Below are 55,441 nucleotides of genomic sequence, written 5' to 3'. Positions count from 1 at the left end.
GAATTAAGATTACTTGTTGTCTATCATAGCCTTCCCTCTTATTAAAAATAAAAAGAAAATCAGGGCCTGCCTCGAAGATGCTTTGACAGTTTGTGTGAAAAGAAATTTAGAAATAATGAGCGAACTTGTCTCATTGGAACAAATCAAAGTCTTTTTTTCTTCAGATAGAGTGTTCAAAGACCTTGAGAAGTCAACATGCCTGAAGCTGAAATCTCAAGATCAAAAATTTTGGGCAGAAAACTAGAGAAAGGACAAGACTAAAACAGTCCTGGCTTCAGTTTTAGACTGTATACCAAGAAAACAGGATGAGGATATCAACTCTCTGTCATTCTCCAACAATTTTTCTGAAGGTTTTTACCTTAGATTCAGGGCTTGGGCGAATTTTTTTAACTGTTTCTTAGAACAACATGTAGGAGCTTTTACCTGCAAACGAAGTTATGCATCCTCTCCCTGAGTCTGAATCCCCTAACCAGTTTCTTTCACGTGGAGGGGGGAAACTTTTACTTTCTTGCAACATTGTGGCAAAGAGCTCACAGCTTCTGTCTTCCTCCAAGCTTGAAAAGTAGGCCAAAGGATGTAAAGACCCCTTGATTTCTCTGTTAAAATCTCAGTGTCAGAGCTCAGACAAACCACAGCAGATTCCACAGGGGAGAAAGACCTCGTAAATGCCTCAACCATGGGAAACGTTTCAGTCCAACTTGTGCCTTCTGAGATAACCAAAATTGATTTGCTTTAGTGCACAGATCAGTCCCAGCTGCTTTAGGTGAGGTGCCCACAGTGCTGCTTGGTTGTGTATCGCTCAGCTTGCTGGCATTTGCGTTATGTCTCTGAGGACTGAAAACAAGGGCTTCCCTGCACTGTTGCAGCTACACACAGGTGCCTGCAGGTGACATTTCCCTCAGCTGCTGTAGTGAAGAGAAAGTCTGGGAGTGCACTGTCTTCTCTCCCTTTGTCCTGCTGATTGGTGCACAGGGAAAATGCCACCAGAAGGTGGAGGTCTCAGGCAGATGGGGACTTCAGGGTACATGGGTTCATAGAGGGAAATGGGAGGTAGAAGGTGGTGTACTGAGGTAATGCCAGGTGTGAGGGGGAGACAGGAATCCAGTATCATGCTCTGCTTAAGCCTTGTTGTCAGTAGTCTATTTATTGCCTCATATTCAAGGAATTATGTCCCTTGGAAAACATCCCTCCCCAGAGGTCAGACTGAGTAGAAAAGTTGTATGTACATGTGAGGCAGTTTGAAAGGGAGGCACAAAAATGTTAGTAAGGGAGAAGAAAAATCTCAGCTTTCACCCAGAGTTTTCCCAAGATCTGTGGGTCTTTTGTCTGGACCTTAAGTATTGTGGATTTAATGGTATCAAATTATCTTACAAGAGATTTGATGATACTCATAGGGTAATACCTTTTCTGGGTAAACTGGTTGAACATGAAGTTTATTCTTCCAAGCAAAAACTTGAGATGCATAGCCACTCCCATCGCTGAAGTGTATTTTAAGCTGTGTTCAACCCTGTGAATCTGCTTTTCCCACAGCGCTTCTGCTGATCTCTGCATATGTCTAATATTACACGTACACGGTGAGGTTAGGAGCAAGGGCACAAATGGGCTTGTGTACACGTGGCCCACATTTATTCTATCTGCATGCAGTAGCTCAGGTTCAAAACATTCCCACTGGATGTGGGAAGAGCTGAGATAGTGGACTGGGCAGTAGTGCATGATCCTGCCAGCCTGAGTGCCCGTCTAGCAGTGAGGTGTGCAGTATGGTGCCAAGAATGTTGGGGTTCTCCCTCTCCAAAGTCTGCTTAAGTACTGTACCCGAGCCACTGAACAGTGAAGCAGCTTGGAAATGTCGCTCATCTTTCTACGTTGTGTTGGCCAGCAGAGCAGAACCAATAATGGGAAGAGGAAAGAGGCTCAAACTGGCTTGAGCCTCTTTCTGTGACTCTGGCAAGCTTTCACCTCTCCTGTCTGTTCATTTCTGTTCACTATATGCAAAGACATGGCCTGACGACTGACCAGCAGGAAGTGAGCGTCCATATGGGAGCCCGACATCTTCTCACTGATCATGTGTTCCCCTCCAGATCCTGATTTTTATTGCCTGTTCCTGCTGGTCAGCCAGAGTGCTGAGGAGGCCCGCAGACCATTCTCTGCTCCAGCTTGCTCTCGTGCTTCATGTAGTGCATGGAGGTGCACTATGCATTCCTGCAAAGGAGTGATTGATGATGTTATTTTCACAAAACTAGGTCCCCTGATCATTGCAGCTGACACCTCTGTGGAGAGTTGCTGTACTTTGCATGAAATTCAGGGAGCAAGAAGAAGGAGAAACAGATAGATACCCCTGGGTCTTGTCCCACTTTGTAGTTAAGTGATAACATGGTGTGCTTTTCGACCCAGAAAGGTGGAAAATACTGCTATATGCACGCGTGCATCTGTGGACAAGTGACAAGAGTTTTTATAAGCTGTGCCAGAAAGGCAGAACCAAACATTATGAGATGAAAAATCGAGGGGGGGGGAGGGAATCCTTAGAAAGGAAACATCTGCCAAGAGCTCTTTTTTTCCAGCCAAATCAGCTTGCAAGTGCCAAGCAGCTCCCCACTAACATTTGAACCACTCTTGAGAAAGCCATGTTTGCTATTGAGAGTGACAGTTTCTCTTTGTGCCAACCCAGAATTAACATGTTTATTAAATCATGTGGAAACAGATCCTTAAGTGCAGCCTGGCATCAGATAATGCAAGTGAATAACAATACTTTTTAAGGGAAAGAGTTACTGTAGCTGACTTTTTTTTAAGGTATAGGCAAGACAAGTTTTGTAGGTAGGAATCTTGTTTAACCAACCAAGTAGTTGAAAAAAGTAATGTGTGAACACTGGGGTTTTTCTAACAGTGCTGGTTGGGTCTATTAGAAGATACTATCTCTACTTACAAAACTGGCCTTACAGATCAAAGTAAATACTTCTAAAAAAAGTTTTCATGTAATCTGATTCTAACTTCTATAGTCTATCATTATAGTATATAATCAAGGAAAAAAACCCGATGTGGTCAGGGTCCACAATGAATTAGACAAGAATCTGGCATTTATGAATTCTTCATAATTGCTAATAATTTATATTTTTTTCAAATACAGGCTGATATTTCAGAATATATATACCAGCTGCTGTCTGAAGTCAGAGGGAGATTGCCACTCTTGAGGATATTATTCCACAAAATTAGGAAGTTTTTTATTTGCCTTTGAAATATTTGAGAATCACTGATACGGCAGTTAGGATATTGTACTGCATGCACTGACCTGTTGTGGCAGAACTCATGGTTTCCTAACTGGGCAGTTGTCCTTACTAACAGTATCTAGAAGAAACCAGGTGTTGCTTCAAACCAGACTCCCATTCATGTTCAAAAAGAAATTGATTTCAACTCAGTGAAGTTTTGAATTCAAATCAAGTCACAAATCAGGATTTGACCCTGAAATGCTCTTCCTAACACCTACATTAATAATGTATGCTAACACTTACACTAATAATGTATGGGGAGGAGGCTTAGCCCTAAGCTAGAATTAGTATTAGTACAAGCATTAAAGTGTAAGTCTAGTTTCACTGTGCTGGTAATCCAATCATATGGTTTAGCTAGAGAATTTCTTACCATGTCGCTGCTCCCACTGGCATAGGCTTTACTGGTTGCAGTGAAGGCCAGCCAGGATACAGCATAAGCTGGATACAATACTTGATAACAGAAACCTCTTTCTCGTGGTGGAAAAAAGCTCTGCTCACTCAAAGAATGCTTTACTGTCTTATACACATGTATCATACATTCACTGAACCCTTTCTGACCCCAGTCCAACACCTTTAGGAGTAAGTTAATATGGAGCAATTTAAAATACATTTTGGTTTAGTCCAGTAGATGTGAACTGTCCTAGCTGGTGGCATCTTTCACAGAAGCTTTTACACTGGAAACCTGACATGTACATTAAGATTTCTGATACTAGATCAACTAAATCACCAGCAAAAGATTTTCATTATTATTGGTAGTTTCTCCTTGTGTGAACCACAAAAAAGCAGAATATCTTCAATGAAATCCTAGCAGCTACCAGTGCTGAATGCATCAGGTGGAGGAGTAAACAAAGCACTAGGGTCATGTGCCAATTTTAAATCAAAGGACAAGTATCCACTTGCCTAGTAGGTATGTAAGTATTTAGACAGGTCTTTGTCAGGCCTCCCCACTGACAGTGAGCACTCAGTGGCTGGGATAGATGTCTGTTATTTTCAGAACAGAAGTACAAACTCTCTACCCCTGTTTTCTGAGGGCAAAACCTGTATATCTTTGTAGGGTTGAAAGGGGCACAGGGTAGTACAAAACATGTCATTGATAAAGATGTTGAACCAATTTGGTCCCAAAACTGATCCCTCAGGAATGCCCGTCGTCACTACTGCTCTCCTTTTGGACATCAAGCCACTGGCTGCAGTTCCTTGAGTGTAAACATCCAACCAATTCCTTGCCCACTGATTGGTGCCTCTTTCAAATTCATGTCTCTCCAGTTTAGACACAAAGTTTCATGCAGGACAGCGTCCAATTCTTTGCATGAGCCCGGGTAAGTGATGTCAGTTGCTCTTCCTTCACACACCAAAGCTGTAACCCCATCAGAGAGGGCCACCAGGTGCCATTTGTCCTTAGTGAGGTCATGTTGGCTGTCACCAGTCACCTTATTTTCCATGTGCCTCCGCATAGTTTCTAGGGGGATCTGCTCCATGATTTCAATAGATACTGAGACTGACTACACTGACTACACTGGTGTGTAGTTCCTTAGGTCTTCCTTTTTTCCTGAAGATGATAAGGGATTGGGGTATCTGGTAAGGCATTGGGCGTGAAATGGCTGGGACTGTTTAGCCTGTAGAAGAGAAGGCTTGGGGGAACCTTACCAATGTGTATAAATATCTGACGGGGGAGCCAGACTCATTTCTGTGGTATCCAGTGACAGGACCAGATGTAATGTGCACAAACTGAAACAGGGGAAGTTCATTCTGAATATCAGGAAACATTTTTACACTGTGAGATGGTTTAAGTGCTGAATAGATTGCCAGAAAAAGTTCTGGACTCTCCATGCCTGTTGGTATTTAAAACTGTACTGGATGTGCTCTGGGGCAGCCTGTGCTAGCTGATCATATTTTGAGTACAGCACTGGACCAGGCGATCTTCCAAGGTGTCTTAAAACCTCATTCATGCTGAGGGACTGTGTACCACTGCGGGTTGGGGAAAAGAAAGGGGCAACCTGCCAGCCTAGAAAGCTTGTTGCCCAGCATGGTGTTTTCCTGTTTGCATTGATTTTTTTAATGCCTGTGGAATCCTGTGCTTCCTTTTATCATTTTTGCATCCTTGCAAATATGTTCCTCCCTAGTTTTCGTATCATTTCAGCTCTTTCCTTTGCACTGCAAAACACACAAACTTGTGTTCAGCTCCACAGTACAATGCTGTTGACTCACTCAGTGTGTCTAAGGCAGTCTTGTGAGAGATCATGCATTCATATCCATGAACAATGCTGGCTTCTGTGCCCCATTGCCCCTGCAGTTACCTTCAGGATGTTTTCTGTGACTTCTTTTAGCTATGGTATGTCTGTCTAGTTCTGATTCATCTACATTTTTATTTTGACTTCCCTAATGCAGAAGATATTTTATTATTGATACCAGGTATCAATAATAAAAATCTAAAAAATCTAAAAATCTAAAAAATCTAAAAAATCTATCAAAAAAATCTAGATATCATCTCTGAGATGTTTCTGAGAACACTTTACCAACACTGAGCTTATTTGCTTAGGGATTCTTTTTATCCAGGTTCTGAACAATCACAGAATGAATGCTTAGCCCTTGGTTAGTAAAAATAACAACAGAATGAATAATAAAATATAATTTTATCTATAAAACACAACAGCCAAGCGAATAATAAAAATCCCCCGGTCTGTCCTGGGGCATCACAGGGGAGATGCTCCAGCTTAATCCTTAGAACTGGATCTGCTTTCTGTGGCTGTGATGCATAGCTGTGCAAGGTAGGGAGATCTGTGCCCCTCTGAAATGTCCTGTTCTGGTACAAATCATTGGGGCTTGCTGGCACCAGCAAGTCCAGCTACACCTGAGCCGGTTCCACCTCTTACACACCAGTGACCTAGAGCCGATGAGGAGGCAGCTGCTGAAGCACTATGCTCCAAGGAAGGTGACAAGCAGGGACAGGCTGAGGACAGGCTGCCTCCACAGGCTCGCCTCTGAGCCTGGAGGCCTTTATTTTTATTGCCTAGACAAGCAATCTGTGTAACAACGTCAGAACAGTATAACTCGCTTTGAACCTTCCTGCAAACAGTGCTAGTTCCCTGTTCCCCCTGGTATAAGCACAACACCACACCACAAGCCCACTCCCTGCCTGGGTGGCAGCCCCCAGAATCTCAGAGGTGACCACAGCAGGTCCTCTGTCACCAGCAGAGCAAGTGCTCAACAAGCATGGGAAACCTTCCTCAGCCCACCCTGACAGATGTGGCAGGGTATTCCCATGGTGTTTCACAAAGTTCACTTGGATTTTTTTTTTTTTTTTTGAGCTCTTTAGCTTGGCAAAACACTTGCTCATCCCCTCATCAGGACTTGTAGAAATTATAGAAATTATGCTTACTGCCAGCGTGTGGAAACAAAAATTGTAACTGCTTCAAAAATAAGAGTTGAAGTGAGACAGCAAAAAGTCTTCTGCACCAAATTTAAATGAGAAAAGGTCTTTGTAAGTGTGAGCAAAGGACTGAAGATTGAGCAGCTGAATTGGAGGCAACTGCTCAGCTTGGTGGAGGCATCCTCTGACAGAAGGAAGATGCTCCCCAACCCCCGGAGAGGCCCCTCTTCTCCACAGCTGTTTCCTTGTGGCTCAGGTCTTGAGCCCTCTCTTTTGAAGAAGTGGTTTCACTGTGGGCAGTGACATGCACCCTTAAGGCTGCATGCACCTGCAGGCTCAGTTTCACTTGTGGGGCCAGGGGACTGCAGGGCACCACCAGCCATGACAGTGAGCTGGCCCCACGGCTGTTCTGCTGGAATTCCATTTCAGCTCACAGGTGAGGTCTCATCACACTCCTTGGGCCCTTTTGTCTCCATTTCCCACTCTCTCACTGTGTTCCTTCACCTCTTTCTTTTCTTTCTTCTTTGATTTATTTTTCTCTTGTTTTACCTATTTTAGAATCTTTTATTTTCTGTCTCACCTTTCTTCTGTCCTCTGGAGATGGTCTTCTTCCTCTCATCACCCTAATCTCTCCTAGCCCAGCCTGGCATTTGCTCTTATTGCATCTAACACATTTTATGCTCAAGGCAAAAAGTATTTAAATTACTGAGGGGCTTTTTGTTCTCTTTCTTCTGATGTAAATGTGTTTCCTGCTGTTAATGCTAGCTTGACCTGAACACTTTAAATAATATACCTCAAATTTCCCACATAAATAATCTGTGAATACAATATCTTTGTAGAGTGAAATATAATGATGCATCATTGTCTTATCAGGTTTTGTTGTTGTTGTATAATGATCTAAATAGAAGAAGGCATGATATTAATAAATAGACAGTATCTTTGTTTACTGTTAGAGTGAAGAATTTTGGAATTTAACGCTTGATTTCCTCTACTGAAAATCAGCCCAACAATTAACTGTTAAAAAAAAAGTAATGGCATTTGCTTCCATCTGAAATGCCTGAAACTGTTTTTCTCTAAAATTAATGGCTCGTTCTTATCAAAAATGATCTTGCTGATTCAAAATCCTGGACTGAGTGCATGTTTTTCTCCTGACTGATATAGTTCTGATGCATACCTGAGAAAGTTTTTTTAACAACCTGTGGTCCATTTTCAGCTCCATATACAGAGACAATAATATTTACTTCAAAGAGCAATTGTTAGATATTATTCATTCATGGTTGAAAGTCTACGTGAGCTATTTGAAAAGAAGGTGGAGTAAAAATGAAAATGAATATTTTATGATCTTGTGGTTTGCATGACTGCTGATACTACTAAGCAAACCCTGTCAAAGAGGGATTTCTGTGTTTTCTTGACTGAGCTTTGCTACTTTAGCAGGCTGCATACCAAAATAAACAAAAATTATTAGCATCTGGGATGTGATGGTGCCCAAACACCCCTGTCAGCATGGCTAAGAGACAGTTCTGCAGAGAGAGCAAAAGGTGTGAAAGCCCCAAGACGTGATTATCCTCTAGGACGACTGGTGTTCTTTCTGTCGAGATATTATTTAGCCAAGGCAAGGTGTACAGGGAGGCAATGTTGCATCTCGTAAGGCTGTTATAGGGGGGAAAATGCAAATGCTTTTACAAAGCAGCTAGGATCTGAAGCATCAGAGACAGCGCTGACAGCAAAAATCCTGGGAACTGCTAGTTCCATACATGTCTCTAACAGGTCACTCTTAAAAACAAATTTGATGTAAATAATGTTAAGCATTTAATGAATTACATATACTTTCTTAAAAATACCTGTGTTCCCTTTAAGAATCTGTTGTCTAGAGATAAGACTGAGTAATAAATTGTGCAAACAACAGATGGTATCTGTATAATGGACTAGTATCATCAGAAACAGCAACACTTAACCAGCAAAGAAAAGCTAAACTATAATAACACCTGACGGAAAATCTCCACAATATCTTTAGACTTAAGGCAGCAGGTCAGTCTTAAAATTACAAGCTGAGAACTGCAGAAGTTTCAAGAAAGAACAAGCATCTTGCCTGTGTTATTTGCTGGAAATAAATGCTCCCCAGCAGCAAGAAATTTAATCCCAAAGACTTCAGGAAACAATATATACTATACAATATATATGTAAATACAGCTATATACATTAAAAGCACTATTCCAGTTTCTCATCTTACATTCTTCTGGTCATCCTAAACAAGAGTTTGTGGCTAAAGGGAATGTTATCTAGCATAAAATTAGCCTTGCATTAGTGGATAAGGTAAGACATGGATGGGGCTTGGGAACAGAGGCAGTAGTTGTTTCATGTTTTCACAGATTGAAGAATTTTGTAAAAAGAAACTTTCAGTGAGTGGCCTTTCTCATCAGAGAAAGTTTTCCACTGACAATCACTCCTGCTCCCTTTTTTTTTAATTACACCCCTTTCTTACTGAGAGATGTTCATGAAACCCAGTTTCAGGGCACCTGAGAGAAATGAAGATGTGAGAAGCTGCCTAAGATCTCCCTGTGACTGGCAAATGAGAGGAAATTGTATATGAGCAAGGACTGCAAGCTCAGATCCCAACAAGATCCAGATTAGATTATGGTGTGTCTGACTGTACAAAAATTAGAAGGCAATACCCTGTATTCCCTCATATTGAAAACTCCCTCACAGAACATACAAGTGTCCATTACATTCCTATGGCAGAGATCTTGGAAAATGAGATGGGCCAGCACACTTCTTTTGGAGGAGAACCCAGAAATGTGTGGGACTCAGCCACCTGCACAATCGGTTCAGCTCCCAGCAATACACTGATTTCTCTCCAACAAAACAGCTGACAAACATTCCAGAGCAAGTTCAGGCACTGAGCCCTGCCACTGGCAGGAAGGTGAAATCAATGAGCACCCCAGGGGGAATCAAGTTTGATCTTGTCTCTTTCCCAAAACATGCAAAATCTTGGGTGCAAGCTGGTTGTGAATGTTGGATGAGGCCAGTACATGGTCTGCTCTCTCAGGAAGAGTAGTGGGCCCAGCAGACCACATGCTCATGGTCGTCCATCACCATATATTTCATGGATCAGAAGATAAGGTATCACTTCTGAAGATTCCTGAAAGTGAAATTACTGTGCAGGAAAACCATTGTTTTCCTGTGGAAGTAAATGCAACTTAAAACTATGGGTGTTTTGTTTCTTTTGAGGTTTGGAGCCATTTGCTTTTCCCCTTCTTTTCTTCAGAAAATTCCTCTGGTTACCCATATTCCAAGCTACTGAGAAGCAGGAAGATGCCTGGAGTGCAGCCTGACTTCCAGGGCTGCCCCTCACCTCTGCCCAGTGTTGGGTGGGCGCTGCTGCTGTGGCTGCTCAGAAGAGGCAAATTTGTCAGCAGAGCAGAGCTGTGGGCATCCTGTCCTGCTGCAGCATCTGCTTCAGGAGCCCCTCCTATAATTACCCCCAAAATATTATAGCATTGAGCACCTCTTATTCACAGGCTTCTGAAAATGTGTCTCTCAAAATCAGAAACTTCATTTGAAATGAAACTCACATTTCAGCTGAGAAATTGGTTTAGCTCACTGGGTTGATTTAGGTTTTCTGAAAATCTTCCTTTAAAACTGCTGAAAAAAATGAGCAGGGCAAACAGACAGAAAAGATAGCTTATTTCCTGGATATTTAGCTCTGTTACTGTTGTAAGACAGTATTTACTCCTTTGGTAGTAGATAATATTTCTAATGTGTCAGATACAAGGGCTAGTTTGAAAAGTGATTTATGGTTACATGCTGTATAAGGAATATGCTGGATTTTACATTTGTACAACTGCTTTGGAATTGCAATTATTTTTAACCCTAACTTCCTAATGAGACAAATAAGAACAACTAGTATTTATTTTGTTAATTTTTACCATATTTAGTTCAAAATAGCAACTATGATTTTTTTTTAAATACCTTAGATTTACTTTTATCTTTTCTTATTTTGCAGCAAAATTGTTCTCTCCCACTCTCCTTCTTTCTGTCCATTTTTCCTCAATACATATCTCAGGGCTTCTGTGTTCCCTCCTCATTCCCTCTCCCAGGAAAGTAAGGACAATATCATCTACCCAGTTATAGAAACCTGTTTTCATTTAAAAGGGAAGTTTTACCATACTAGGATGGCAAGGAGTATCAGTTCTTTATCTGCCATCTTGTGTTTTCATTTCTGTTTCAGGCAGATCTTTTTCTCCTTCTTGAATATATGTGAGGGCTCATAACTTTACCTTTAGATACTTAAAGTAGCCTTTGCTTGCAAGAAGTTATTGATTCCACTAATGTCAGAAGTGCTTGACTGTGTTGGGTAATGAGACTGGAGTATTTTAACAGAGCAGATTAAAAAAAAAAATTTAAGCAAACTTACTTACGTCATTAGATGAGATGGATCTGTTTACCTTACTTCAGGGTTGTCTATCCAGCTTCTTAATAGCACAAACATGCCATTCCTATGAGCAAACATCCTCTGGAGAACAGTCAAGGATAAGGACAGCCCAGTGCCACTTTCTGATTTGTGGGAGACCTCTGTGGCCTCTGTGCTTCTTTGCCCACAAAATTGTTCGGTTGTTCACAGTCACAGCAGAGTGAGGAAGGAGACCATTCGGTCCAACCTCACTGCTCAAGCAGAGCTGCCTAAAGCCAGCTGCTTAGGATCCTGTCCAGGTAGCACTTCAATACCTCTGAGGGTAGAGACCACCACCTCCCTGGGCAATGTGTGTCCATGTTTGGCCACCCACATGCTGGGAAAGTCTGTGCTCATTGCCTCTGTGCCACTGGGCACAACCAAGAGCCTGGCTCCATCCTCTTTGCACGCTCCCTTCAGATGGTTGTGCCTCTGAGCCTTCTCTTCCTGCACTAAACAGTCCCAGTTTTCTCAGCCTTTCCTCACAGGAGAGATGTTCCTGTCCCATAATCATCTTTGGGGCATTCCACTGCACTTTCTCCAGTATGCCCATGTCTCTCTTACACTGAGGAACCCACAGCTTGGTACAGGACTCCAGATGTGTCCTTGACAGTGCTGACTAGAGGCAAAGGAGCTCTGTCTGCTGGCAAAACACCTCCTAATGTGGCTAATTGTTCACCATACTTAGTGGGGTGCAAGGGTAATGTGAGAGCCGAGAAGAAGCTCCCTTGAGGGGGCAGAAGATGTGGACAAGAAGCAGAAGAAGAACCAGCCACAACATAGGCTCTTCCTCATGCCATGGTAGTTGAGGTTCACTGTATTTTCAGCCACTTTTCAGCCACTTCCCAAAAAAGGGTGTCCTAAGCCATCCTAGTTATTCTTTGCAAACTGGATCACAAGAGGTTGGAATGGCCCAAAATGTGGCTAAAGCAGCAGGGATTTCAGGGAGCTCCCTGTGAGCACCATCCTGAGCAGTCAAACTAGGCTGTTACTCTCCCTGACTTAATGAATGCTGAAATCACAATGCTTACCCAAGGCATGGTTTGGATATTGATCTGCAGTAAAGTCGATGGCAAAATTAATCAGCAACACTGGATATGTAATAGTATCATGTGAAAAATACACCTGCACTTCCTCTCATTGTTAGCTGATTTTTGCTGCAAAAGGCACTGAATCTAACCTACCTGTAAGTAATCAGTAAAGAACAGGAGTATCTGCTGAATCACAGCTACCTTTTCTTTGGGGTAAGTTTTGGTCTGGTTTTCCAACAGAGGAGTGTAAAATACATGCCCCATGTGATACCTTATTTGAAAACTTCAGCCATCTCAATTATTCTTTGATAAAATCTCGATGTAATTTATATGTTGTCTGCAATGAGCCATAGGCTGGGCTGCTGATTGTCCTCCTGTAAGAAGGCAGGTATTAGCACTGAAAAGCATAATTTTATCCAAAAGATGAAGCTTGCTGAAATCTGTACCAGAATTTGTTAGGACATATGACAGAGGAAAAATTAAAAGCAATGACCAAGTTATTAAGTATTTATTAAAAAAAAAAAAACCAAAAAACGGAAAGAGCAAATTTCTTGCAGCTGTTTTCATCTGGGACCTGAAAATGGAGGGTTCATGAAAAGGTGAGGAAAATTTAAAATACAGAAAATGAATTTGTGGACAGAGTTTTCCCCGTTACTTGTGTCATACTGTTGGAGTAGGTGGGTCTTGCCAGTAGTTTTCTGAGGCAGATTGAGGAAACTTCTCTGTTTCTCATATGTTGAAGAAGATCTTTTAGATTAAGGCATAGATTAAATTTGGGAGGACTAGGGAAGCAAACTTCTTAGGAGAGGCAGTGTGTTTCACTACAGAAACGGCATAAAATGGATGCTATCAAACAGCAGAACCATTTGCTGAGACTTAGACTGGATGCATAGAAATGGTTTACTCACTATGACAGCAAGTTCTAGTTTAATATCTCCTCTGAAGAAACATTTTTGAGACCACTATAATAAACAGGGGCACAACCTACATGAAGGTGTTCTTCTGAGAAAGAAGGTTTTGCAGTATAAATTGTTCTTAGGAAAAGAAAACCCAAACTTTTTTCTATTTTTTTTTCCAAAAAAAAAAAAAAAAAAAAAAAAAATCAGAGAATCATAGAATCACTTAGATTGGAAAAGACCTCTAAGATCATTAAGTCCAAGCATTAATCCAGCACTGCCAAGTCCACCACTAAATCATGTCCCAATGTGCCTCATCTGCACGTCTTTTAAATATCTCCAAGAATAGTGACGCAACCACTTCCCTGGGCAGCCTGTTCCAACACATGACCAAACTTTCTTGAAGAAAATTTTCCTGATATCCAATCTAAACTTCCCTTGACGTAATTTGAGTCCGTTTCCTCTCATCCTCTGATTTGTTACCTAGGAGAAGAGGCTGATCCCCAGCTCAGCACACGTTCTATAAGGTAGTTGTAGAGAGCGATAAGGTCTCCCTTGAGCCTTCTTTTCCTCCAGGCTAAACTCCCTCAGCCGCTCCTCATCACACCTGTGTTGCAGACTGTTCCCTAACATTTTGAAGTGTTTTCCAGCTTTCGTCTTTCAATAAAAAGACAGGAAATGCTTGTTGGAGACTTCATGGGAAAAAGAAAAGAAAAGAAAAGAAAAGAAAAGAAAAGAAAAGAAAAGAAAAGAAAAGAAAAGAAAAGAAAAGAAAAGAAAAGAAAAGAAAAGAAAAGAAAAGAAAAGAAAAGAAAAGAAAAGAAAAGAAAAGAAAAGAAAAGAAAAGAAAAGAAAAGAAAAGAAAAGAAAAGAAAAGAAAAGAAAAGAAAAGAAAAGAGAAGAGAAGAGAAGAGAAGAGAAGAGAAGAGAAGAGAAGAGAAGAGAAGAGAAGAGAAGAGAAGAGAAGAGAAGAGAAAAGAAAAGAAAAGAAAAGAAAAGAAAAGAAAAGAAAAGAAAAGAAAAGAAAAGAAAAGAAAAGAAAAGAAAAGAAAAGAAAAGAAAAGAAAAGAAAAGAAAAGAAAAGATCAGTCATCAGCGATTTAAGTAAGGCATGAAAGAATTTACAAGAGACTCCTGTGTCACGTTTCGTTTCCTAAGAATATTAAAAAGCAGAGCATCTCCTCGGCAATCAGCTGGAGCCAGAACTGGGAGAACTGGGAGTCGGCGCCGCGCCTGTATCCGCCGGCAGTGCCGCAGGAGCACCGGGATGCGCGGGATGCTCGGGATGCTCGGGATGCGCGGGATGCAGCGCCCCCTGCCGCCCGCACGCCGCGGGCCCGTGGGCGCGGTCCCCGCACGGACGCGGGCCCGGGGCGAACAGCGCGGAGCGGCAGCGCCTGCACGCCTGGCAGAAATCGGAGAGGAGCCCGGGGACGGGGAAGGAGGTGGTGGCACATACGGGTGGAAAAAACATCCGCGCGAAGGGCTGCAGGCCAATGCAAACAGGACTGGCAGGTGAGGGTAGCATTCCAGGATGTATAGTTGTGTAGTATCAGTGTTGTATAGTATCAGTGCAGGACCCCATCATTAGTTTTTGACTCGGTACACAGACCCGAACTAAGCACTTTTCTGAAGCCACAGGACCTCCCCTGCTCCACTCTTCTTGCTGCTGTCTTGCTCAGGGGTTCAGGTCTGGAGATTCTTGTCCCTTCCCTCCAAACCCTCTGCATAGAGCTGTCACACTCTATAGGCTCTTCTTTCCATCTCAAATCATGCTTGAACTGTGAATGAGTCAATTCACGTGACATTTATTGTAATTAACTGGTAAGACCAGATAAATGACTGCTCCTGACCCAGACATACCCCAGCCAGTGCTACAACAGCTGGCCATGATTAGCGTGAGCTGGCAGCAGAGGCATCTTGTCACCCACCTTGCTTGTTAAACCTTGTACTAACATGGTTAATATTCCAAAACACGGAGCAACTCCTCCGGCCTAGTCATCATATGCAAACAAACTCACAAGGTGCATATTTTCCTGAGAAGGGAGTTATTTAAGCTGAAAGGATGAAGATGCTGAGAAAGGAAGCTGGTGAGGAAGGACAAAAGTTAAGTTTGATATGACAGAAATGAGATATGGTTAAAAGGTAGGAATTAATTTGAGATCAGATCTTTTTACCTGTCCTGCCTCCTTCTGATTTTTAGCATGTTTGTATTGAGTACATTTCTCACTTCAGGATCCACCACTCTGAGGGTGATTTGAGAAAAAGGCTACCACATGCAAAAGTGGGGGTTTGAAAGAGTTAATGAATGAATGAATATTAAGCTCATCCATGGCACTACTTTGAGGATTTTTTCTGGCAAATCATGACAGACATAACAACAGTTTTCCTCCCCTGACCATGAAGAAAATTTTGGAAAGATGATCCAGAGAGTCACACCCAGAGGACACAGTCAGAAGCCAAATAAGACCCAAATCATAGTTTTCTTTATGTAAATCTACTGAGCTGTAAAGTAGAGTGGAAGATTGTTCTGTGTCTAGGAAAGGCCTGACTGCTATGTAAAATATTAAGCACCCTAAACAAAACACAAATACAAGGTGCTTCCCTTGGTATGAAGAGAAAGGTTTTCATCTTTCACAGTTCTCCAGTCCCCAAGTTATTGTCTTTCTGGTAAACTCTGACTTTCAGCACATTTTAGAGTGGTTTTCCCAGTCTTCCAAAGGCTACTTTTGTCACTTCCTATTTGAAAATAAAATTTCCAAAGCAAGTTGCATTCATCTGATAGCTGAATTAGCTTAAACAGAGCTTCTTAGTTTGGTATCTCTCCAGTAGATTCAGGCCTTTCTTGTCAGCACCATAGCACGTAATCTCCCTTTTTGCCTTTTACAGGCGTTTTCCCCAGTATGTGTCAACACATCTTGATGAAGCCTTGGCTCTGTCTATGGCAACGAGGTGTTTGTCTGACTGCAGTGAGAACAAGATTTCTCCTACTGCCTTTATTTTTGTATAACCTTTAAAAAGATAATGAAGATGGAAAGCAGGCATAAACAAACATTGTTCAGAGGCAGTAATTCTTTTTCATTTCAGCTTCACTCTAGTTCAGCAATAGACAGTATGATTATGCATGCTACTTATTTGATATTCTTTACCCGGTGCTTTTAGTCTCTGCAGTTCTTAGTTTGGATTTTCAGGAGGATGACTGATGTGCAGACCATAACAGCAGCCCTTGAACCAGCCAGGTAGAAGCTGAAAGATCAAGACAGCGAATCACAGCATTACCATTTTACCAATGTTTCTTTTCTTGATTTTACTTTTTTTGAAAGGCTTGTTCATGCTCTGATTTTCTATTTTGTCCTACACAAGTCTTCAAGACGTACACAAATATAGGCCACTCAGTATCACTTCTTACTATCATATTGCTCATTTATTTCTCACTGTAAAGCATCTGGAATCATGTCAGGTTCAAAACATCCTTCCTTACCCCAAAAACCTTCACAGGAGTAAAGGTACACCACAGCAGTGGCAAGCTGTTGCAGTTTACATGAAAAGGAGTCCCATTTCCTCTTACACATGAGGGTGTCAGGGTGCTCACTACTTCCAGCATAGTCTCACATACCACCCTTTACAGATGCAGTTCCAGCTCACCAGACACTTGGTTTGCATGTCTCACTCACAGTCTGGTTGCTACAGCTGTCCAGCTTTTAGCTGCAAATCTGCTCCCTGTTGGTGTTTAAATACACCCTTCCCTTTTCTGCTGTGACCTTAGGAATCCCTCTCACGAGGCAACATGAGCAAAGTGGAGTAATGCCACATTGGTACACACTGGCTGAACTTGTACAATCAGAAGTTTAAATTATTCACAGATCAGAAACATAAAGCAAGGGAATGGTCAGCAAGCCAACTGAGTTGAGCTTTTGAGGTGTTATTTTCAGGTGGTTTCTGCTGCTGTGTTTTAGAAATCAGAGGACATTGGTGGTTTACCATCAGCTAAATCCTTGGCTGTGAACAGTCTCTGCTTTGAAAAGGGTGAAAGCAGAATCAGCCAACAAAACCAACCAAAGTGGAGAAAGCTGAGCAGAGAAGAACGTGGTAAAAGGTTAGGGAGGGAGCTAGAAACCTGAGTTGCACTGATGGAAGGAGTTCAGCATGCTTGGTGTAGATACTTAATGCATACCTCCTTTCAGCTGCCCTCTGGCATTCCCTGTCTCAAGAAGTGCTGTTATTATTTTTATAGTCAATGGATGGAGATACATGTCTCCACAAAGAAATCATGTTCGTCTTTTTTAGGGATGAGATGCAGGGTTTTACTCAGACACATGCAAATGCAGACCATTGCCTGTGCATGCTATGGAAAGGTGGCAACCAAAATGCAGTTTATGTTGGGTGCCTGAATGAGAAAGGCTCATCCTTAATACACTTTGGCAAGGAGAAGAGGTTGTCAAAGTATTGTCAAAGTGTTGCCAGCTCAGAGCTCAGGCAGTTCCAGAAGACACAAATGGCAAGGAGGAGATGGCAACAATTCTTACTCATTTCTTCCTATTTCCAGTTTTGCTCCTTCATTGCCTGCAGAAAGAGACTCATAGCATTCATCCTTCAAGTACTTTGTGATATATTTACCTTTTTTCCTTCTTTCAACTCTGCGCCTAGCTTTGTGTGCAACTGTCCCAGGAGCTGAGGGGGGAAAAAAAGAAAACAAAACAAAAAGAGAAGGCCTGAAGGCAGAAATATTTCAGGTTGCCAGGAGAAAGATGTTATTTTATGATTCACTGCTTATTTGTACTGCTGACAGATGACTTTAGGGAATTAATGGAAATCAGACATGTTTCACCCAGCCAGTTGTACAGTCTTGCTTCTGTTTGGTGTAGTAGTGCAGAAAGACTTATAGGAAGCATTCTGGAGAGATGATGCCTGTGAGGAATCAGAAACTTTCCCACGCTACTCTTTAAGCATAAGGGTAAAAGACTTCTGCTGCTTGAGGCAATCACAACTCCTGTGGGCAGCCTCATCCAGTGCCTCAATACCCTCCCAGTGAGGAATTTCTTCCTAATATTTAATCTCAACCTGTCCTCTTTCAGTTTAAACATTCCTCCTTGTGCTATCACTACATGCCCTTGTAAAACATTCCCCTTCCAGCTCTCTTCTAGCCCCCTTCAGGTGCCTGCAAGGTGCTGGAAGGCCTTCCCAGAGCCTTCTCTTCTCCAGGCTAAACAGCTCCAAATCTCTCAGCCTGTCTCCATAGGAGAGGTCATCCTGACCTCTGATAATCTTTGTGGCCCTCCTCTGGACATGCTCCAATGACTCCATGTCCTTCTGTACCCCAGAGCTGAATGCAGCATTCCAAGTGGGGTCTCACAAGAGCAGAGCAGAGGGGCAGAATCCCCTTCCTTGACCTCTGCCCACACTGCTTTTTATGCACCCCAGGATGAAGTTGGCTCTTTGTGCTGCAAGTCTACACTGCCAGCTCATGGTGAGATTCTCATCCACCAACACTCATGAGTCCTTATTCCCAGGGCTGCTCTCAATCCATGTTCCATTCAGCCTCTGTTTGTGCTTGTGCTTGCCCTGACCCAGGTGCAGCACCCTGCACTTGGCCTTATTGAACATCATGCAGTTCCCACAGGCTCATCCCTCAAGCCAACCCAGGTCCCTCTGGTTGCATCCCTTCTCTCCAGTGTGTTGACTACAGCACATAGCTTGGAGCCATCAGCAAACTTGCTAAGGGTGCACTTGATCCCACTGTTCATGTCATTGATAAAGATGTTAAACTAGTTTGGTCCCAATTCCAATCCCTCAGGAATACCACTCATCACTGCTCTCTGCTTGGACATCAAGCCATTGACCATCCAGCCAATTCCATATCCACTGATTGGTGCCTCTTTCAAATCCATGTCTCTCCAGTTTAGACACAAAGTTTCATGCAGGACAGTGTCCAGTTCTTAGCATGAGCCCAGGTAAATGGAGTCAGTCTCTCTTCCCTCACACACCAAAGCTGTAACCCCATCAGAGAGGGCCACCAGGTGCCATTTGTCCTTAGTGAGGTCATGTTGGCTGTCACCAGTCACCTTATTTTCCATGTGCCTTCTTATAGTTTCCAGGAGGATCTGCTCCATTATCTTGACAGGCGCCGAGACTGCCAGTCCTGTAGTTCTCCAGGTCTCTTTTTTTCCCCTTTGGAAAGGGGACTTATGCTTTCCCTTTTCCTGTCAGTGGGAATTTCACAGGATTGACACAGCTTCTTAAATATGATTGATAGGGGCTTACCCGCTTCCTCTGCCTGCTCCCTCAGGAGTCTCAGATGCATCTCATCAGGTCCCATGGACTGGTTCACCTTCAGCTTCCTTAGATGTTTTCAAACCTGATATCCTACAGCAGGTGGTTCTCCATTTCCCCAGTCCTTGCTGTGGGAAGGAAGGTGCATGATCATCCTCCCCCTCACAGTGGGCAAACACTGACCTTTGCTGCAGGGTTTGGTGCTTTCCAACATAAGGATGCAAAAGGGAAATGCAAGAGAGCATCTGTGTTTGATAATGTTGTTTCTAAAGGAGCCTCTATAACACATAATGGCTTTTGTCTTTAGACTTTCTCTGCAGTATTATGGGACATACTTGTAAAGTGGGATATGCCTGTGCTTTTGAAAGGTTCTCCGAACAGAGCTTCCACTCAGCTTCAATAAACAAGCAGAGCTAGAAAATTCATACTGTATGTCTGCATATTCAATTTGGCTTTTTTTTTTTTTAAGATGTAATATTTCTGCAGTTTGTTGTATTTTAACTAAAATTACTGTCCCATAGCAGAGATCTAGACTTTATTGCATATGATTTCTATTTCTGTTTTGCAGTTTTTGTTATGACAACAGTTGCTTTCACTTCTACAATGACTCAAAATACATCTGACATCACATGTGGGTTTATCAGCCAGAAGGATGAAAGTTCAGGAGCATCAGAGACATCAGTAACTCCTAAGGTGATATAAAAGAGAACAAGCTGCTTATAAAATGTTCCTGTCCATTCCAGAAATACCTTCCCAGGGACTTATAACACCCTAAATCTTTAGAATGTGGGGGCGTCACAGTCAAAATCTTCAGGGTTATGCTAAATATGACTACAGAAGGTTAGAGGGATATATATCTGAAAATTCATACTTTGTGAACAGTTAAGTACCAGTTTTCTCTAAAACTGGCTTTTAAATTAACATCATGTTGTCTTATATCAGCATGCCTGAATATTGCTGGCAACATATCAGTGTAAATATATATATGAAGATATGTGCCCTTAGGAGGAGACTGCCAAGGCCATGGTGTGTGTTTGTGCCACAGCTGCTGGACTGACAGGGAAGATGTACTGCCCCCTATTCCCACCACCAAAGACCACAAATCCCTGCCAGGTCCAAACCTTGACTTAGACACCAAAGCTGGACAATGAATAGAATTTTATTTTCTTCTCCTCTGACTCAAAATGGTAGAAAGCCAGGTGGAGGTGACATATAACTGAATTGTAAATCAGCTGAGACCTGTGGTTAAAAGATTTCATAAGGATTCTTGTTTCAAGGAAGTCTTATGAAATCTTTTTCATTCCTGAAAAATTAAATCAATAATTCAAATAACAAATTAAAGCATAGCAGCTGAAGCTGTGCTGTCCTTGTATCTGACAAGGCAGAATATGGCTGTTATTTCTAGTTACTTCTCAGGTCAAGAGAAAGGAAAAAGGAGAGAGGCATGAGAAGAACCAAATAAACAAACAAAATGGGGATGCCATGAACTCATCTTTTCATGTCTTTTCATAAACTTACACTGGATAAAATTCACCCAACAAAGCACTGGAGACATTTATGGCTCCTCTTCAGATGGAGCTACTTACTTGCCACCTTTTGCTGCAGCTAATCTTAGAGACATTAATCCGTTGGTGGCTTTCAGAATTACTCTGGAAGATTCTGTTTCTGTTTGCAATTCTCCTTTAGCTGTACACAGGGGTGAGGAAATGAAAAATATGACAGCGTCCAGCCCAAATGTTCTTTACCCAGTAAAGCCCCCAAGGAGTTGAGGAGCAGTCTAGCCAGAGGATGAAGCAGCAAGCAGTGAGATGCTAAAATAAACCAAACATTCTGACCCTGCCTTTGCATCCAAGTTGCAAAAGGAAAGGTTTTGTTATAGTTTTGTAACTACAGAACTGTTCAGTTCTATAGTTCTTCTCCCTGTGGTTCTAAGTGAAAGGAAACAAAATCAAGTGTAAGGAATAACCTGTATTACTAACTGAAATTACCATGGCTCTGGCTAAGATTGTTCTGTGGTGTCTGTCTAGGGAACAGAACTGACTAACTCAACAGGAACCCTATAGAGTTTCCTCATGCAGTAGAAGGCAACGTATTTATTAATGGGTTGGATGGTAGAAATCAAAAAAGAGCATCCTTAAAGAATTGCAATCAAGTTTGAATGCAAAAAAAAGTGCAAATAAAGCTAACTGTTAATAAATACCTAACAGTCTGTCCTCTTGCATTGCAGGTTTCTAATAGTTTTGAAGATCTTGGATGTTACTTGAATTCTCAAGGAACAGAGAACATCTACCAAACAATTAAAAATGTGGAAGTCAATGTATTTGAAGATATTGAATTAAGAATTACAATGAGCATTTCAAATATCACTTTGTGCTTTTGGTTCTTTAAAAAGAGCAAAGCCTGTAAACTTTCTTTGGACTCAGAGAATAGGTGAGTCAAGGGATGTACTGGATCAAAGACCCTCTAAGAGATCTTTTCTTTTAGAATGCAAATTTAACGACGTCTGTGACTGTGCCTGTGTTTGATTTCATGTTATGCATTATCTCTTTCAGTCTCTTAATCCTTAACTGTTGTCACCCAGCAGCACATTACTGATTGTCATTTAGATCAATGTACACACATGAATCTTAAAACCAAGAACATTTTAAAATAAGCTTGTTCTTTTAATTTGTGTAGCATCATGCATGGGGGTCTCCAGCCCATGAGGTCTCCAACTCAGTCTTATTGATGGATTTGAGCTTTGCCATGCTTGTGAGGAAAAATTGTGATTTTATAGTCAAAGAAACAGAGGCATGAAGAATTGTGTGACTTTTAGGATCATAGTGTAGATCAAGAACAGCAGCAGCATTCTAACACCCACAGCCAAAGACTGGAATTGAGACTGCATGGCTGCCTCCTCATGCAAAACTTGTAGCATGAGACTGTAAAGCTTTTTGCTGTGGAGCTCCTGAGCTGCCTCAAGCTCAGGAAGGCCATCCTTCCCAGTGCTCAGCATTAAACATGTGCTACTGTGACTGTAAGTTCCTATGTGCTGCTTGCCTGGGAAGACATGTGAAGGAAGTATTTCTGGTTGAAGGGCACTATGTAAACAATGAATACCAGTGTCTTTGAAGGGCTTTTGCAAGAGCTAAAGAGCTAATATTTAATTGTGTGTTCTAGATGCTACCTTCTTCGTATAAGCGTGACAAAAACAACTTTACTTTCTGTTTCATAGATATATTACATCTTTGGCTTTTTCCCAAATAAAAGAAGGACAAGCTGGAAAATACACTCTCGTGGTCATGAGTAAAACTGGCAATTACACGGTAGTTGTGCCTGTTCTCATCCGAAGTAAGTACATCTACATGAAGGGGTCATTCCATCAATGGGTTCGAGGGCAGAGGCTCAAGTTCAGTCAAAGCATTGAAGCTTTCATGTGCTGCACTTCAAGCATCTTCCTAGATTAGCATAGCACTTGGAGCTGTCTTCGGAGGCTGCAGTCAGAAGCACAAACTACATGAGTCAGCTTTCTCTAGTCAATAAACCATGCAAATGAACAAATAAAGATGTAAATGTGCAGAGGCTTTCTTCTCCCCTGTAAAAAATTCCCCTCTGTGTCAAAAACGACAAATTGATAATGGCTTTTTTTGTGCTTTCAGTGCTTGGGGGCTAGATTTGTTTGCTTTCATTTTAACCTGTTTATTGTTGGTGTTGCTTGCTGGGTTGTAATCTGGACCAGATCAGGATGTCCCTTTTATATTCTGGTCACACTTTGACCCACTGGCACTTTTCCACTTGTGCCCGCTGCTGTGTCTCTCACTTCTCTCACTGCTTTTCCTTTTACAGTTCTGGGGGTGGGAAGAGGTACCCTGAGGAAAGGGGAAAGAGAAGGTCCCTCTTCTCAGTGCCAGTGACTTGTTCACTGTCTTTTAAAGCAAATCCTATCAGTTCTGCAGCTGCTCAACACAAACATGCCCAAGAAGCTGAGGTTTTAGCTGCTGTTAAATGCTCATGACAGAGCACCTGTAAGGGTGAACTTTTTGAAAGGGTCCCAGTGGGAGTGGATTTGTTTGTTTTCTTAAGGCTCACACAAGAGACATCTCTGATGCAAAGCCAACAGCTGCAACAAAGTGCAAGCTTCTGTTTCTAACCAGGAGTGTCCAAAGACATCTCAAAAAACCCCATAAAGATACATGGTGACATGATTTTTTAACAGAATAGAAAGATTGTAACACTTTGTCTGGAAAGAGACAAATTTAAAGATAAAATTTAAAACTGCAAAAAGAAATTTCAAAGGCAAAACCTCAATCCAAACAGCTAAAAGACTAGAGAACACTTCCAGGTTTAACAAGCACTATTACTTGCCTTGATTTTAATAAACTGTGACTAATCAACATTTGCTTTTCCCTCTTTATTTGTTTTTAAAGTACTTCTTCTGTCTAACTTTTTTTCTCTCTCTGGTGTCAGAAAAGTCACCTCCAATCTCTCCTTGTTTAATTTGAAAGCTTACTGCATGCCTCAATCATAATTTTAACAGCTTCATTGAGGGGACAAGGTATTAAACCTTTCACTAAGGATTGCCATCTTGATATCAATTAGGCTTTAGAGGTAGAAAGTGTTATTACATGTGCAAGCAAGAATAGTTTGAAACAATTCCATATCAATTGCTTGGATTGCTTTCTCTTTGCTCCTGTGAATTTAATGTCATAATTACATCTCTTACAAAAACCTTTAGGCTAGACATGAATCCTTCAATTTGCTTGTGAATCTCTGTAGGTAAAAAATACGTCTTAGGCCTATCCTATAAGACATAAATGAGGAAAGAAATGACAAAACCATGAGTGTTACTTTCACCTTAGCACATCACCTTGCCCGCAGTGGAGGTATGACTGAGGAAAATGTCACTTTTAAATGTGGCTGCTGCAATTTCATTGAAAGATGGCTTAAAACTGGACTCAGTGCTTTTCATTTTGAGTCAAACCTTTAGCAGTTTTAATACATTAAACTTTTTGTCCCCAGTCCAGGTCTGTACCTGAGAGGTTGAGGGTGCTGGGAATTGTCTAGGAATCATTTCCCTCTGGGTTACAGATGCAGGGTAGAGAAGTTTGCTGGTTATCAGAAGTCATTATCACCCTTTCTATCTCAGTCGTGTATCTGATCTGACTGAGCAAACCCCATTTTGTGTACAGATTTTGTAGTCTCAACAGATACTCCACCAAAGGATGGGCTTAGGATGTTATTTCAAAATCACAGGTGCTCCTGCCCAGTGAAAGGAATAGAAACCACAGCAAATTAACCCCTTTCAGTATCAGTCTCGGGATTATGCCCTGGCAGGTCTTTGGTACAGGGAAGCTGTGCATTTAGCAATCAAGGCTGAAAAGCTCATGAGACCAACCCACAATATGCCTAGGGCTTAATCATATTCTGCTCCCTCAGTGTTGAAACTCCTGAAATAAATCACAGCTCTGTATCTTTATGTACTACAAAAAGAGCAAAACATTGTTTCAAAATTATTTCAGCTTTCTTAAACGTTTGTATGATTTTTATCAGAAAAACCAGCCAAACCCTATTTCAGGAAAGGGGAAAAATCAGATTCTATCAAGTGCATATCTGAGAGCTACCCCCAGGCCTCTGTGGAATGGATATTCTGCAAAACACCTGAGAAGAGGTATGTATATGTTTATATGTGTGTTGAAACTAAAAGTTTGCCATCTTCTGAAGAAAAAGAACAACGTGAGAGGAAATGACCTCAAGACGTGCCAGGGAGATTTAGATTGTATATTAGGAAAAGTTTCTTCATTGATAGGGTTGCTAAGCAGTGTAACAGGCTGCCAAAGGAAGCAATTGAATCACCATTCCTGGCAGTCTTCAAAAAACATGTAATGTGGCATTTGGAGACATGGTTTAGTGGTGAACATGGCAGAGTGCAGTTGATGGTTGGACTCAATAATCTTAGAGGTCTTCTCCAACCTTAATGATTCTATGATTCTACACTGCTTAGTGTGCCTACTGAGCTGGGGAGATAACTGAAGAGGAGCTTTTGATGCAGAGTTTTTGGAGATGGACTCTGCTAGTTGGCACACCCACGGGCTGATTGAAAACCTATGTCCACGTGATCCACTTTTGGAGTGTTGCAACACATTTTTTCCTAGAAATTTGGACTATTGTGCTCTTTCAGAAATTGTCAGCTCTTAGAAATGTTATTCCAAATTCATATTTTGATGTCACAAGAGCAAATCAAAGGCATCTTGTTTCCCTCTAGTTTATCACATTGTTTTTAAATTTGAATCTTACAATCATAGAACACATCGGATTGGAAAAGACCTTTAAAGCTTATCTTTAAAGTCTAAGTGTGCTGCAATATGCCAGTACATCTTCAATGAGATCAAGTTCCTCAGAGCCTTGGCCCTGAATGCTTCCAAGCATGGTGCATTTGCCACCTCTCTGGCAACCTGTGTCAGTGTTTCTCCAACCTCATAATAATAAAAAACCCCATATTCTTTATGTCTAGTCTAGATTTACCTTCTTTTAGTTTGAAACCATTACCCCTTGTCCTATTGTAACAGGCCCTGCTAAAGGGTTTGTCCTGTTCTCACTGATAAATCCTTTTTAACTACTGGAAGGAAGCTGTAAGTCTTCCCAGAGCCTTCACTTCTCCAGGCTGACCAATCCCAGCTGTCTCCATAGGAGAGGTGCTCCAGCCCTCTGAACTTCTTTGTGGTCTCCTCTGGACTCTCTGCAATAGGCCACATCTTTCTCATATTGAAGGCCCCAGAACTGGATGCAGTCCTCTAGAAAGTGTAGTAGGGGGGCAGAATTGTCTCCCTTCACCTGCTGGCCACACTTTTGTTGATGCAGCTGAGAATAAGATTGTTTTCGGGGCTGCAAGTGTACATAGCACAATCAAGCTCAACTTGTCTTCCACCAGTTCTCCCAAGTCCTTCTTAGTTGGGCTGCCCAACAGAACTAAGTTCTGTTCATCCCCCAGCCTGGACTGGATACTGGGGATTGCCCTGACACAGGAGCAGCACCTTGTGCTTGGCATTGTTGCACCTCATGAGTTTCCCACAGGCCCACCTCTTGAGCTTTTCCAGGTCTCCCTGGATGCCATCCCATCCTGTCCCATCCCCCATGTGTGCCAAGTGCACCACACAGCTTGGTGCCCTCTGTAAGCTTCCCACTCTCTATGTCATTGATGAAGATATTAGTACTGGTCCCAGGACAGAGCCCTGAGGGACACTGCTTGTCTCTGAAGGCCGGGTGGACACCAAGACATTGACCACTACCCTCTGAATGCAACCCTCCAACCAAAGTCCCATTCACCAAACAGTCCACCCCTCAAATCTGTATCTCTCCAATTTAGAGACAAGGATGCTGGGGGGAGCATGCACACAGCTTTACAGAAATCCAGAGAGATGGCATCTGCTGCCATTCCCTTGTCCACTGATATTGTGTCACTCCATCACAGAAGACCACTAGGTTGATCAGGCAGGACTGCCCTTGGTGAAGCCATCCTGACTGTTTCAAATCACGTCCCTGTGCCTTAGCAGAACTTCTAGGAGGTTCTGTTCTGTGGCCTTCCCGGAGGTAAGGCTGACAGGTTGGCAGTTCCCGTGGTCTTCCTTTCTACCCCTTTTTAAAAATGATGCAATGTTTCCCTTTTTCCAGTCACTGGTAACTTCACCAGGAGCATTAGAGCTGAGAAGACAAGGGATCATGATTTTGTGAGCTAAATAATGTTTCCCATTCTCTTAATATACAAAGTTTATTCTATTAGCAGGGGCAATAATGCCTTTCTCTGCAGCATGGCAGTTCAGGTCTGGATCTCACAATGGCCACTGGATTTGCAGCACCTCCCACAACCAGGAAATCAGAGATGTGGTGTGAAAGCTCAGCCTCTGTGATTTTGCTCTCATCTGGGTTTTGATCACGTCATTACCTGTCTAAGAACCAGTCTGAGCATATTCAGGTCATTTCAGCCCACATTTCTGCCTAGACTGTGACATTTTTATTTTCTTATCTTCACCTTTCCTAGTTCCTTTTTATTCAATATGTGAGACCCAATTTTCCCACTATTGTTTGAATATTCTCATGGTTTGGATATTTATCAGATTTATTTGCTTGAGGTTAACCAAATGAGTCAATGAATAATTATGCTTGTCATTGCAGTTGCCCTTATAAAAGGCATGAAGAAACTGGAGAATTAGATGGCATACAGATGGTGCAACATGAATTATTTCAAACTTACATATGGTGCTGTGCAGTTAATGTCCTGGGCAGAGAATGCGCCCGGCTCTTTACAATAGGTAACTTCCCTCTAAGGTTTACTTGGATGTGAGCTCAGTCCTGCTGCTGAAGCTAGTTGCACTACCCATCTGAGCATGATTTCTGGTCTAAGATACTTGTTTGTAATCACTGGAATAAAGCTAAGAGTGAATATGATTGCTCTGTCACATGTTTAAAACCTAATTCCAATAGCTCTTTGTGGTCTCTGTAAGAAGCTTCTTGCCTTTCTACATTTGCTATATTGTATTGACTTTTTCTTTCATGCTTTTAGGACTGTGTGCAAGGAAAAGCTCTCTGAAGTGTTCTCAAACATATGTATTTATATATAATTACTAATTAATATATGCCCTCATGTTTGCTTGCCTTTTTTTTTTTTAATAAACCCAACCTGAACTAAGATCTATACTGCACTGTGCACTAGAGATATCTTGTGAATCATGCCAAAATTTGTTTTGAGAAATCTAAATCCATGAAGATTACTAATTTCATTATTATGATAATTACTATTACAATGTAAAAATGAATATCTATACAGCATTAGCAGAAAAAACTGATGATCTAACTATAGATTTTCCAGGCAAAGTGATGGTTCTTTCAATCTCTATGTTTTGGTTTGTAGATTTAAATGAAAGACAAGCAGCACCTTTACCTGAACTCTTACTTAAGGTCGGGGAACCATTGCTGATCAGATGCAGAGCTGTTCACCATAATTATAAATTCAGAATACAGCTATCTTTTGAAAACAGAGATGTTGAGCAGGTAAAAAGACATATTTTATAATTGGTTGTATTGGGCACTGTCAACTGATTAAATATGAGTCTCTGTTGAAACAGGGTAGCTACTTTGAAGGATTAGAATATCAAGCAAACTTCTCAGCAATTCGGATCCAGTATGTGTTTGCTTCAGCAGCAGAAAGAAATGACAGTGGACATTACACCTGTTCTTCTACTGCTCATCCGAATCAAACTGCTTTGATCACAGTTCTAGGTAACTCCATTCCCTGGTGTTAATTTTGTCTCTCAGTTGTTTTGCTTTGTTTTCAATGTGTCTGTTCTTTACTTGCAGATATGTAATGTATGTTCACAGTTTCCTTGCTAAGGAAAAAGTCTATTTGCACTTACAAGCAACCCAGGAGTGCCAAGAGATTAATCTGAACTGAGTCATTCTGGTACCTGAATACAGTTAACCTTTTCTTTATATTACTTTTCGAATCATTCCCTTTAAAAGACAGTGCTTTTAGAAGTGAAATGAAATGTCACTGTTGAGAGATGCAGTCTGTATGATTGTTTCAATGGGATCTCCTAGAAACACAAATGGCGATTCATGTCATATGTTGGTGACTCTCAGCCAGTATGCCACAGAGCCATAATCTTAAAAATCAAATTTCATTCTACTTAAGCAACATGCTGATTTAAAAGCCAGCAGTGTTGAATTTAGTTGAGAGCAGCCCCTACTGCAAACTTTGTTTCTCAGATGGAAATAATATACAAATAAACGTAGGTGTGGAAATAAGGCATAAAAAGGAAAGCTATAGATAGGACCACACTGCTGGCATAGGTACAGGGTGTGATTTAATGATTGTGTGCCTGGAGTTGGAGTCTCTAGCCCTGAAAACAAAGCTCCCTGAAGCAGTCACCATATGTGTGACCTTAGATGTACTTGCTTTCAGGATTTACGAGACCTAGACTAGGAATGGTAGGAAGTGAGAATACTTACCCCAGTCTTCAGAAATTGCTTTCCCAGTGAGATATCCTCTTTTCAGCTTCTGCCTCAGTGGGAAGTTCTCTTGTCATTTACCATAACTGAGTACGATACCTGTGCATTTTTTCTACTCACATCTTCTTGGTAAACAGGAACATAGGGGTGAGGGTGTACTGTAGACATAGGGCAAGATCCTCTTTTTATCAGTAGCTGAGCATAGATCAGAAATAGTGGCTTCTTGGATCTGTGAACTATCAGAGCTGCGCATAGATCAGAAATAGTGACTTCTTGGATCTGTGAACTATCAGGTGTGAGCATTGATGGCAGTCAGAGAGAATATTTGAGTCACTGTCCCTGGAAGGCTGTATTTCTGAGCAGGGTATTTTTTTCACTGCAATGCACCAACCTATATTGTTTGTCTGTGCCCTCCTTAGTACCCTTTTATGACAACAAAACTTCTGAGGTTTCGTTGGTTTTGCAAATGAAAAAATCTATTTGTTTACTTATATGATGGATTAAAGTGGCTGATGTTGTCATACCAAGATAACAGCTGTACTTCTCTCTCCAAGGTTGTACAGGAATATCCTGTGCTTCTGATCCATCCCAGCATTTAGCCTAATGTGTTAATGACAATCACTGTGGGTGTGAATTTACGCTAACTATGCAGATTTCACTTCAGCAGTGTTATAGATACAGATTTCACTCAGTTGCTGATGTGTTAGGGTATCAGTTTCTGAAACAATCAGCATCCCACCTTTAAACCATTACTGTCCATGATTCAACACCTGTAGCTTCACTGGGAAACACCATGGTGTAACTTATCCAAGAGAAAACCGATTTGGTTGGCACACACTCCATTGCCTGGGGAGCCTGGCTACCATGGCTATATGGATGGGTGTTCTTTGCATCTCTAATAATGCCTTGCAGCCAGACAGCTTTGATTTGCTCTTTGGTAATTGATTCCTCACCAATTTATCCCATTTTGTGTGACAGTCAGGTCAGGCAGGGTGGTTAGGCCACTTCAAAGCACAGCAGAGATCATGGCAATCAAGTGCGGCTGCAAGGCTCTTTGTTATTGCAGGTCTTGTGTTCAGTTTCCACCAGCATTAAACAAAGAATTTTTAGCACTACACAGTCTTAAACAATATGTAGATTATTTTCCAGCACATTATATTAGAAGCAAAAAATAAAGAAATATGAGGAACACAGAGACTTGTTTGATCTCAAGAGTTTCATCTCACCTCTTTGGAATTGCCAAGTGTAAATAGTCAAAAATACACTTAAGTCTGCCAAAAATTATAAACCAGTCAATAATGTGCCACTTTCTCCTCCAACAAAGAAACTATATTTTTTTCTCTGTTGTTTTCCAGAGAAATGGCATACACTGTTCCAAGGTCTTTAAATGCCCTCTGTAGAAAGCCTATACTCTTGGCTGGTTGTGTTGTTAACAGTACACTCATATGATATTCTGTCTGTAAGGATGAGCACCAAAAGATGAAGGCTTCATGTATAAAATCAATAAACCTTTAATAGAAAAAATAGGATAGCAGTCATGAAAGCAAGAGTTTCTTGTTTTGAAATACTGAAATGTTTGTGAGTTTTATGAGAGTTTCCAAGTAATAAGTAGTCTAAGACAGATAAAACTTGCTGAGTGGAATATAGGGTTACAATCAGAAGAAAAACATTCAAAAGGAGAAAACAGGTCAGTAATGTTTTTATGGTGTGTTTTTTCACCATGTAGCTGATTAAACACCACTACAAGTTTTCCAGATATTGTAGAGTCCTTGGAGATACTCAAACCAAGCAGGACATGGCTCTGAGCAACCTCATCCAGCTAGACCTGCTCTGGGCAGGAGTTTGACTACATATCTCTTCCAATGTATATGGTTCTGTGATCTTTCCAGAGCTGATCCTAACACCACTGGTGTCTTTAGGACAGGCTCCCCCTACACATTTCTGCTGTTCAGTCTCTTTAGGTAGGATTCATTCCAAGCCATGAGACATCTAGCCCCAGAAACGACTTTGGTTCCTTCATCAGTGAGTGCCAAGAAATAATATTTCCAAGAGAAGTTCAGTACATCTTTGTTATCTTCTGCTTTAGGATGGGATACAATTGAATATGTCTTTTTCATTCCACTGAATTTATGAGAGTTATGATACGAACAAGTAACTTAGGTGAATCACAGAACTTTTGACATCTCCACTAGGTGAAACAAAACCCACCCTAACAGGCCAAATACCAGAAGAACATGGTGCATGGACCTCTTCAAAACACTTTTCCATGTTGCTGTCGTCTTGCATTAAATAAGTTTGTTTTAAATGGAGAAATACAGGAGCAGCTACAGGACTCATTTGCAAAATCTTCAGCTTATTTCAGGAAAGGAGAAAGAACTACTGTCAACACCTGATTGTGATGGTAGTGCCATCTAGTTCTGTTCCTGAAGAAGGAAAGCCAAGAATTGCAGCTGTTAACAACTGGAATACAGACCTAAAACAAACCAAATAAATAATAAAGTCATTGGTTCTGTGACTCTGTAGGGCAGGTTGAAGAGAAATGTCAGACAATTTTGGAAGTGCTCTGGTCTGACCAAATATGCAACTTCATTAGGTTCAAATCATCTGTCTGCAACTGAACACAGTGAAAATACTTCAATACTATTTTGAAACATTATCTTATTTTGATTAACAGGATACCTTTTGTGATGTAACATGGTTTTTGCTTGTGATAAACAAAATGAAAAAATATACAGAAATTAAAATGTCTTCATTAAAGTCCAGCCTTTCTAATACATCTTTTCCTTCATTTTTTTTTCTCCAGAAAAGGGATTTATAAACATAACTGACTCTAAAGAAGATTTTGAAATTGGTGAGGAAGAGTTTTGCTTTGAAGTTAACTTTACAGCATATCCTCCAGTTAGATGCATGTGGCTATTCTCCAAAAACACATTTCCATGTATACAAAGTCACAGTGTCAATGAACGCAGGTATTTGAATCTTTTGTAATAATTCAATATAATAATGTTTCCTCCTTATATCTCATTTGGATGGTTTACTGTCGATGTTTCATACTCTCTTTGTGTTTTAAAAAATATGAATGGGCCACGTGGTGAGACTGCATTAAGAAAAGATGCTCAAACATAATTTTGGCTTTCAACAACAGTTCACAGATAATTTGTAGAATCACTTTATTCTCTGTTTATAATAAACTCTTTGCTAAGTTATGCATACAGCAACCCTTTAGTTCATATGCATTTTGCCATTCCCCTTCTCTCTAACATCATTTCTGAGTCACAGAGCTGTTGCAGTTTTCATTCTGGATCACAAGTTCTGCATGTCCCCATTTTGTCATCCTGTTGTTGATGATGTTCCCAGTGTCTTTCAAACAGCTCAGACCAAGTCCAGGGTGCTGTATTCCCAGGCCTCTGCTGGGTGTGCTGGCCTGTGCCTGTGTCACAGAAACATGCTGTTCTGCTCGTTACCCAGGTCATGGATTCTTCCGCTGCTGCAGCAAAACATGTTTTGAACAAACCTGTTAGTTATCTACCTTTTCTGTTGTTTCCTACAATGGACTTCTGGCATGAATCCTGTTTAAGGCTAATGCTTTCCCCATTCCCTAGGCTCTCTAATTTCTTGATAACATTATCTAATTTCCTTCAGGGTTTCTTTCAGAGTAGTCCCATGGCTTTGCAGGTAACAGCTTTTACTCACCTCAATGAAAGTAAAGCCAAGCTGCTCTTTTCAAGTTTTTGCATTAAAAGTAAGCAGGCTGCAGGCAGGACCTAATGCAGCTGCTCTGATTTCTTCTCATGCTCTTAAAATCTCTGTCATCTTCTGGATAAAGCTGTGTCAAGGACTTGATTACACTTTTTAGGATTTCTTTCCATAGAATTTTGGTACCTTTGATTTTACCCACTAGCTTGTCAAGTTATCTTTGCAACAGGCTGGCCTTTTCATCTGCATCAGATGGTGTATTGGAGTCAGATCTCAGTGAGGTTCAGAGACAGCTCAGTTCAGGCTAGCAAATTGTCATCTCCTGGCAATGGCCACAGGAACTCTGTCCCTGCTGATAAAGTGAGGGCTGTCAGCAAACTTTGATAGCACTGGGAGGGTGTTGGTGACTAATCTGTAATGCCTGACACGGGCTTGGCAGAACTGTGCTTTCTGACAGGACTGATTTTGGAAACGAGCTCTCAGGGGACAGCCACCAGCATTTGCTCATCCTTGTCCAACAGGTACCTCCCTCCAGCTGATAACAGGGAGTTGATTTGCTTTGCAGCTGATACAGACCTCTCCTCGCTGCTTGTACCAGCAGGACTCAGTTTTGCTTGGATGATTGGCAGTGGGTGTAAATTCAATCCAGATAAGAATTAGGTGCTACAGACTGTGCCAACAATAATAATATTGAGGACTTTTGAAATAGCTTAGGCAGCTGTCATTAGTCAGAAAAGTGCAACTGCTGCCCTGGGATTTATGAGTCACTTCAGAGCCATGGCAGCAAAGCAGCAGCAATTGCTGAGTGCTGATCCCCACCTGCCGGATGGGAAAGGCCAGCCTGTCCCCCTGGAGCCTTGGGTCCGGGCTGGCTCAGCCACAGCCACTGCCACCAGGCATTGCTGGGGCCTGCTGGCTGCTTCAAACACATAACAAACACATAACAAACACATAACAAACACATAACATGACAGTGCTGTTGGACAATTTGGATGTTTTATGTTTATTTTGGGTGGTTATTCTTTGCTTTTGTTTGCATACTATTTATTTTATGGAAAAATAAAACAGAGGGGAAAACACATGAATTTGCTGATTATTTCGTCTGACAAGTACATTCTTTTGTACAGACACCCCTCACAACGATCCAATTTTGGCTGAATACAAGCATTGGATAGACATGTCTCACCTGAGGACAAAGAGCAGGGGTACATATTTCATTCAGTTTGAAGCAGCCAGAAGCAGCAAGGGGTAGGGTGGTCAGGAGATTCTGCCTGCAAGCTGTAGCCTTGCAGATTTCAACGTGATTTTAAAGCAGAAAGTTTCACAAAGCAACACAAAAAAAAGTCATCACATATCTAAACAAACTGTGAGTCTCACTTTTCATATTCTAGCTAATTTCTGTGCAATCCTGTCTCCCAGTACTTCTACTTTTTTCCTCTTATATCCTTTTTCATTTCCTATTTTTATTTTTCTTAATTTCTGGCAGTTTCTTGTAAAATTATTCCTTCAGATTAAAGATCATACTAAATTTTAATAATTAGCTCTGTACTTTTCTTTAGTTTTTCATTTCAAAACCCAGAGCTCCATCTCTCCTGTCACTGAATGTACAACATATTTTGAAATATTCCTTCTGAATTTCCGTTTTCTATTTGCTTTTGTGGTTTCTCTGTTTCATCACACTGCTGATTTTCACTTCCCCCCTAAGAGCTAATGACTTTTCATACACAAAATTGTCCTCTGTTAAATTTATAATACTCAGCTCACATCCCCTTATATTTTCAGGTATCAAAGATACTGTTTTAATTTTTTTTTTCTGATAATTTCATTACGATGTAATCCTTCCAACCTGGAGTTTCAAAGGCAACTAATTATTTTTGGTTTGGTCATTTTTTTTCCCCCGTCTTCTGTATCTTTTTTCAGGCAGCTTAAAGGGATCTGACTTTAAAAAATCCATGAGTCCTGAGACATCGTTAAGACCATTTCAGACTAAGACATTCAAACGTCAATAACTGAGTGAAAGTGTAACCTTAGTCAAAAGACAAAATTGCCAGTGGCTTCAAGGGGAGTTTTCCTGGTTTAGAATTTCAAGGTGGTACTTGGTGCCTTTGTATGTATCTTGCTTAAGGAGAAATACCACGATTTTAGTTCTCTAGACTGATCTCATTACTGCTCTCTCCTCCTCTGCATATTGCTTATATGGGCTGTCTGGGTTTTTTTTTCCTTCTCTCTTCAAACTCTCTGATGTTCCTGCTTGCCTTTATCACTAGAACAGAGCTGGGGACCTACAACATGGTTACCATTGAGTTGTCAGCAAAAACATCTATCCCCAAATTGTCAGCAACTACACCTAAGAGAGATTTTCTTAAGTTGCTCTTCTGCTGCTGATGAACTGCATTATCTGCTATTCAAAACTGACAATTGTCCTGACACAATAACCTAGTTGAAAACACAGAAATGGGATACCATCCCTGTAAAATGTCGTATTCCTTTCTCCCTGCTTCGTCCCATGATTTTGGTTTTCTGCCATCCACTGGCTCAAAGGCCATAGGGATTAGTAGGAGGCTGTTCTTCCTCCTGCAGAACTACCTTGAGGGTTGGTGTTTCATCTCACTGGCAATGAACTCATGATGATGATCCCATTCCTGAGTCTATGTGAGATCTTTCCATTTGGAGATATTTGTCTCTTATGTTCCTCCCTGTCATTGTTGTTTCCTAACACAATCTATCACATCAGCTAGAAACTCTCATCACAGTTCCTCAGAGAGAAGAAAGTTTGATCCTTTGCTGGTCTTAGCAGATGTGCCTGGGTGTGTCTTGTCTTCCAGTGAGTTAGTAACAAAATCACAGCCTGACAGCCTGTGTGCGCTCCAGGAACAGTGAGAGAAAAAAATGCAGAATTAAATCAGTGCTAGAGGGGGGAAAACAATCTTCTCACCAGCACAGTTAGATTCTGGGATTTATAGTCTCTAAGCAAAAATCATTTCCTTTGTATTCTTCATGAGAGAATGCAGAATTGCTTCAAGCCTATATATGAATTTTGACTGCATTTGAAATATTTTTCAGGTCAATATTTTGTTCTTTTCCCTTTTTTGACTTTGTTCTGCAGCATTTCATCAAAGTTCTGCGACCATCAGCACCAGTCTGGGATATATGTATTTTATGCTGAAAATGATGATACAGTTGTAACAAAAAATTTCACTTTGTATGTGAGAAGTAAGTAACAAAACTATTGCTGAAGATTTGGCAAGGTCTGGCATTTTGTCACTGGTCTAAATGGAGCTATTATGGTGGGGTTTTTTAAATTGGTGTTCCCTATTTCATTTACATGGATTTATTGTTAAAAATGGAGGATCAAAAGGCAAAAATATGATTCTCTGCACACTGCATCACACTGCTGAAATCCAGGCACTGGGTCAAAGAAAGACACTGGATGCTTGTGGGTTGTATTTCTTGTGTCAGTTAGAGATGGAGAACAGAGAAAGGAGAATAAAGTTATTAATTTTTTTCTTCCCTTTAGTCTACCATAAACAGAATATGAAGAATCAGTTGCATACTGAGAAAATTAATGCTTCTTAAGAAAATTACAAGCCTAGGAACTCAGTAAAATACAGTAACTCCATTCTATCTCTACAAAGCTGGAACATATGTGACTGCTGCAGAAACCACATGAGATATAGAGTTGGGAGGAAACCCTTACTGCCATTAGGAATTAGCTTTCTATGCCATGTTTATGAAATTTTTTCCCTAATGGCATTTATGAGTTAATGTAGTTAGTGTGGAGACCCTCTGGCGTGTAATTTGTGTGTTTGGGCTGCAATGCCTCATACACCGCTGCCCACGATTCACACACATGCACAGTCTTGACCAATGTTCTCAGAGATCTCAGTTCTGCCACAGGACTGCAGCATCTCTCCCTTGCTCCAGGTCTGGGGGCTTTATTTGTGATACATTATTTATACAAGGATCTTCTGTGCACATTTTGTACGAGTTGGACATGCAGAACCTCAGTGCCAGGGCAGTCCTAGGGCCAGCTGCTTAGTCTGAGTCAGAAAAATAGAAGTCAAGGCTTCTAATTTTGGCTCTGCCATTGTTTTGGCCTGGCTGTGCCCAGACAGAGAAGTGGCTGCTCCCCTTGCCTTGCCACACTGCCATCCACAAAACCAAGGAAGGAGCAGGACTGTGAGCTACACCCAGCTCTCACTGACATGCAGTTTTTTATTTTGAAAACAGAAGCAGACCTTGGTCTCAGCAGATTGCCACATAAGTGTACAGGGTTTTGTCACTTGAAGCACTGAGAGAAATTGTCTTACAGAATCATGGAATTGATTAGGTTGAAAAAAAAATCTTTGAGATCACAGAATCCAACCATTAATCCAGCACTCCCAAATATGCCACTAAGCCATGTCCCTAAGCTGTGTGTTGTCTTATTGCAGAAAAGCCTGAAATAAGGATGCAGCCACTGTTCAAGCAGATCTCCTGTGTTGCTGAAGGTTACCCTGCCTCATCCTGGGTTTGGAGGAACTGTCGTGAACTGAACTCATCCAAGTAAATAACTTTCTTTCTTTTTATTCATTGCAAAGACTATCTGAGCTATCCTTGATTAAATGAAGACCAGCCTGTAACAAACTAAATGTAAAATGCACACTTAACTGGTTGCCCTACTCCAGGGGAACCAGATCACCAAAATTAGGGGAAGTTTTCCTAGTTTTTTATTGCCATCAAATGAAGTCCATGAAGATGTGTATGTTGGGCTCTTTACACCAAAATAGACCCCACTGGGTTTATATCAACAGTTAGGTGGTAGCAAAGTCCAATCTAAGTTTTTTTCTTAGCCTATCAAAGTTATGGGGACTCAGGGAATGCATTGGTTAATAAAGGCTTGATTAATTGATTAAGCCTTGGTTAAACGACCTGCTATGGTGACCTGTTACCAAAGCCACTAAAGCCAGTGAGAGTGCTTCCAGTAAAGCTAGTGAGAGTATTTCCAGTAGAGTTAGTAAGAATGTCTCTATTTCCTCTATTTATTTAAGGCATTGAGTCAGGCTCTAAAATTTAAAAAAATGTTGAAACAGCTTTGACCTGGTTTGTGAACTCTGCAGTTTTTATTTTAGATATGCCAAGAAACTAATAATCCCATGGTGCTGAAGAATACTAAGTCAAATTTTCCTTTGTAAGACTGTGGATAAACTCTGAAGTATTTATTTTAGCTAGACATAAAAAAATACCTAGACTATTTTCTTATCCATACCTCTTAAAAGGCTTCCTTATATCAATCTGTTCATGCAGCAGTGGAAGAGGAAAAAATACATGCAGCTAGTGGGTTTAAAATACTCCTTAAATCATCTTTTTGTAAAGAAAATGCTGTGACATATCTTTTCTGAGGAACTTCCAAATGTTGAAGCTAGTGTTATGAGTAGAGCTGAATAGATTTAATTTATTTCTTATCTCCTCATTTATTTATGTGGAGAGTAAATTAGACAGTAAGCTGATGAATGATAGAAAAGCTAGAAGTCAAAATTATCTATAGGGACCTCCTTTCCCTCAAGTGTAAAATTCCCTCTTACTACAAATCAAGCCTTAAATAGGTCATTAATACTCTCCATCTGGCTGGATGGAGGCTCTCCATCATGAGAGAGAGAAACTTCATGGGTGAAATGGCATACCTTCAGGGAAAGGAAATAGAACTTTCACTCTGGGTTCATACAGCATTTATAGATTTTGCAGTGGCTCATTTGCAGCTGCTCAGTGGTTTGAATGTTTGAGGCAAATACGAAACCAGTGGGAATAGATGAGGTATGGGGGGGTTGTGTCGGTTGTGAAATCGATGGAGGTTGCAGAGTTCAGGGGCGCAGGTACCCTGCCAAGGCAGTGGTGGAGAGTGGGAGTGAGCCCAGTGCAGGAGGTAGCTCAGTCCCTGCTAACCCTGCCATGTCCATCACCAAAAATGAGACCAGTAAGTGACTGTGAGTCACTTATCTCACTCTATTGCTGGCAAAACCCAAGCCCCTTCCCTTCTTCTCTTCCAACACAGACATAAGACATGTTTTGAAACTTTCCACCTTCTCCTTTGGCAAATGTCACTGCGAGCTAAAAATCAAAACTGCTTTGCTTCCTTTTTCAGCTGCACAGAGGAAATCACAGAGGGGATTCAGAACTTCTTGCCAGAGAGGAGAACCCTGGGGTTGTGGATTTCAAGCAGTACTTTACATATAAAGGAGACAGCAACAAACTTCTCGGTGGAGTGCTGTGCAAACAATTCAGCTGGTTCAGCCTGCGAGAAGAATTTCATTAACCTGTCAGGTACCAGAAGCCAGTGTTTTAGCACAGATTTTCTCAACTAAAGCTGGCATGGTAAATCCTACAATAATTTCTATCTGGTTAAATGGCTGACCATGCAATGGCACTGCAGGTAAAACACAAGCTCTGTATGTACACAGTATCAGAAATGGTAGGTGAATGGGAGACAAAATTCTCTTTTCTCTAGGCCCAAAGCAGAGGCCTCCCTCATTAAAATAAAAAGAAATGAGTAGGAAGTGCAGGATGGAGCCATGTCCAAACTTTGAGGCTGATTTCTGATTTTACCGTGGTCATCCTTACATGAAATCTGAAAGAATCAACTTTGGCAAGAGCTAAAGGCACTTTGGTTGCTGGTGGCATGTGCTGTCTCTTACTACTTTCCTGTAGGTCCTTGTGGTGCTGCCAAAAATGCCCATGGGAGCATTCCTCACCCCATGGAGGTCATTGCACACCCAAGCAAGGTCATAGCTGAGCCAACAGACCCACGGAAGGGTCAATCCCTGTCAGGAAAGCAGGAGTACTGGGAAAGAAACCTTCTTAAACTGCTGTAGGCAGGTGACAGAAGGTGAAGTCCTGGTTAAGTAGTCTCTCTTCTTGTCGAGGCAATGACAGATTATTTCCTCGTTGAACCAGAAAGTCAGTATGATTATTTGCACTTTGTGCTTGTAACACCATATGTATTCCATAGAGAAAAATATTTCAGTCAGGGGGAACATGCTGTCGCACCAGGAATTGTTTTGAAACACCCAGGTAGTTGCAATACAGGGATTTCCTTTGTCATGATAAAAAAAGCAGTTTAGTGCTTTTGACTGCAGCAGACACAAGTTATGACCACTCTCAGAGTCTGAGCATTCATGCTGAAATTAGACTAGAAAGGAATCATAATGCTTATGCTTTTAGAAACAACCAAAATATGAGCGTAGGTTTCATGTTTGCATGCTCATCTACCTTAATCAACATCTTATTCCTGTTTGTGCTCACAAAGTTCAAGCCAAGGATCACAGCAACACCTCCATGCACTTAGGTTTATTAACGAATTTAGCTCTTTTTTTTTCAATGAAAACAAATGTCAGAATGACCCAGAACTTAATGCCCACTGCCCATCTCGCTTTGCATGTGGCTGCATCTCACTCCCCATGCAGAGGAGGCTTGGGTGTGAGAGGGCTGCACACTGCCAGAACTGACCATGGGTTCTCCTTGCATTTTTAGCTGTACACACAAACTCTGTTTCAGTGAGTAGTAATATGTGTCTTTTAAAGTTGCAGGAGCTGTTTCATCCCCCCTGGACAATGCTGCATTCTATGTCTCTGCTGGATTTTTTCTCCTCTTGATTGCTTTTGTGTTTATATTCATTTTTCTTAAATACAAAAAGGTAAAAGCAAACATAAATACCTGACCATCCTTCTTTTGTTCCCACCAGGCCATTTCTTCTGTCAGACTTATTTCATTGTGTGTTTTTTTCTTCCAAAGCAATTCAAATATGAAAGCCAGTGGCGAATGATACGGATGATAGGTCCATCAGATAATGAATACATCTACATCGACTTCAGAGAATTTGAATATGATATAAAATGGGAATTTCCCAGGGAAAATCTGGAATTTGGTGAGCAATCCATAAGGTAAATCCCAAAACTGAAGCAGTAGTCTGTACTGTACCAGCAGCAAATAATTCTGGCATTTTGTGTCTTGTAGGACAGGTCCTTGGTTCTGGGGCCTTTGGGAAAGTAGTGAATGCAACAGCTTACGGAATTAACAATGCAGGAGATTCAGTCCAGGTCGCAGTCAAAATGCTAAAAGGTATGATAAACTCTGGTGCCTCCCACAAGCAGTGATGTATCCTATTATCTCCAAAGTAGAAGAGGCATTAGAAATCCCCCTTATATAGAAAACTTTCAGTAGTTACACCTTACAAATGCTTGGCTTCAAAGTCCTCTCAAAGTGCTTTCAAAACCCTGTTCCAGTTTGGAAGGGTACTGCTGAAGGGCCCTCATCCTGCAGCATCTTGCATGCACACTACAGAAGATCTGTGTTGTGTGGGGAGGTGTGGAGCCTCTAAAGAGGAGAAATGCAAATCCCCAGTGCAGATCAGCCTACTGCTTATATCCGTGACTATGACCTCTGGTGTAAGGCCCCTTTCTCTTGTAGGGCTGTCTAGCTGTGGCAAGCCCTTAGCCTGCTGTGTCTGGCTAGCTTGTTTCCAAAACTTCCAGCACAATTTCCTGTAGTCTTTTTTTTTCTTTGGTGATGACACAAAACAGTTTCTTTTCATCCCTCCTTATGAATAAGGGTACTAAGCATTGAATACTCCTTTCTGTTGTGGTCTGGCCTCTCTGCAAGCTGCTGTGACTTCTCATAAAAGCAGTGTCCAGGAGCAAGCCTCCCTGGCAGCAAGCAGAGGAGGGTCCCAACTCATCATAACCCTGTTCACAGAATGTTGGAGTAGTTTACACTGGAAAAGATCTCTAGGATCACTGAGTCCATCTTTTAGCCATCACTGTCTTGTCCACCACTACACCATGTCCCTCAGTGACACACCTCCATGTCTCTTGAATGCATTCAGGGATGGTGACCCAGCCACTTCTCTGGGCAGCCTGTTCTAGTGCTTGACAACCCTTTCGGTGAAGACATTTTTCTGAATATCCAATCTAATCCTCCCCTGGCACAAACTGAAATGGTTTCCTCTCATCCTTTGACTTGTTACTTGGGAAAAGAGGCTGGTATCCACCTCACCCAACTTTTGATATACATTGGAGTGAGCCTCACACTAATACAAGCACCCTGCCCCACCATGTGCCCACACAATTCCTGCCACCACTGCCATTCAGGTTTTCATCCCCCATTTCCATGTATGCATCAGTTTTACACTTCCTTGGTGCACTCCTTTGTGGTTGTCTTTGAGGAAGCTCATCTTGATCATTTTGGTTCACATACCCAATTCACTGAAATCGTAAGCACCAAATGCTCGCTGAAAAACAAGACCAAAGCTGTTACTGAAACACAGCGTGGCCTTCTCAGGTGTTGGATTGCTGCTGGCTGTATGCCATAGGGCTGCCATTTTTTTCTCTTAACATTTCTCTGCAACAGCGTGGCTTGACTGCCATTTTTTCTGTGCTTGGGAACACTTTAATATATTGCTGTCATTCTTTGCCAGCCTGAGAATGACAAATGTTGACATTTCATGACTCATGAAATGTCACTCAAGCTCCCCCAAGCTTCCAAATGATCCGCTCTCTCACACAAATTTAGTTTCCACCTTTGACTGAATCTTTTTATACTTTGGAAAGGTTTTTTTAGGATGTACCCAAGTGTACTGTCAGTCCAATGAATTTGAAATGAAGATTTGTGTGTGACAAAGCATCACAACCATTTAAATTTTCATTTCTTTGCTGGAGACTTCCAAATCTGTGTTCTTACTTTTACAGAAAAACCGGATGTTTCAGAAAAAGATGCTCTAATGTCTGAGCTGAAAATGATGACTCACATTGGAAGCCATGAAAATATTGTGAACCTACTGGGAGCTTGTACTGTATCAGGTAAATTGAAATTGTGGAAAAGTACCAATTAAAACCGCCAGAATAATGAAGGCTGATTTTGCTGATCTGTGCTGGCCCAAAATAAGACGAAGATGAACTGAAAGCATATTTAAGGCCATGTATGTGTACAGAAAGGGGTAGTTTCTGATTATACTGGCAGGAAGTGATACAACAGTCCCTCTATAGAATAGGACTTCCTGTTAGGGTGGTGATGGCACTGGCATGAGCCAGTTTATTAAGTGAAAAGGAAAAACTTATCTAGTGTCAGAGACTTTTGTATACACATGATTATGTTCACATAGGAAATCATAATTTTATTTTTTTATTCATGTGGCTCACATAAATTAATGGATAAACATAGCTAAAAGAAAGACAAGGAAACAAAAGAAACTGAAAATTACAGGGGCAGGAGGCACACAAAAATAAAAGAAATGAGAGTAATAAATAATGGAAAGAGGGACAACCTTTTGAAGGACCAAATGTAAAAACAAAAACTGAAGAATAAAAAAAATAAGCAAAGGGGAGGGCTAAGATGAAAGTAGCACGATATTGTAACTAATTATTGTGTGACTCACGTTATCATTGAGGTAGTTTACACAGCTATTCTTGTCCCAAGAACTGCTTCTCTGGCCAGTCCAATGGTGAAGAGAGGCTAAAGAACAGATCAGCTTAGGGAAATGCCAGGGTTTCACGCAGTGTAGGTCCTTATCATGAACTGTAACACCTGACACTGAAAAACTTGACAGATTTTCCATCGTGGTCATTTATTTAGTCAGAAAGACCAAGCAGAACAGTTAACTTTTGTTTCACAGTTTAAATCAGCGACAATACTGTCAGGCACAGACCTGTAAGGGGTAAGAGGAAAGCAGAGAAATAGATTGTTCTTAGTAGCTTTAGCTGATTTAAAACTGTACAGACTGCCACTGCCTTCTGGAACAGTGGGCAGGATGTGATGGTGTAGGCAGGAGAGCTGCAGGGAAGACCTGCTTAGTCTGGTAGGGCAGGGCAGCCACACTTCCAGCCATATCCAAGTGTCATTTTCAGAAGCATTTACATGGTTCTCAAGACCTTCTCATCTGTCCTCTGAGAGACTTTACAGCTTTTTCCAGCATGCCCTGCCTTGCTTGACAGTGGCCTTCTGACAGAAATGTCCACAGATTCAGGGTCAGTCTTTCTGGGTGAAGTGGCAGTGGCAGTGTGAGGTTTTTCGGGGTGATAAGTGACCACTCTGAGCTCTTGCTGATTGGTCGTGGTTTTTATCCAAGCCTGCCTAGGTCAGGAATTGGATGTACTTTTTGTTTCTTGGGAAAGTGGCCTGACCAGTGCTCTACTCAGACACCTCTCCTTGCAAGGGGTATCCCTTGTTTAGGTCCCCTCAGCAAGTACTCTTGGGTTTCAGGAGATCTTCTTGGAGAAAAAACAAAACAAAACAAACCCCAACTGATATTTCCAGAGCATGTAAGTGGCACAGATAGATGGTAGGATATGAGTCAAAGGATACAAATTCACACTTTCCAGATAATTAGCAGGGGTCATCTTTTGCTTGAACTCTGCATGGTTTAGAAAATATGTTGTGTCTTTATAGCCTGTACTGTCCTCCCCATTGCCACTGGGATGGGCATGGATTTTTCTGTTTCTATACGGGTCTGCAATACAGTTTGAGAGATGCACCACAAGGACAAAGTTACACAGACTTTCCAAGGGATGTTATAGTCAGTAAACAAATTCTTATTACGTGCCTGTCAGTACAGCTTATCCACCTGGGAATGGAAGATGTTTGAGATGTTTTAATACAGATTAATCCTGAGAGAAAATGAAGCAGCATTAGGGCTTTAATGGGGAGGGTGCTATAAATAGCAGCAGGCATTTACATTTCCAACTATTTCAGGACCAATCTACTTGATATTTGAATACTGTTGCTATGGTGACCTTCTGAACTACTTAAGGAGCAAGAGAGAAAAGTTTCACTGGACACTGACAGATATTTTTAAACAGCAAAACTTCAGCTTTTACCACAATATCCATCAGGATCAAAACTCTAGGTAAAGAATTTAGTAACAGTTTGATACTTTTAAAAACTGCTGTTGCTTTTTAAGCTTTGTTTGCACCTGTGCTGTACACTGGTGAAATTATTGAATTCTTGTGAATGTGCCTTCACATATTTTAATAAGCAATGCCTTGGGAGGAGCTGAGATTTGATTCTCCTTATGGAGACTGCAGAAGACAAACAATCTCTAGTTTCTCTTTCCAGTTTTGAGAAGAGTCATGTCTGTGTCCAGATTTTTAGTAGTAGTAACTGTTCATGTTTTTCACTGCAAAAGAGTTTATGTGTAGAAGATTATGTGATACACTGTGTGAAACCTTTAAAAATGTGTGGCCCACTCCAGGACAGGGACTCACCTGAAGTATGGTGTGAACACAACTCTGTGCAGAGAGGATGAACTTGAAAACACACAAAGAAGTCAAAACATAAATACAACACTGGGATCAAATGGGATTGTGCTGTTTTCTGAGGAAGGTAAGTGATTAATTGATTACATCTTCAGTAATGCTGTTGTATTTATTGTGTTATTGATATGACTAGACCAGATCCCATGACAAAAGAGCCCTCTTTCTGTCATATGTTTCTCTTCAGTCCTGGCAGGAATTTTGCTGGAGAGGGATTCAACAACACTTAAGATCAGAGGCTTATGTTTCTGATCACGCTATACATAGTATTTGAGTATGAAAATACTCGTCTTTATTTTGTATCTGAGTGAAGGATGCAAAAAGATGGACACTCTTTGTCATGTTTTTCTTGGTAGAAACATGTGAAAATCCTTATAACAGTCAGTGGAAACAATCAGAGAGTGAGGAAGTCCATGGAAAACTCAAACTTTTGATTATTTTGTACAGATAACATTAAGGATGCAAGCACACAGGTGGATGAAGAAGAGGATTTTAATGTGCTCACTTTTGAAGACCTTCTTTGCTTCTCTTATCAAGTTGCCAAAGGAATGGAATTTCTTGAGTCCAAATCGGTACGGTGAAGGGTAGCAAATTTTTCAGCTAGAAAAGATGCTAAAAATAGGTCACTTTATGAAAGGCAAGTTGAAGAACAGAGCCACTCAGTGGCAAGCTTGAACTCTACCTCCTTCCCTGGTTTAACAGCAAAGCCTGGGTCGCAGTTTTAGGCAGCACCCTGAGTAAAAAGCAACTGCACAGCACATTTGTGCCTGCTCTGGCCCTGTCTCCTTGCCACCAGCAACCAGAGAATGTCCAGCTTGGCCATTCACCAAACTGCTGAAGTGGAAGGAGCTGCCAGCTCAGAGACCAGGGAATTGTCCATCCCTGATGCCAAATGCTGTGGAGTGTTAATCCTTTCTTTCCCTCTAAGTGCATTCACAGAGACCTTGCTGCCCGGAACATACTGGTGACCCGTGGGAAAGTGGTGAAAATCTGTGACTTTGGCCTTGCCAGGGATGTAATGAACGACTCCAACTACATCATCAGGGGCAATGTAAGTTCATGAGGGCTCACTGGTTTTCATACCATTGAAAGAATTTAAGGAACTAAGAAAGAAAAGGTTAAAATTTTTTCATTCCTTGCTAGCTTTGTGCATATCTGTATGGGCAATGCAGAAATCTCAGTTTTTCCTGCCCTGGGCAAAAGCAATTTCTTAGATTATAATTAAACTAATCAAGCTGGTTGTGTAAATGAGATGGTACCCATGCTCTTTCTAAAACACCCATTGATTGAAGCACTGGGAGTTGTTTACTGTTGTGGGCAATAACAGCATATGTGTGGGGGTGTGCCAGATCCTCTGGCTTTGTGAAGTCAGGGGAAGGAAGGTGGCTCTTCCAGGACTGAGCTCATCTCTTTCTTAGCTGTCTAAAATGGATGAGATGAATTGGCTCTTCAGAAGTGTCTGTTTCTCTCTGCAATGGGAATGTCCAGCTGACAGAGACACAGCTTTGCACACAGCGATCATGAATCAATCATGCTAGCAGTGAGAAGCACAGTGAGTCACCTGGAAAGCCAGTGTCACAGCCTGTGTCACAGCGTGTGCCACAGCATGACCTGGCCCCCATCCCCTGTCTGCACAGGCTCGACTGCCAGTCAAATGGATGGCTCCTGAAAGCTTATTTGAGAGGACATACACGATGAAGAGTGATGTCTGGTCGTACGGAATACTGCTGTGGGAAATATTCTCTTTGGGTAGGTTTTACAATGGGACAAAAGAGCCGTGTTTGGTTTTGGCAGCTTCTGAATTAACACACATTCTCCAACAATTTCCACAGGTGTAAATCCTTACCCTGGTATTCAGGTTGACACAAATTTCTACAAATTAATACAAAGTGGATTTCAAATGGACCAGCCGTATTATGCTACAAAAGATGTGTAAGTGTATTCCCAACTGATGCACAGCATGAGAATTTATACTTACTAGGTCACTCTTTGAATGACCTTTTATTTATTGTACACTATAACTACCCAAAGTTAGTTGCAAAATTTCAGATCTTCCTCTAAATCTAACAAAGGCTGCCTGATCCTGCAAGAAGTGATCAACACTAAAGGTTATGTGTATTTGACAGGACTAATTTATTATATTGATTTAGTTGTTCTTTCTTTCCCCAGGGAACTTCTAATTCTCAGACCATAGGTTTTTTCCCCCGTTTCTTTTCTTTTCTTTTCTTTTCTTTTCTTTTCTTTTCTTTTCTTTTCTTTTCTTTTCTTTTCTTTTCTTTTCTTTTCTTTTCTTTTCTTTTCTTTTCTTTTCTTTTCTTTTCTTTTCTTTTCTTTTCTTTTCTTTTCTTTTCTTTTCTTTTCTTTTCTTTTCTTTTCTTTTCTTTTCTTTTCTTTTCTTTTCTTTTCTTTTCTTTTCTTTCCTTTCCTTTTCTTTTCTTTTCTTTTCTTTTCTTTTCTTTTCTTTTCTTTTCTTTTCTTTTCTTTTCTTTTCTTTTCTTTTCTTTTCTTTTCTTTTCTTTTCTTTTCTTTTCTTTTCTTTTCTTTTCTTTTCTTTCCTTTTCTTTTCTTTTCTTTCCTTTCCTTTCCTTTCCTTTCCTTTCCTTTCCTTTCCTTTCCTTTCCTTTCCTTTCCTTTCCTTTCCTTTCCTTTCCTTTCCTTTTCTTTTCTTTTCTTTTCTTTTCTTTTCTTTTCTTTTCTTTTCTTTTCTTTTCTTTTCTTTTCTTTTCTTTTCTTTTCTTTTCTTTTCTTTTCTTTTCTTTTCTTTTCTTTTCTTTTCTTTTCTTTTCTTTTCTTTTCTTTTCTTTTCTTTTCTTTTCTTTTCTTTTCTTTTCTTTTCTTTTCTTTTCTTTTCTTTTCTTTTCTTTTCTTTTCTTTTCTTTTCTTTTCTTTTCTCTTCTTTTCTCTTCTTTTCTCTTCTTTTCTTTTCTCTTCTCTTCTCTTCTCTTCTCTTCTCTTCTCTTCTCTTCTCTTCTCTTCTCTTCTCTTCTCTTCTCTTCTCTTCTCTTCTCTTCTCTTCTCTTCTCTTCTCTTCTCTTCTCTTCTCTTCTCTTCTCTTCTCTTCTCTTCTCTTCTCTTCTCTTCTCTTCTCTTCTCTTCTCTTCTCTTCTCTTCTCTTCTCTTCTCTTCTCTTCTCTTCTCTTCTCTTCTCTTCTCTTCTCTTCTCTTCTCTTCTCTTCTCTTCTCTTTTCTTTCCTTTTCTTTCCTTTTCTTTCCTTTTTTTTTTTTTCCGAAAAAACATGTTTTCCCATATTGACTAAATTTTTGGTGGGTTCTTTCTTAAACTTTGTTTCTTAATCAAGCTTTACCAGGTTTGTTTCAGGTCTGGGTGGCTAAGGACCCTCTTAGATAAAAACTCTGCTAAGGAAGAGTTGGGGGAAGCTAATTCTGTGCTGTCAGCACATTATTTTCAGCCTGTGTCTCTGTCCCTGGGTGGAGTTTGCCTAGAGGTGAGCCCCAGGGAGCCAGAGAAGAGGAGGTGGCAGAGAATTATGGGGTCTGGAACATGGAGGAAAGGGAAGGACTTTGGGCTGGCTGGGCTCTTCTGGCAGGAGTTTCACAGATGCTCTAGGGACAGAGTGCCTTGCTATGACACTGCACTGTTTTTATCCTCACCATATAAAGGCTGTAGTGACATTAGAAGTACAGGGGAATCTGACAGATTAACCCCTGAAAGATTGCTGAGCGGGGGTTAAATATCAGGGAGCCTGTTGTCCCACTAACTTTGCAAGAGACTTTAGCAGTCAGGCACTGCACTGATGCCTGATGGAGCTGCAGTATTTCTAAGGTGGTGTTTAAATTTCAGAAAGATTTTTATGATGGTAAATTAAATTAAAAGTCTTGCTGTGACAAGTTTACTTAAGACTACATAGTCCACAAAGAGCAGGTTTTGCCCCAAGGACAGACAGGCACTGTCTTCCTAACATTTTCTCTATGGAAGCTGGAAAACAAACATCATGCTATATGTGTCATACCACAACAATGATTTTACAAAGGACTCTGATTAAATCACTGTAAGATAATTTCAACCTTTATCCTTATCTTTCTGCTTCTTTTCCTCTGATGCAACTCTGGCCTCTTTCTACAAAATCATTCTGATCCCCATGATTCCCCATTCAAGTCCTGCAACTCCATGTAGTCATTTACAGAAAGTCCAAGAGCCAAAGTTTTCTGTGCCATGTCTTTCCTCTGCAGCTATTGCACGATGCAGTCCTGTTGGGCTCTTGACTCCAGGAAAAGACCCTCTTTTTCTTACCTGGTTTCCTCTCTGGCCTGTCAGCTGGCTGAGGCAGAAGGAGCTGTAAGTAAACACAGTAAAATGAACATGTGAGCAATGTCTGGGTTTGGGTTTTGGTGGGGGTTATATGTAGTTCCACAGATCACAATGAGCTGAGGGATAGACTCATGCTTTCTATTGAAATACACAACTCTGTTATGGATACATTGCCCATGGATCCATGTAAGAGCTTGGGGCATATTCTTCTGCCATCAGAAAGAATCCTGACCTTCCTGATGATGGTTTCCTTCCTCCTCCTCCTTGCACTGGGACTCTGGAAAGCTGAAGTCTCTCAGTCTGTGCTGAGGGAATGGGTTTCCCTTGTGCAGCAGCCAGTGCAGTCAGCTTTGGTGATGCTGATAGCTGCCATGGGAGGGGAGCTGAGCATGGCCCAGGGGGTCTCACGAGGGATCACCATGCCTTGTCCTCACAGACAGAATGTTGTATGTCATTCTCAAAGGTCAAAATAATAAGGATGATCTGAGGAAGTCCTGTTCCATCCATACCAGATATTTATTTCCTCTTCAGGGAAGATAAATAATTCCTGTCCAAACTACCAATTCTTACTTGGGTATCCACTCTGGACAAGACACACTATTTCCCAGTGCCTGCTTCATGGGAAGAAGAGCAGTTTTCCAAATACAGTATACAATAACAGAAGATATCTTTTATTTCCTCTTCCCAAATCTAGGTTTACCATAATATGAGGAAAAATGTTGCTACACACCATTCCAGCATCAAAACTAAACCTCATGTAAGCAGGGATGAGGAGTCTTTGCTGTCCTCAGTTGTGCTCCAGCATGAACACCCTCAGGTTGAAAAATAATCTGGGCTTTGGATTTGGTCTCAGTATTGTCATAAACTCTGCGTAGGGTAAGTGTTTTATGTCACCTCTAAACCAAGAAATTGTTACCAACTGCTCCACTGTTTGTATTTCTTGTGGGCCAGTCCATATTTATGTGACATTTTGAGAAGAAAGTGTAATTTATTTGTTTGAATTCAGCATCTATAGCAAGACAGATTTTTTGCTGCCTCTCTCCAACTGACTATCTCTTTTCCTGGTGTTATATAAATAGTGCCCAATCAACATATTGAATTCATACTGTTCTTGCCACATTGCAAGCAAACATGAGAGAATCCACATTTTTTTAGTCAGTGTTTACAAGCATCGACTATGCAGCTAAAGAGAGCTGGTGTGATTTCCAGAAGTGCCATTCACATCTTCATCTCCAGATGTCAGTGAGTGTTGGAAATAAAACCCCATCGGAGTAACCAATTTTAGGTGTCAAAATTTTACATTTCCATCAGTCTTGTTTTACAGGGAGTTCCTTATTTGATTGAGTGTAACTGCCTTACCCCAGACATCTCGATGGCTGTGAGTAGCTGATGGGTGTTCAGTTCAGGTGAGCTTGTTTTATAGAGGTTTAGTTACTCGTGTGGCCTCTACTCATCCAGGCTACAATCTCCTGATGAGAGATGGGCACTCACAGTGAGGGATTCCTTTCTACCTAAAATAAGCATCGAAAGTAACCAGGAGGAGTGATATTTGGAGATAACCTTCTACCTCCCTGGTCTGGAAAATCCAGGTGGCAGTCTCCAGCTGTAAGTCTCACTTCACCTGAGTTACAGCTAATTCCATTAATGGGTCCTTGTGTGTCTTAATAGCAAACAAAAAATGTTTCATTTTGAAGAAATTATGTTCTGTGATTTAGGAGTGTATTATCATCACTTCAAATCCATGGAATTCAGCCTGGGTGTATGAACACTGCTGCAGTAAAATGAAAGTATGTCTCCTTAACTTTCTCACAGACTCCCAGAGCAATACCCAGAGGCTTGATGTGTTTCCAGTTATAGTTTAAAACACAGCTATTTTCATTATGAGGTTTAGGAACTTCTAAATGCAACTTTTCTCATGACTAATAGGATACTTTTGTCTATATCGCAATGGATCAAGATAAGAATATATTGGTTAATAATTTTTTCCTCTTTTACATTTTACAAGGTGCTAACTTCAGTTAGGATTTTTCAGAGGCGTGTCTTATAAATTAATAACTGTTTCGATAGAATATGCTATCACAGAAACGGAGGTGCTCTTTACTAACACTGTCTGAAAATAATGTTGTAATACAGTGATTATGATTTGTATATTTTTGTTAATGTTGTTAATAATTACCAATGAATCATCTTTTTTTATCAGATACAAACTGCTGAAGAGCAATTTGGAGATGTTTAGACAGAAATAAATTTTAACATTGTATTCTCTGGAAAATGTGTATTACTTTTAACATACTCATTACAGTTTGAAAGTGTTTATCTGCAAGATGTCACAGTTCAGCACTGTTAGCACACAGCCTGCAGTGGCTGGGCAGTGGGAGTTGAGTGTTGTGCAGACAGTGTTCAGCCTTCAAATTTAGAGGAACCTAATGCTGAACTGGTCACTTCCAAGCCTGGCTGGCCCTAGAAACTGAGCAGATGTGAACTTGGCTCAAAGAGGAGCAGATGGGAATCCCATGTACTTAAAAACATGCCAGAGAGTTGTGTCACATGTTTATCCACAAGACTTAAAAACAACTGGATGTAGATCATCTGGCCACGTCACCCCTTCTGAGCTGAGACTTGGGAATATAAAGGCAAATAGAGAACCTTGGAGCAAGTACAACTTCTCACGATTCACACATGAAAAGCAGCTCAAGCAACACAGCACTCTGTGAGGAAGAGCAATCAGGAGAAAAACCCTGCTGTAAGGGCTGAAGGTGTGGGAAGCTGTGCATCTGCTTCTCCACAAAGAAGACATGGATGGAACAAGGCTATAAGAGGCACTGAGTGAAAAAAATAATTTCTTTTAGGACATTCTTTCCAGGATGCTTCCAACACACCTTAGCAAAGTGGTGGTCCATTCCTGAGGCTTGTGCAGAGCCATAGATAGTGCTGTTTAGGGGTCAGTTTCGTGATTCTTGAAGGGAAATGCCCACCTTTCTCTCATTAGGATCCAGACCCCTGATCTGTGCCTCCAGAAGCACATTGTCAGGAGAAAGTGACAAATTCCCCCTGCAGTGAATGGAGAGAGTTAAGCTTGTTTGAGGACTTCCAGCAGAGATACCTTTAGTCTAAGGTGGATGCCTTAAGTTAGGCACAGACTGACAAAGATCCAGTAACCATTAATCCGGGAAGAAGAGCGATAGAAGGGTTGAGGTCAATTAAAACCACTGAAGGGCAAAGAACATTCGAGCTCTCCCTCCTAACAGTAACAGAAATAAGAAGAAAAATAATTTGACAGCCCAAGCTGAAGGACAGGACGACGCTGGGGATTCTGCCCGAATTTTCTTTCCCCTGCACCGGCAGGAGGAAAATCCGCGCCGGGCGGAGCGGGCAGCGCTGTCCCGAGGAGCTGCTCCCACTCCTCCGCCGCAGCCGGCACTAGGTGGAGCTCCCGGACCGCGGCTGCAGGGACAGCGCCCGCGGGACAAGGAGGGGCTGGCGGGCCTGGACCACAGCTGCAGGAGACACGCAGGAGGGCTACGGATGAGGGTATGTCTGTCAAAAGGACTCCACAGACAAAACCTCGTAGCGCCGATGGCACAAACCCAGTACCAGCACAAACCCACCCGCCCGCCCCCCGAGCATTTTCCCAAACAAGCATGTCCCCGTGTCACAGGCAGCAGCCACCAAAAAGGCAAGAGACCCTTCTCTGTCCTGATGGAGAGAAAAGGCAGGTGCTTCTCCAACACGGCATGCTTTGGGGTTTGGGGTACTTGGGATGGGCTCTGTGGGGTCCCTCTGAGAGAAGCTGGGACTAGCCATGTGTTAAACCAGAAGAGAAGGGCAGAAGTGAGCTTGTCACGGATGCTAGCTGTGGCTTTCAGGCCGCGTGTTCATGGAGGACACTGTGAAAGGCGATGAGGAAATCCAAGGTCATAGTTCCTCCAGAGCTATTTGCAGACAGGTTATATTTTAAGAGTCAAAACTTCTGCTGGAAAATATTTCAGGAGCAAAAAATCGAAGTATACTGAAGATGAGGGGATCCCATGGAGCTGGATCCACAAAATCTAAGCCCCCTTATCCCAAACACAGAATTAGATCAAGTGCTCAGTGGCTCAGGGCCCAGGCTTCCCATTCTGCCACCTTCCCTCCTACATCAATGGCTAATTAATTAGACCATGCAAAGGAAAACAGCTAAAAAAAAAAAAAAAAAAAAAAAAAAAAAAAAAAAAAAGCACTCAGATCTGTGGTTGAGAAGGCCTCAAATGGCTTCAGAAAGAGCTGGAACCTGAGCCCAGCTCCTTTACCCTTGGTGAGCACCCCAGCACTATGGAATGGCCCAGCAGGAGTCCTTCCAGGCAGGTTGTCTGAGACCTGGGCTAGATCCATGCTTCCTGAAATGCTTTGTAAAGAGATAAATAGTGCAGCTGCTGAGGACAGGGATCCTGCCTTATAGGTCACTGACAGATTAAAATTTATGTGTTTAACGCTGTGCCAGAAAACTGATAGAGTAACACTCCTAGAAGAAGTGTAGGTGTCCTGGGGCACAATCTGGTTCAGATCTCATCTGAGAAGGAATTCTGAAAACCTGTTGTGGAGAGGTGAAAAAGTGGTGGTGCTCCTGTGGTCACCTCCACAAAGGCACAGACTGGAGTGGGATCCAGTTCATTTAAACACTGCTTAGCTGGGATGAGAACAGACAGGAGAAGCCGAAGTGACCCACTCCTGCTGCTGTGTCTTGCCTACACCTGCTCACGATTCTTTGCACTACAGCTGAGCTTTGGCACCTAGTTTTGGCTGCCCAGAGAAGCCTCTTTCCAGATGCAATAGAATCCCCATCTCTCCCTCCATGCTCTAGGCATCTTCTGGCTGAGGAAAATCTAGAAATTACTTCTAAAGGCAGTCCTCCAGTCCCACCAGTGCCATGGCTGCCCCGTCTTCAGAGAAGGCTTGGAGGCTTCAGATCATAAAAATAAAGAGATGCCTTGCTCTAGTTTCCAACATACTTCTCGTGGAGAAGTAACTACATGATGTGTACTGGGTTCTCCTTTGGAAAAGTTTCCTCTGTGTAGGATTGCCCCGGTGAGGAGGGGCTGTGAAGGTAAACTGAGGAAGGCTGGGCTGGTCCCTGGGAGCTGAGTCCTGGAGGAGAGCCTGGGGGAGGGGAGTGTGGGCCACAGCTGGGAAGCTAGCTCTGGGTCTGCCTGGCCCTACCTTCAGCTCATCATGGGGCTTCTTTTCAGACCAGAAAAAAAATAGAGTGAGACTCCTTTCCCCTCTCAGGAATTAGAATAAAATAGCTGGGAACAAATGTGAGATGGTGAAGAGCAGTCAGGGACCAATTTCTCCTTGGAGCCAAAAGACTAAAGTATTGGGTTGGGGGATGAAGATTTGTCTGGGAACAAATATGAATGTTCTTCTGCCTTCCTACATCCCTGTGATAAGGAAAGGTCCCATATGGGACCCTTGACCTGCTCCCTGCCAGGCCAAAGAAGCACTTGGCACTTCTCTGCTTTTGACTCTCACGTTTGCTAACACAAAATATTATCCACAAAGCACCATTACCCTTCAGGGATGTGTACAGTTATGGTCTTGCAAACAACAAACCATCCACACGGGTCAGCAACACCCTGTGCCTCTGCTCGCTGAAGGGGTTTGGAGGGTTGGACTTGCCACAGAACACAAGGCTGAGGGAGACTGGTATGGAGCGGCCACTCCATAGCGTCTTGCCATGGAAGGGCCTGGAGCGAGCGAATGGTGGGGAAAATCGGCAAGACTGATTTTCTGGAGATGGGGACAACACACCCGAGGGGCGTGCATCACTCCCCTGGTGAGGTTTCAGAGCTGGGAAATATAGAAAATTAATCAGTGAGGAAAGCAGTGAGGGCATCAGCCTTCACACTGCCCTTGGGAGGGGGAGATAGCACGGGGGCAGGCACTCTGGTGGCAAATGTGTGCAA

At 41.6% G+C, this 55,441-nt stretch overlaps 1 protein-coding gene across 1 annotated transcript; it reads left to right on the top strand.

Annotated features, from left to right (window-relative positions):
- The first annotated feature begins 6,034 nt into the window (after window positions 1-6,034).
- Window positions 6,035-51,717, top strand: FLT3 (fms related receptor tyrosine kinase 3). The gene is made up of 24 exons (XM_063394723.1): window positions 6,035-7,063; window positions 19,843-19,967; window positions 21,502-21,704; window positions 22,489-22,604; window positions 24,804-24,921; window positions 27,423-27,559; window positions 28,159-28,298; window positions 28,373-28,526; window positions 32,059-32,224; window positions 36,058-36,164; window positions 37,385-37,496; window positions 39,073-39,251; window positions 40,508-40,620; window positions 40,719-40,851; window positions 40,941-41,045; window positions 42,671-42,781; window positions 44,670-44,823; window positions 45,169-45,299; window positions 45,677-45,801; window positions 46,158-46,280; window positions 46,867-46,978; window positions 47,062-47,161; window positions 49,421-49,526; window positions 50,194-51,717. Exons 1-24 carry the CDS (start codon window positions 7,009-7,011, stop codon window positions 50,326-50,328), a joined length of 3,060 nt encoding a protein of 1,019 aa, XP_063250793.1. The 5' UTR covers window positions 6,035-7,008; the 3' UTR covers window positions 50,329-51,717.
- The last annotated feature ends 3,724 nt before the right edge of the window (window positions 51,718-55,441 follow it).

Source organism: Prinia subflava, chromosome 3 (genome assembly GCF_021018805.1).
Source record: "Prinia subflava isolate CZ2003 ecotype Zambia chromosome 3, Cam_Psub_1.2, whole genome shotgun sequence".
Taxonomy (NCBI): domain Eukaryota; kingdom Metazoa; phylum Chordata; class Aves; order Passeriformes; family Cisticolidae; genus Prinia; species Prinia subflava.
Note: the sequence above shows the minus strand (reverse complement) of the source record. Positions and strands in the feature narration are given on the sequence as shown.

Coding starts and splice junctions, on each gene's coding strand:
- FLT3 (XM_063394723.1), top strand. CDS start 7,009: ATGACAGTGAGCTGGCCCCACGGCTGTTCTGCTGGAATTCCATTTCAG. Junction 27,560..28,158: donor CGCCCGGCTCTTTACAATAG/GTAACTTCCCTC, acceptor TTTGGTTTGTAG/ATTTAAATGAAAGACAAGCA. Junction 40,621..40,718: donor TTTTTCTTAAATACAAAAAG/GTAAAAGCAAAC, acceptor TTTCTTCCAAAG/CAATTCAAATATGAAAGCCA.